Below are 72,089 nucleotides of genomic sequence, written 5' to 3' on the forward strand. Positions count from 1 at the left end.
TCACTAGGGATCCACAGAAGCGCTGAGAAGCCGCGTTTAGGTGGAATTAGCGTTCCAGGGAAATAATAAGCACACAAACAACAAGCATACAAACAAAGCTAGATTCAGCAGGCCTGGATCTAGTCTATGCTACAGCAAACAAGGTGTACCAATTTCAGTAAGAAACAGTTCAAATATGCAGGCACTATAAACCTTTAACCAGAAATTCCCAGCTCAGAAGGGCAGAGTCCAGCCTCTCCTCCCACAAGAGTGCAGACCACAGACCTTCTTAATGTAAAATAACTGGCCTGAAGCCCAAGTGCTTAAACCAGAACTAATACACTTTAAGAATAACAAGACACTGAGCTCTCAATCAGCAGTTCCCAACTTAGAAGGATGAAAGCTACCTGTCCTGCCACCACAGTGCATGCCACAAATCTTCCTAATGTAAAACAACTGGTCTGAAGCCCAAGTGCTTAATCCAAAAGACTTAGAATGATAGCTACACTTTAATCAAGTTACTACCAAGCAGTAATAAATACAATTGAATACTTTAGAGAATGCCTGGATTAGTGCTCAAGTTATACAAACAAAGCTAGATTCAGCAGGCCTGGATCTAGTCTATGCTATAGCAAACAAGGTGTACCAATTTCAGTAAGAAGCAGTTCAGATATACATGCACTATAAGCCTTTAACCAGAAATTCCCAGCTCAGAAGGGCAGAGTCCAGCCTTTCCTCCCACAAGAGTGCAGACCACGAACCCTCTTAATGTAAAATAACTGGCCTGAAAGCCCAAGTGCTTAAACCAGAATTAATACACTTTTAGAATAACAGACACTGAGCCCTCAGTCAGCAGTTCCCAACTTAGAAGGATGTAATCTACCTGTTCTGCCACTACAGTGCAGATCACAAACCCTCTTAATGTAAAACAACTGGTCTGAAGCCCAAGTGTTTAAACTAAAAAGCTTAGAATGGGTTACACCAAGCAGTAATAAATACAATTGAGTACTTTTAAGATGATGCAAAAGCAAAATAAAGTAGGAAGAAACACAAGTACAGTAAAAGCAGATGAATTTTTATTTTTTTTTTTCAGAAAAGTATCAAAAGCAGTAGTAAATACAATTCTCATGCAGTGCAAGCTGGCACACTTGAATATGTAGCAATATTAGTCCACACACAGTTTGAAAAAATGTAATTAAATTAAAAAGGACTAAAAGCAAGTGCAGAAAGGGTTTATTAGGTAGAATGCGGTAAAGAGATGGGCCTGGGGGTGTGTCTTAGATCAAATCTACAGTGGGGTGGGCACTGCAAAAGCCACCAAATTTAAAATACAGCCAAGAACAGGGAGGGGGGGTAGGGAAAAACAGTTTGCATAGGTTAGTACTAGGCTAATTGCCCTTGTCAGTCACTGTAAGCCTAGCCAATTATCCCTTGCAAGACTTAAACCCTGCACCTTGTGTTTATAAGGCAAACACCTTAACCATTAGGCCACCCTCCCACCAGGATGTACAAACATAAATAGATATATAAACATAAACATAAATATATATATATATATATATATATATATATATATATATATATATATATATATATATATATATGGTTCTACGTTGATTCAATGAAAGTTTTCCTCTTTCCTGTTTTTCCGAAAGTGCATTTACTCGAAAATGCATTTTCATGAAAAACGAACCAACCAACAAAACCCACAAAAAAAAAAACAAACAAAAAGTTTACACAGGGGGCAAGCCCCCCTGCATCCCCCATGTGGGAGGGCTGTGCCCTCCACACCCCCACTAGTAATATATTCTAACTCTGAGATCACACTATAGTGGGAAAATTGAATACTCCATTATCCCCACTGTGCTGCTATCTACAAGAACAACCTTGGTCTGTTTTCGCTAATCAATTTTTTCGGGGAAGTGCATTTTTGAATAAATGCACTTTTGGAAACAAGGGCTCACCTAATTACATTTAGAAGAAACGTAAATTTGTTGGGTCAAGGTGGACCATATATATATATATATATATATATATATATATATATATATATATATATATATAATGTACATGTATACTAACTGCGGGAATACTGTTCCTTGGAGTAAGAGGACAGATTCAAATGTATTAGAATTTGGGATTAAGTATATATACCCCAAATTCCTTTATAGAAACCCTAAGTTCATTATTAAACCCTCACCATTCTGTGGATCATAATTTCTGTCCTTCTAATACCATTGGGAACTCAAAGAGACTCTGGCCATGTTGATTTACACAGAGACAAAATGTAATGAGGTAATGGGCAGTGCAGTGGTGCAATGATTAGCATTGTCACCTCACAGCAAGAGGTTCTCATGTTTGATTCTTGGCAGAGGTGCCTTCTGTGTGGAGTCTACATGTCCTCCCTGCATTTGTGTGGGTTTCCTTGGGGAGCTCCAGTTTCTTCTTACATTCCAAAGACATGCATCTGGGGTGTTTTTCTCCAGGACTCTGCTGAAAATGTTCTCTGTCTCGGTCGGACTTTCCTGGTAAACCAATGTTAAATAAATAAATAAATACATACATCTTGGCATGAGCAGCTGCTGGCAACAACAGTTTTACTGTTGTTCTGGGAAATACCCCACGAATATTCATGAACATCCTTATGTGATGAACTGTAACACTCAATTCAATCAGCAAATCAAGAGGTCAAAAAGCTATAAAGGTTAGTGGCAGTTTTGGCGAAAAAAACATGATGCATTAAAGTATGACATAGGCTGAACTAGTGTGGCTGAACTGCAAAGACTAGGCTAAAAAGAATGGTGCTTGAGCATTGTGGATTCATAGGTTCATAGGTTCATAGGTAAGTACTAGGCTATCTGCCCATGGGCATTTATAAGCCTAGCCACAGAGTGATGGCTTTCGCCTCCCCATTAGATTAGTAACCTGGGCCTCTGTCAACAGGGCTCCTGAAGTGATCCCAGGGTAGAACTTACGATTACCCATCCACTCATCAAGATTTCTCTTGAAGAGGGTCAGAGAGGAGCTCTGTCGAGTATGGATGGGGATTCTATTCCAGAGTGAGGGGAGTCGCTGGGACAGGAATCTATCCCTCCAGCATGTCCTGTTTATTGTTGTACATAGGTTCAAGTCGCTAGAATGAGTGGTTCTGAGGGATCTCGGTTTTTTGAGGTGAAGCATGTCCATTAGTTCAGGGTTTGACATGGCCCTATATGTCAGGCATAGGTCACCTCTGAGCAGACGGTAAGCGACTGAGAAGAGCTGGAGATTTTTTAGTTGTGCTTCATAGGGTAATTGTTTAAGGCTCTTAATCCTCTTAGTGAGGTACTTCTGTGGTCTTTCTAGTTGTTGCAGGTGTCTAGTGAGGTACATCCCAAATGGGGCATTGTACTCTATTATGGGCCTAATGAGTGAGGAGTAAAGGGGCACAATCACCTACTTGGAGCTGGATGAGAAACCCTTTGTGATCAGGTGTGCCACATAGAAGGATTTCCTGACCATTTTGGCTATGTGGTTATCAAAGGAGAGCATGCTATCTACTTGGGTACCCAGGTCCCTAATTACTTCTTCTGTACTTAGTGGATTCCCATTTATGTGGTAGTTTGTAGGTACTTTGTTTTTCCCAAATGGGATTGCTATGCATTTTTTGGCATTTAGCTTGAGACCGTGACTTTGACACCAGGTGTTTGTCTCTGTGAGACCCTTTTGCAGGATGTCTGTGTCAGCTGGAGAGTCAATTATTGCACCCGATTTACAGTCATCTGTGAACTTGGTTAGCCACAGTCCCTCTGCCTTTGCCTGTACTTCGGAGAAATATATACCGAACAGGAGGGGTCCCAGGACTGAGCCCTGTGGGACTCCACTTGTGACTGGTTTAGTGTCAGACATGGCGCCTGCCACTCTTACCATGTGGGTTCTGTCTGAGAGCCAATTGGCAACCCATCTCGTGACATGGGGGTTGATATTTAAGCTGGTGAGTTTGTCTATGATTCCTGAGTGTGAGATGGTGTCGAACGCCTTAGCGCAGTCCAGATATGCTGTGTGGACCACCTTCCCTTCATCTATGGCCTTGGTGACTGTTTTGAAGAAGTCAACCAAGTTCAGGAGGCAAGATCTGCCTTTAACAAAGCCGAACTGGGTGGGGTCCAGTGTCTGGAGGTTCCCAATGTCCCTGTTAATGAGCTCCATGATAATGCGTTCCATGGCTTTGCAGACCAAGCTAGTCAAGCTTATAGGGCAATAGTTCCCAGGGTCAGTTGTGGCACCACGTTTGTGGAGTGGTATGACTGTTGCTGTACGGCATTCTTTGGGTACATAGCCTGTAGATAGGCTGAGTTTGAATAGTGATTTGAGATAGGGGGTTAGTTCATTTTGAAGCTCGTGTAAGACACAACCTGGGATAGCATCTGGTCCCACTGATGCTGTGTTTTTGGCCTTTGTAAGGGCTGTCTTTACTTGTGTGTCTGAGATATCTGGAGCGTCACATTCTTCTGGGATGGGTGCTAGCCCCTTTGGTGGAGGGGGGGAGGTGAAGTTTGCACTGAACTTGTCAGCCAGGATGTTGGCAATGTCGGTTGGTTCAGTGTATTTATGGCCATTAAGCACTAGCTCGGAGCATATCTGAGAGTTTGCCCCTAGACTCTTGACATAGTTAAAGAAGGCCTTGTGGTTATCCTGAGAGTCATTGGCTATTTTTCTTTTGAAGTTGGCCTTGGATGATTTAATGAGGGATCGCAGTTTTTTACTGATGTTAATCAGAGATGCCTTCTTATTTTGGGATTTTGTTCTATCTTGCAGGAGTTTCCTCCTTGTGTTGTAAAGTTTATTTATGGCCGGGGTCCACCAGACTGGCTTCCTCTTTTTTGAGGAGTTGGTCTTGGTTTTAATTGGGATGGCTCGGTCCATGCATTCTTGAAGGTGTTCATAGAATGCACTTGTAAAGGATTCTGCCGATCGGTCATCATTTTCCATTTGATTGGGAGCTTTGAAACTTCCCACCTCGGTCTTGAGGAGTGTGAAGTTGGCTTTGGAGAAGTTTTTTACCTTGATTTCCTTGACTGGGGGGGGGGGGGTCGGGATGTGGATGTCCAGTGTGATTAGTTTGTGATCTGATCTTACCAATGATGAGTTTACCTCAGGTGTGGAACATAAGTTCCCCATGTTGGTGATGACCAGGTCCAGTATGTTGTCACCTATGTGGGAGTGGAGACCAGCTGTTCAAGGGCGTTTGAGTTTATAAACTCAAGGAAGCATTGGGCTAGGCCATTTGAGCTTGAGTAGTTTTCCCAGTCAATGTTTGGATAGTTGAAGTCACCCAGTAGCATGGTGTTGGGTAGAAGCTTCATACTTTCTAATGTTCTCAGGAATGCTGCGTGAGGGTCCTGAGACAAGGTGGGAGATCTGTAGCAAGCTATAAATTGAACAGTCAATTTACCCGCTGTCAATTGCACTTGGATGGTCTCAGATTCTGCGTGCTGTGCTACTAACCTGGAGGTGTGGGTGTTCTTGATGAATATGGACACACCCCCTCCTTTTGTGTTCCGGTCCTGGTTTTGGGACCTAAAGGTATGGTAGGAATTATAGCGTGGTAGTGCTGGGGTGCTCTCTGGAGCCTTGAACCAGGTTTCTGTCCATCTCTTAAAAAAAGGAAAGAGAAAGCCAGCATAGTTAATGTCACCATAATACAATGCTAGAGTCATGTCAACTCTAACACAATAACAGTCCCTATATGCAATGTGATTAATAAATTTACTTCTGTATGAAATCAAAAATTAAAACAAACACATCATTATAAGGTACAGCATCAGCTCAGAGAACATTGTTATATATTGGCCACTGTATACAATTATATTTGAAATGGACACAACCTTAAATGGGTTAGCAGTCCTACTCAATCATGCTCAGAAAGGTCAACCATGCATCTCTTGGGAGTGAATTCACCCTCATAACTGACCATAAACTCCTGAAAAACATTTTCAGTTAAAAAAAAAAACTTCTTTTAATCTCTTTACTCAGAACAGAGGTTGTCATTAAGGTTTTAACCTTACAAGTTCGAAGTAAAATACAACAAAGAAATATTAAAAACGTATTTCTTGTCAAAATACTTTTTATGAAGCACAAAGAGCACATTTTCTCAAAAGAGACTAGTGGATATGTAATCATGATTCTTGGACACACCGAGCACAGTGTGTGAAACTGCGCATTTGAATCGCAGAAGTTAGGCACACTTGCAACAGCAGGACATAGTACACAACAGAGCGATAGTCCACCATCATGCAGAAATATGTGCCTCTCATAAATCGATCAGATAACAGCAAGCATGTTCTGACTGTTTATTGTGTCAGAATAATACACAGCATCATAAAGTGATTCCTATACAGATGTCTGAATTATCCAAAGAGGCCTTAAAGAATAAAAAAACACAAGACACTAATTACAGCCACAGATGGAAGAAGCTGCATGGGTAAATGCTGATCATTTTTTAAACCCTCCATTAATGACTTAAATACTGGAGATGACTTTGATATCAGAGACAACTATTCTGCACCAATCGAAGAGACAAAGGGATTCCCCTGCTACAGCCAATATCATGCTTGGAGAACTCAAAGAAGAGTTAATGTGTCTTGTTTTTCAAGAGACTGAAATGTGTTTACATGATGTTAAGATTTATGCTTTTTATACAGAGACTGCAAGACAGCAAATGAAAGTCTGTGCAAAAGTGCATGCACTATAAAACATACCTTTTAAATTGCAGTATAATTATTTTTCTTGCAGTACAAACAGTGTTTAGGCATGTGAATTACTGTAGTTAGTGATTTAACCATTTCTGATTTTTCTGTCTGGTTTGTCATTTAATAAAGTGTGAACTGTCTGAACTAGGAATCAGACTTTGTGCATTATACAAATTAATGACATTTTGACTGGATGTCACATCATGTTTGTAGTTATGAAAAAAAAAATCTGTTCATTAATTTGACCCCTTGTGGTTTAAAATAAAACTAGGTAATCTAGTCTGGCAAGAGCCCTGTCAGGATGAGTCTATTGAACAGGATCTCCTTTGGGATAGCCAGCGTACAGATAATTCAATTGTCTGGGAGACTATGCTGTCATTTTTTACACTGCTGTAGAGAGGAAAAAAATAATATGTACAGTAAAGTGGCTATTGCTAGGGAGATTTAATGCTGCTCACCTTTGGAGAAGCATCTCTATGAATATTCATCAGTACAATTAAATATAGCACTGTGATTGGTCATAGCATTCATGGACTAAGTATCCTAGAATCCTAAGGTGATCTATGTGAAACTATTATCTCCTGACACTTATAGTTGCGTTGGATGTCAAATCCTGTGGAAGTAGCTGGGCTTTGAATGAAGAACTAAACAGAAAAACACAGAAATGTTGTTCTCCATGCAATGGAGCCAGAAGATGCTGAGTGTCGGAGATTCAGAGGGGCATTTTGTGATACGAAAAGGGCATTTTTTGTCTGGCATGTCCTAGCATGTTGGTTTTTGTGTTCAATTAAAAGAGCCAGCAAAGACACAGATACACATGAGCACAAACAGTCAAGGACTTTACTTCCTAAATCTGCATTATGAGTTTTAAGTCCTATTGGTATTTCAAATGTGGAAAGCAAAAATGAAATATAGTGCAACCTGGCATGTAAACACCTTGGATTATAGAAACAAGACACACTTTGGATAGCTAAAACAAAATGCAACCAGAGAAACAATGCTATCACTGTTTCACTTAAATACAGCTAAAGAAACAATGCCATTATCACATCTCATTTATAAAACGTAATAATGGCAGTTCTAGCACTGTACTCCCAGCAAAATCATGGCAGCACTAGTCTTTCAAAGATGCTAGATTAAGGTGGCAAAAGAGCAATATTCTGACAATTACTCAATACCAGTAGAAGAGCCTTTTCCAGAGTCTTAAATGTCCTGCCCCACTCAGGTATAGTAGAAAAGCTAAATAAACCGTGAATAAACCCTCTATGTCACACACTGGATTGCCAATTATAGGTTCATAGTTTAGTACTAAGCTAATTGCCCTTGGGAGCCATTTTAAGCCTTGCCAATTATCTCCTGTGAGACTCAAACCCTGCACCTTGTGTTTATAAGGCAAAGACCTTAGCCATTAAGCCACCCTCCTGACCTATTGACTCACAGATAGGACACAGATAATCAAAATAGGGGGAGTTACCTCCACAAAGAGAACAGTCTCCAGTGGAGTACTCCAGGGTTTTGTGCTGGGCCCTCTCCTGTTTGCATCTACTTTTCTGAAGTAAAGCCCAATGCCAAAGAGCTCTGGCTGACTAGGAGCAGTCATTGCATCCCCAAATGACTTAGCCATCCTGCAGGAAAGTTTGTCTTAAATAAATAACTAGTGCCAAAATCATGGTCTGAAACTTAATGCCAAAAAATGCATTACTGTATCCTTTGGGAAGTCATTTACCCAGGGAACTATCATATTGATAATACACCTCTAAGAGATGACCCAGTTGTTCGGGATTTAGAAACTTCTATGGACAGTGACCTAACTTTTGATCGACATGTGTCTAGTCATTCTATATTGCACAGCTTATAAACAAAGAGATCATGTCTAGATCTATGGATGTCATTGTCCCCATTTACTCAGCACTCATTGAGCCAGTCATTAAATATTATGTCTCTATTGGCATATATCTGTCCAGACACATGCAACAACTGAGATACTTTACTAAAAGGACACAAGGCCTAAACAGCATGTTCTACATTGACCAATTCAAAATCCTGTCACTATACTCAGTATCCTAGAGACTGCTAAGAGGTGACCTGTGTCTGGCAAATACGGAATCCCCTGACCCATTACTAATAGATTTACTGCAAATCAGCAAATCGGATGGCATAAGAAATTCTCAGTCTAGGGATCTAAACGTCTTCTGCAACAACAGAACAGTTTGGAGGGACAGGTATATTTTGCAGAGGAAACCATTGCTCTGGAACTGACTCCCCATCCACATAAAACAAAGTTCATCCCTGTCCATTTTCAAGCACAACTTAGATCTATGGATGGGAAAGAGAACGTTTACCCCAGGACTACCCCTTGTACTTCTAATGGACAGATGCAGCTGTTAAATGCTTTATCCCATGCATCGGTCCAATCAAATTATCTATGGTATCATCCCAGTTGTTTTCATTAGGGCTAATATATCATTATCAACCATGGCATAGGTAACACCAGTTTATAACAAAATGGGATAAGTTGTTTTGAGCACAAAAAAGGGAAACTGTCTAGGCTTAAAATGGCCTGCAAGGGCATCTAGCCTAGTACTTACCTGTGAGCCTAAGAACCTACTTGTTTTTATCATGGAATTGTTACTTGCTGTACTGTATAGTGGCTTAAGGCACTGTTTGGTCAAGGATGAGTAGCTCTTTTCAGCTTACAGAATTTGGGTTTGGGTTATGCCTCTAGCATCTGCTATACATGTCAGTATGGAGGAGCCCCCACCTTATTGCTGGATGTTTACATTAATGTAGCCAGATATGCACAAGATGGTTGTTATTTCTACAAATAGGAGAGGAAGCCAAGGATATTGGAGTTAAATGTTAGTTAGCATGAATACCACCATTTTGGTGACTATTTATCTTTTTTTATTGCTTGATAGTTGTTTAGCATCAATTGTGGACCTTGACTTTTTACAAAGGGTATAAGTGCAGTTATTAGTAATTTTATTATAGAGTGCTCACACACAGGCCTTCTCCTAACAGTCTTTCAGCTTCTCCCATTAGGAGTCATCACAGTGGGTCACCGATCTGCATATTGATTGGCAGTGGAGATTTCAAGGTGTCCAGTTACCAGCCCGGCATCCAACCTTCACAGAAGGCACACACACACACACACACACACACACACACACACACACACACACACACACACACACACACACACACACACACACACACACCTACTGCACGCCTTTAAAACTCATTTGAGCGCAGGGAGGACATGCAGACTCTGCACAGGCATGCAGTAGGTGTGGGTGTTGACAAGGACTAACTCTACCTTGTAGGCTGTTATAAATCTATGAATCTATAAATGTATGCATTGTTCAGCATTTTTCTTATTTCCTCATCATAATAATAGAAAGTAGGTAACTAAACCACATCCAGTTACTATGCAGTCTAAGCAGCTGTGATCAGTTGCTGTTAGCAACCAGTTACAGTGCTGAGATGGCACAGTCTGTAGTCACTTATTACTATGGCTGGAGATTACTTAGAACTGTGCAGTCTAAGTGCCTCTGATTGGTTGCGTTCAGCAAGTCTATATTGCAGTAATATGCAACAATTATTGCATAATGGATACTGAAGATCAGACTTTTCTGATCATCACTCCAGTTAATGCAGACTGTATGATCTGACAAATGTTAACCCCTTCACAATTGTGGGACACTGTAAAGAAGGCACTGCAAAAATATATTACTTAAATGCAACATGTTTAGACTATACTGCAATCTAGACCTATTAATGAATTAATTCATTTTTAGTGCATTGAATAAAACAAAACAAAGGCAATACAGATGTTCTAACAGCTTTTGTTCAAAAATCCACAAGTCATACAAAAATGAGAAACATTACTAAACATAACCTGCTGGTTTTTTTTGTGTGTGTAGATGGGGGGGGGGGGTTACATGCTTTCAAGACACCTATATCTTATTTATGACCTTTCCCATCATAAAGAATAGCTATCTCCTCTGATGTCACTCAGTACAGGTTTGATCTACCTGAATGACTGATAATACTGTACTGTTGCAGCATACACCTCCAGAACCAATTGAACTGAATAGTGGCAAAAATAGAACCCTATGTGGGGTAATGAACCAGGTCCCCATTAGCCCTCCTGATATTATATGACTTGGCTGTCTCTCCCCACTTACCATAAAACACTGTTCAAAATTGTGGTGCACATACTACTTTTTTCTTCTCTTTTACAGTTACACTATAGATATGGATTTCATTTAAAACTTTTATTTCAAATTTTACAGCACAAAACAGACATTTTTTAAGCAAAACAAAACACTTTCACATTGAAACCAGACAGCATAACAAGCAGAAAACTTATTTTCCCTTGAAACTCATCTTTAGTGAAAATGCATCTGACAACCCATTAAACTTTAAGATACTTGCTGGGATTCATTGTCAGACAGCATGTAGTGAAGCATTAATCAAAGGCTATTTGATGGGTGCAGGAATTCAAAAGATGAATGTGTAATGCATTTAGTAACAGCCTGAAACAGCCCACTGCATTCAAGTGTCCCTTTTCATTCAGGGGCATCTCAGAGCACTGTTTGGTTAAGTGACTTGGTCAGAGTCATACCGTAGACAAACAAAGGCCGAGGAGATAAACCCTGCACCACAGGCAGCAGCTTATTAAAGGCTTATACCCTTACTTCTCTGTAGCCCAACAAAGTGCATTTCAAAACACCTGCCTGCAAAAAACAAGCTAAATTAAACAGGTGTTCACAGATGAAATACTAACAATAAACTCATAGACTCCATGCTGTGCAGTTAATTCCCTGCCAAATACTAAGCATGTTGTCAACAGTCAACAAAACAAGGAAACCAATGATTGTACCCAATGAACATGACTCTTGATGAAACTCCTGTTTGTTACAATTGATTCCTTCCTTTACAACATAACTACTCTGGTATGCAGGAACCATGTGTTTATATGGGTCTACTTGTTATTATCAAAAATCCACCTCACCGAGCTTCTAAAAACTGAGGAGACTTTGGCGAACACTTACTTGCATGAACTCTTGGATCACTACAATTCTACTCTGGAAAAGTAACCACTTGGCCACCATGACTAAATAACCAAACCGAAGCAAATCAAACCCACCCAAGTGGGGGGGCTTTGCTCTCCCACACCCCCCCTAACTAAATATACCAGCTCTGAGATCGCACTACAGTGGGGAAAAGGGCAAAGTTCACCATTCAAGAAGGTCTATCTCTAACTAACAAATGGTGCCAAAGCCATGGTCTTAAACTCAGTGCTAATAAATTCGTTGTTGTACCCTTTGGGGAAGTCAACCATCCTGGCTAATTACCATGTTGCTAATTTGCCCCCTAGAGTCAACTCAGTGGTCAGGGATCTGGGTATGCACATATACAGTAACTTTACCTTCAACCACCATGTGGCCACAGTTGTGAGGAAGTCCTTTTATGCTGCATAACGTATAAGCAAGGGGGTGGCATCTAGATCCAAAGAGGTCATTATTCCACTGTACTCTGCCCTTATTAGACCAATCATAGAGTACAGTGCTTCCTTTGGTATGTACCTGACCTGGCATATGCAGCAGCTAGAGTGACCCCAAAGGTTCCTTACAAAAAGAATTCAAGGCATAACAAACTTGCCTTGTGAAGAGTGCATTAAAGCCCTTCCATCTTTTCAGTCTCCTATAGATTGCTGAGGGGTGATCTATGCCTGGCTTACAAAACTTCCACAAACCCCACACTTATTTATCTCCTACATATTCATAAGTCAAAGAATACCTGAAATACAAGGTCTAGGGGCCTGCATTTTTTTCTGTGACTTAAACAGAACATGCTGGAGAGACAGATATGTGTCCCAGAGACTGTCTTTCCTATGGAACAGGTTTCCCATCAACGTGAAGCTGAGTTTGTCTATTACCCAGTTTAAGCACAACCTAGAGAAGTGTTTGGGGAAATGGAGATTTATGGGCATCCATGTCCCTTATGGACAGAGGTAGCTTATAAATGCCTGGCCCTCAATGTCCTATTTGGATGCAGTACATCTTTATTCTTTCGGGAAAACTTGGCTAGGCTTAGAAAACAAACCCAGGTCATTAGCCTAGTAACAGCCTACAAATCTATAAATCTATGAAATAATAACCTTGAAGTATATTTCAACTCACTGTTGTGAGAACCATGAAGTGCAATCTACTGTACCTAAACATACCTCAGAGTCCTTCCAAGCTTTTAGCTCAAAAATCAAAGACAAAGATTCAGTATCATGAACATATTTTGAACATTGGTTTTATATGCTTAGAAAATTGCTAGAATATCAGTTTTGCAAGCATTTTCTGAAGGGTATAAAGTCTAAAACTCATGTTTATCATTATTTAGCAACTGCATTTATTTTATTTTAAGTAATCTGTTATATTTGATCCATTCCAAACCACTCAGTACTTAACAGCTACATAGCTCTTGTGTAATTATAGTAAAGATAAATAAATACAGCCAGTACTGGCCTCTTTTGTACCCTTTCACAGTGTTCTACGTCATTCACCCAGCTTCTGTCCTTCCATTGGATCTCTGAAGGTCCTTCCTTTCTTATATGGATATAGTGGGATTATTATTATTTATTTATTTACATTTGTTTACCAGGAAATTCCGACTGGACACAGGTCCTTTTTTCAGTGGATGCCCAGGGAGAAAAGCTCCACATCATGTACATGATATAAATAGAGATACCAAGTTGCAGCAATAGTAAACAACATTACAGGTTGTTGGCTTTAATACAATAGCAATATATTGATTATCAACAGTATATACAGTAAATGTTGCAAGTTACGATAGTTTTTTGTCATTTATAATATTAGTAACAAAGTTGTCAGACAAGATGTTAAAGTATGTAAAGACAACTAGCTATTTCTGACTCTGGTTAGTAGTGGCAGTAGTATAGTTGGGTTAAGAGTGCAGGTAGGGGGAAGGTAAGGGTGGGGGTGTTAGTCTGGATTAGAACAAGGACAAAGCCAATGCAAATGTAAGTGGAATTTGAGCGCAGTCTTGAAAAGGCTGCTGGAAGGTAGAGTAGTTATAGAGGGTGGAAGATTGTTCCAAAGTTTAGATATGGTACATGAAAATATGGCTTCGCCTGCTGAGTGTTTGGGTTTGATAACAGTGAGTTGATTTTTGTTGCTTGATCATAAGGGCCTAGTGGGGTGATAGGGTTGGAAGGGAAGGGATGTTAAGGGGTGGTTAATAAGTTTATGAGCAAGGGTGAGTTGATTAAAGTACAGGAATTGTGGGAGTTCTAGCCAGTTTAGTTCTTTAATGGAGATACAATGATGGCTGCTATAGGAGGTTCCAATGGCAAATTTAGCAATTTTCTTGTAACAAGCATCCATCTTGTGTAGATCTGTCTGTCTAAGGTTGGTAAGTATGGGGGATGCATAGAGTAGGGTGGAGATTAGCTGGGAATTGGCTATGGAGATTCTAGCTGCCTTGGTTAGGAATTGGCGGCTTTGATATAATGCACCAAGTTTCTTGTGAACTTTTTTTTATTGTGAGAGATATGTGGGTGTGAAATCTAAGTTTGTTGTCTATTTCTACACTGAGTAATTTTGTATGCTCTGATGGAGAGATGATGGTATTGTCTTTGGCAAGAATGTTGAAGTGGGGGGTGTTTTGGGTGGCTTTGGAAGGTTGGAACAGGAGACGTTTTGTCTTACTTGGGTTGAGTAGGCGCTGAGCATTGGATAGCCAGCTTTCTACAGAAGAGGATGATTCTTGTGTGATATGTTGTAGTTCTGGTAGAGTGGGGGCAGAGCAGATGAGAGTAGAGTCATCTGTGTACTGTATAAGAGATGCTTGTGTGGTAGCAGTATGTAGGTTGTTAATGAAAAGTGCGAATAGCAGAGGGCCAATGATAGACCCTTAGGGAACTCTGAGAGTAACTGGGAGGTGAAGTGATATATTATTGTCCCAGATTACTGATTGCTGGTGCCATGTAGATATCTGTGGAACCAGTTGCAGGCTGACTGTGAGAAGGAGAGGTTGGGGAGAGTAGAGAGTAGTAGCTCATGAGATACCATGTCAAAGGCCTTTGAGAGATCTAGAAATACAGCAATAGAGAAGAGGCCATTGTTTTTGTGATGAAGTATAGTGTTGGTGAAGGAGAGCAGAGCGGAACTAGTGCTGTGATATGGCCTGAAACCACGTTGGGTTTTGGAGAGGAGATTATTAGCTAGGAAGTAGTTGGAGACCTGGGTGTTAATACATTTTTCAAGTATCTTGGAGGGAGGGGAGAGGTTAGCAATGAGGTGGTAATTGGAGAGGTTGGTGGAGGGGGTGCCTTTGTAGAGGGGAATGATGGGATATTTTCTGTATCGAGGGAACAAAGCTTTCTGTTATGGAACAGTTGATTAGAATTTAAATTGGGTAGGCTAGTGTATCAGCTGCAATTTTCAAGTATTCAGAGTGGAGGTTGAACATTGTAATAAGTGTACAACACTGTAACAAGTGTACAAAAAGTGCATTTGCTTGGCAAAATCTTCCCCTCACCTTGTGATGCATCTGGATATCAAGACACATTCAATGACTAAGAATATGTCATCATAGATGAGGGGATTCAGTGCTTATTAGCCTGTAGTGAGGTGTGGAGCCAGCCAGAGAGATTCAACCAGATGGCTTCAACTCTTCCTGAGGAGTGATATTAACAAAAAAAAAAAAAATATATATATATATATATATATATATATATATATATATATATATATATATATATCTATATATATACCACCCTCTCACCCCCTAAAGGGCCCATCTTTATAACGGAAGAATGCAAAGTTCCTCTAATCACAGCTGCACAGGTAAAAACCACACTCTCCAAAGCCAAGAACACAGCATCCATGGAACCAGACAACATCCCAGGCTGCGTTCTACATGAACTACAGAATGAACTGGCACCACACCTAAGTACCATGTTCAATCATAGCCTCACCTCAGGGTTTGTGCCCACTGAATGGCACACAGCGATGGTTATCCCACTCCACAAAGAGGGAGCCACCACGGACCCCGGGAACTACCGCCCCATTAGCCTGATGAGCCTGGTCTGCAAGGCCATGGAATGTATCATCATGTAACTTATAAACAAAGCCATTGGTAATCTGCAAACTCTGGACCCCACCCAGTTCGGGTTTGTAAAAGGCAGATCATGTCTCCTAAACCTGAAAGACTTCTTTGAAGCAGTCAACAAAGCCGTAGACAAGGGTAAGGTGGTTCACACAGCCTATCTAGATCTTTCCAAGGCTTTCAACACCATCCCCCAATCTGGAATTATAGATAAACTCACTAAACTAGGTATAAATCCTTATGTCACAAGATGGGTTGCCAACTGACTCACTGACAGAACCCACACTGTGAAAGTAGCAGACTCCAAATCCGACTTCTGACCAGTGACAAGTGGAGTACCACAGGGTTCAGTCCTGGGTCCTCTCCTGTTTGGTATCTACTTCTCTGAAGTACAGGCTAACACTAAAGGTCTTTGGCTAACAAAGTTTGCAGATGACTGCAAACTAGGAACCATAACTGAAACTCCTAACGATGTGGACATCCTACAAAAGGGCTTCACTGAGACAGATGCCTGGTGGGATATGGCCTCAAGCTCAATGCCAAAAAGTGCATTGTCATCCCCTTTGGTAAAAACTCTGTACCCATGAACTGCAACATAGGCGGTAGTATACTTAACACCGAAAGTGTGATAAGAGACCTTGGGACACAGCTGGACAGTAGTCTCTCCTTTGATAATCACATCTCCACAGTAGTCAGGAAATCCTTATACGTATCACACCTCATCACAAAAGGTTTCTCATCCAGAAAAAAAGAGGTCATTGCTCCCCTCTACTCATCACTCATTAGACTCATTATAGTGTACAATGCCCCTTTTGGTATGTACCGCAGAAAACATCTACAACTGGAAAGGCCACAGAAATACTTCACAAAGAGGATTACCAGCCTCAAACAGATGCCCTACACAGACCGTCTCAGAAAACTCCAGCTTTACTCCGTCACATATAGCCTACTCAGAGATGATCTCTGCCTAACATACAAATCTATGTCAAACCCAGAGCTGTTGGACATGCTCCACTTAAAGAAATCCCAATCCCTCCGAACTACACGCTTTAGGGACTTAAACCTTGTCACCACAATAAACAGAACATGCTGGAGGGATAGATGCCTGTTCCAGAGACTTCCCATACTCTGGAACAAACTACCTATCTATATCAAACAAAGCTCCTCATTAGCACTCTTCAAGAAAAATCTTGATGATTGGATGGGAAATAGGAAATTCACCCTGGAGATCACCTCTGTGGCTCTGCTCAACAGGGGCACAGGAAAATAATTTTCTTGGGTGGCAAAAGCCAAGGTACCTTTTTGGCTGGGCTTGTATAGGCCCTAGGGCTGATAGCCTAGTACCTACCTATGAACCTATGAACCTATGAACACATTTATACATATAAATCTCTCAAATTACAAAATAAAATGAAATAAAAAAGAAATAACCATAAAAATCAATTAAATAAATAAATTAATACAATCTGGAGGAGTGAGGTGCTCTTTGCTAAATGACAGAAACCCCAATAAAGTAGGTGATTTAGAAGCTTTCCTTTGCCTTCAGGATGTTTTTTAAATATATATGTGTGCTCCTACAGCTGACCATCCGCCCTCTCCTTCTTGTTCATCAGGTCTATGAAAACCCATCATAGCTTCTCCTGGACTAACCCTGATCCACTTCCAGGGCTGGTAAGGAGATTAAAGACCTTGGAGCAGCTTCATATTAATGAAATGAGTGTCTGTGTTATACTATAACTTCCCCATGTGAACACTTGTTATGCCTGAGGACAGTCAAATAGTGGAGCATGCTGGCATATTGTCCCACCTCGTTGGTAACTCAGCCAATGCCACTTTCTCCCCTTAGACTACTCCCCCATTTGTCTCCAGCCTCTGCTGGAGATCAACCACTGGGAGCACACTCTCTTAACCTCAGGGTGTGCATGGCCATCCTCCCCTGCTAGTGCCTCATATACTTAACATGCTAATCTAACCTGGGACACCAGGGCCATAGTTAGAGCTTTATCCCTTTATGATACTATACTGGTCAGGATGTTGATTTCTGTAATTGCTGAAACACTGTTTAAGATCCAAAATGTGTACCACAGATTCCCAGGTAAACCTTCTTTCATAACTGCAGGGCTAATGGGATATGTAGCAGTGTCCCAAGATTTGCAAAAGGACACTTAAAAGCCATAAGCCAAGAAAACAACAAAGTGCTAAATACTAATAGCCAGTAAATCACATAAGTGCTATTAAAACAGGGGATTATGACTGGGTCTCTGACTTAACCAACTTATTTCTCTGTAAATCTGGCAGTTAGTGCAGAAGATTAAGGTCATATATTATTACCAAGCTGCTTCCTGTATACTCCAGGGTTTGATTCCCTCATCCTCCATTTTGTCTGAGTAAGTCACTTAACCACATACTGCTGTGAGAAAATTGGGCTAGCGTCTTCACTGGTTTCCTAGACTGCATGTCTAGTAACTACCAGTGAACCTAAGAAACTGACCTCAACCTATAGTTCTGATGTAATACTAGTTATAGAAAAAAAAAACTGTAGGAATGTGAGTTGTTTTACAACACAGAAGGTTGTAACACTCTTGGCACACACATATAGGCAACCAACAGCTTTAAAAGTTGTTAAACATTTTACTTCGTCATACTTTTTTTGACGAGTGAGGAGTACAGTGGAAAGATGACATCCCTGGACCTGGATGCCATACCCTTAGTTATAAGTTGTGCACAGAAAAAGCACTTTCTTGTAATAGTGGATACATGCTGATAGAAGGGCAGCTGTTGTCTACATAGGTTCCAAGGTCCCTGACTACTGAATCAGTTTTCAGGGGTGTGTCAATGTGATAATTACAAGGGATGTCTTGCATGCTGAAGGATACTATTATAAATTTCTTGGCATTCAGTTTTAGTAAATGCTTTTGATACCGGCTATTGGTTTGGGAAAAGACCTGATCCATCCAAATAACTGATGTATGGGTAATCTCTCTATTGAAAACTAAGATCAAAACACAACAACGGTATTTTTTAAAGTATAATTCAGACTACACCCTGACCTCTTCTTCTTTTCCCAGTTAGGGGTCACTACAGCGGATCACTTGTCCGCTCATGATTGGCAGTGGTGTTTTATAGTGTCACGTTGCCAGCCCAGCACCCAATCTTCCACAGAAGGCACATATACGCACTCACACCTAGGGCCAATTTAGAGTGTCCAATCCACCTACAGCATGTCTTTGGGATGAAACCAGAGCACCCTGAGAAAACCCACATGACCACAGGGAGGACATGCAGACTCCACCCAGAAGGCACCCCAGCCAAGGATCAAACCGGAGAGCCCTTTGCTTTGAGGTGGCAATGCTAACCGGTGCACCACCGTGGCCGTCCAGACTACACCCTGACTAATATACCAATAAGAAGGAAAAAATAGTATACAGGAGATTATTCTGCAATTATAAATGAATTTCATTTTTGGAACTGGTTGGATACCATGACCATTTTGGACTCAAGAAACAAAGGACAAAAAGAAGACTTTTTATTCCAAGATATGACTTAAACAATTTATATATACCAGTTGTTAGTTAGGCAATTCCACGATCTAGGAAACAAAATCCTTGGTGGAACAGAAAACTATTTAAAACCATCTGGAGGTAATTTCAGATTATAACATAAAAGTATTTAATGACTTTGTTAAACTACTCAGAAAAATAATGCCAAATTAGTTATGAGTTAAAGTTGTCTAACTATAAATAAATAATAAAAAAAAACATTTGTACATACTTGCACAAAAGAGTTTCACAATTGTATAGTTCTTCAGCAGAAGGGAATGTGGTTTTGAAAACAAAGAATTAGCAAACTTGTTTGTGCTCACCATTGCTAATGGCTGTAGTGATTTAACAGAATGATTGTTTATACTGCTTTGAAAAGAATAACTCTTGAGACCTGTGATAAAATAATTTTGAATTTCTCATGCTTAAATAAAATCAACGTAGATGCTGCAACAGAAAGTGATAGCATCAGTGGTTGCTTTCTATGGAGTATCAAGGGTCAGATTATATCTTCACTGGAATTTTTGTTTCAAAATGTCCTTATGAGAGGTTGTATTGCTAAATCATGGAGTTAAGCCTTTGATGTTTAAACATATAAAACTGGTTATACACATTTAGTGGAAAATTACAGACAGATTAATATTACGTGCCTTTTGAGGGAAAACTTATGAAAGAGCTTTATTAGGGTTTGTCATAGATGGTAGGTCTTGCCCATTTTATGGTATATTCCATGTTTTTTCTAAAGTCAGACCCTACTCAACTTACTTGAGCACATTTTATTTTGATATTGCTGTGGCCATGATTAATGGAATGTTAGTTGAAGTAATTTGCTGAGGTATGTCCAGGGTCTTAGATTTGGTATCCAATTTTTCAATTACGTTTATGTTGAAAAAGTAGGAATTTGACCACTGTTTTGTTAATTTGGTTACACAGTGGTTGGCTGGTCAAAATCTTGGGTAGAGATAAGAAATGATTTATCAAAGAAATATGATACAGTAAGTATAAGTTCCCAAGGGTTAGTGTTGGGCCCATACTTATTCCTGCTGTATATGGCAACTAATCCATCTGATCAGTGGTACTCTGTGATAAAACAAAATAAATTAAAAACTTCATTTCTGTAGATGTGTAATCCTTTCATTAAGCTAAAATTAAAATGGAATACATGCATTATTGTAAAGGGCAATCCCTTGCCTATCTATCTCTTCAAAAAATTTGTGATTATCACATGAAGTAGAAATAGTTACATTATCAGATATTTTGGCTAGTATTTTCTTCTGTTTTAGAAGTCATTAAGCTGTTATATCATATTATTTGGTCATTGTTTCAATTATTTGCAGGATTCTTTACCTACTGTTGTTGTGTCTTTCGGCTTTTCCCGGTTAGGGGTCGCCACAGCGGAACTCCGGTCCGCTAATGATTGGCAGTAGGTTTTTACGTGCCGAGTTGCCGGCCCTGACGCACAACCTTCAATGAAGGTACGCCCATTCACGCATGTCTCCGCACAGAAGACACTCTAGCTGAGAATCGAACAGGACGTCTTACTGTGAGGCGACAACGCTACCGCAGCACCACCACCGCAGTTTGATTACTCCATATTTGTGAATTAGTTCTGTATTTATTTATTTATTTGTGAATTTCTTCACCTGGGCTATGCCTGCAAATTGTCTGTTGTGATTTATGTACTATTTCAGTAAACAAACTAGCTAAATATATAAATATGTTTTTGCATTGTTCCTCATTTTCTCAGTTTAGATCATTTAATCATATGTAAGACAAATGACAGAACAATATTTTGTTCATATGCAGAACGTAACTTACTGGTCATTAAGAGAGAGAGTGCAAAGATTGTTCATCAGAACTCCTTGTTGTTATAATGTGAGTTAAAGAGAAAGACTGCAATTTTCTGGGCCTTCATTCCATTGCTTACCATTTCAAATAGAGGCAGGTTTTGTTTAGCGTTCAGGGCCATTTTTGACAGGGAATTACCAACATTGCGTATAGAGATGCTTAAAATTAACTGGTCACTTAAGGATAATAACTTTAACTCCAAATTAGACAGATGTAGAATCGTTGTGATAGCCAGTTTCATATCACAATCTATTGGCAGGATTTGGAACATGCTACCTTTAACATGACATGAAATGCATCAATGGATATGTTTTAAAAAGAAATGTAGATCTTTAAGAAGGCATATCAGTATACTCAGTTGATCCAAAACTCGAGTTTTAATTTGGCTGTTACAGGCCTAAACACAGTTTTGTCTAAACTATACAATATAACTGCAGTGGGTTTGGCATAATGGCTAAGGTCTTTTCTTCACAGACATAAGTTTCAGGATTTTATTTTGACCTTGGGTTATTGGCTAGGCTTAAAATGACCCTTCAGGGAAGTGAACCTAGTATTCACCTATAAACTAATTGCTCCTTCCCCATTGCAGTGTAACTTTTTACATAGCAGCCACAGGATGACAGAGGATAATGGTTACAATTATCTGTACTATTTGGGCACCGTTAGCATTATGAAGTTGCGCATACTAAAACATGGTAATATATATATATATATGTATGTAAATGATGATTGACACCACTATTATATATTTCAGTTCTACAAATAAAGGAAAGGTGGCATATTAACATAGCAAGAATATTCATGAATGTCAGAGAAACAAACACATGAGAAACATGAGGTTTCAACTGAAAATAAAGTACTGTGCTGTAATTTGGCTGTATAAAAGCTAATTTTAATCAGCATTTTCTTCCTTGGTCATAAGAATAGCTGAAGCACTGCCATCCAGCCATGAACAGTTTATTGTCTGTGACACCAAATACTTTAATTACATTGTCATGACTTTAATTGCTGCTTATTGGCCTTTATGCATTTAATTAGCCCTGAGAATTGTAATTCTCAGCATGCCTTGATGTACTTCTCTCTGTGATATTCCTTCAGGCTGTCAAGAGCTGAATTTCCCAGTGATGAGTTTGTTCTGGTCTCTGTGTTCTGGATGTCACAGAAAGGTAGATGATTGAAGGATAGAAAAACTGACATTGTGACAGTCGTGGTAGAAACAAAGCAAACGGTAAACTCTGAGACTTGTTTGTCTACAAAACGTCTATACAGTATGCAGTACAATACAAGAAGTACATTTTAATTAGCATCAGCCTTGAGTTAGTGGAGGATCTTAATCTGATTTCAAAATGTCAAGAGTTCAAAGAATGAATCTGATTGGCTTGTACTGATAAACAATGGCACAATTATTTTTAGCAAATGCTAAGATAATTAGATCAGAACAATAGTCGTATAACAGGCATAAATTAACAGCACCTCTTTGAAATGAGATTAGCATCACTGGGATTCTATTTTCTATTCTTTAGACTGGAGGTATCCATGGCAAAGTTGTTGGCAGCATACTTAATGTGACATAATGAAATCATGATAAAACACTCAAAATAATATGTTGTGTGCAAGGGGGCTGGCCAGATTTTTTGCAGTGGGGGTGCAAACCCAGAATCCATAGCTTCAGGGTATATCTGTTTACTTGTGGATAACCAAACAAAACTGTATACCATGGTTATCTGTAAAGTACTCAAGTCTTACTTTCTTGTCTAAATGAGTATACAGTTGCTAGCAACATCGAAGCCTTCCATAAGACATCTCTTTCAGGTCCTTGCTTAATTATTGGCTGTCTGCAGCTTTAAGTAACAGTGTCCAGAGTTTGCGGGGTGCACATGCTGCTCTTCCTACACAGTGCAGGGTGCCTAGGCAATTATGCAAGCAGATGGAATGTTGTAAATGATAGCAAAGCTATGCCCTTGGTCCTTGCAAAGCAACACAAGAAATGTGATGAAATACAAAGTATTATAATGTTATGGTAGGTTGTGAGCCAGGTAACTTTACATCATCCAGGAAGCACCCATAGTAGTTCCATTATTGTTTAAAATTAGAATTGTGAACAAATTTTTCTTCCCAATACAATAAAATGATGTTGGCATATGTAGGTGCACAATGGGTACCCATAGCTACGCCTTTAGATTGTCTAAAATATTCCCCTTGGAAGAATCTAAAATTATTGTTTTAAATCAATTCCATTAAAACAAGGCATGTACGAAATACCTTAAAAGAAATATTATTCTTGCTTCCCAAACAGGTAAAGGAAGAAAAGGGAGAGCTTTAGGATTGATTTTATTGGTGAGAACATGTTGGTACCATATTTTCATTCATGAAGGGGAAGAGTTATAAATATCCGGGTTAAGTTTGTGTGTGCCTTATTTTAGGTTTACAAGTTTTTATCTTGGGCACTCAGACCACTGGTTTATATATATATATATATATATATATATATATATATATATATATATATATATATATATATATATATATATATATATATATATATATATATATATATATATATATATATATATATATAATACAGCACCACTTGTTAAGAGTATGTTTTAAATTTGCAGTTTTGAACATGTTTCCAGTAAGTAATGAAACAAGAATGCATGAACCAATGATGACAGAACTACACAATTCAGAATATTTCCATCATAAAAGTCTTCTCAAACTTCTGTCATTACAATCCACCAGTATCAGTAAATATGCACAATCTCTGCAGAAGTAAAAGTCATCTAAATAAATTCACATTAAAGAGATCTGTAGCCATAGCTCTCAACCTCTGGGCGCAAACAATCGGACAAAGCCAAAAATAATATGGGGACAAAAACCCAAAAATAGGGACACATTTTAAATATTGTTCTTATAAACTTAGAAAGTTAATAGAATGCAATGTGTTATGTTCCCATGCATTTTCTAAATGATATGAAGTCTGAAACTCAAATGCCTGCCATTATATAATAACTTCAGTTCTTCACTTATTTGCTACAAAAATCCAGAAAAATACAAATTTTATGTGTAACAGACCAAAAATAAGAGACAAAAATCTGGACATTCTGCAAAAATCTGGACAGTTGAGAGGTATGTCTGTAACTAATGAAGAGGTTGCTGCTAGCAAACAACTTTATATTTCAGTGTTTCATCTACAAATAAAATGCCTGTTGCTCTTGAAGAATAAATTGCCTATGTTACATTAAAAAAAGATAAGCTGGTAATATTATAATAGGGAATGGATGACAAACTAAAACAAGGTTCATAGTTTCTAGGCATCTCATCCAACAGATGACAAAGTCAGCACTGCAGCACCCCCTTTAAAATACAACACAGTATCACCAATCCTTCTACATGCTGTGGGAGTAAAACCCACAGCCTTCTGTCTCAAAAACAATTATGCTACCTGCTGTGCTACTAAAAATGATTTAAATTTTTTATCACAATAGTGATGCCATTTGCTAAACAAAACAGTTACACACTGTAAACAGACTTTGCATGAGCAGCAGTAAACTTCTCTTCCCTTGAAGCTCACAGTTCCTTCCAAATGCACTTGGCACTCAACTTCTTGAAACTCGTTTTCTTAACAGCTTGGTGGTTGGGATAGAGGGTTCAGGCTCTTGTTTCCTGTAACCAGGATACAGGGTTTCAGCCTGAAAAAGTTACACTCACACTCACACACACACACACACACACACACACACACACACACACACACACACACACACACACACACACACACACACACACACACACACCTCTTCCCCTTACTTGCCAGCACTGACTAACTGTAATGCGGTATCTAACTCAATCACAATAATGGCCACATCCAATCGATCTCTAACATTGGCAATAAACCGGGGAAAGGAAAATCTGATGTAAGAACCATAGACCTATATAATGCAGCCTTATACCCATGCACTACATGTATCATATTAGTCTTATTCTGCATCTTTCAAGCCCCCAAACACATTTTGTTCATGCTGAATACATTTACCAAGTAATTGTGTAACCTTCTCCTTTTCACATCAAAGAATCAGATGTTGCCTAGTCAATAAATCACATATTCTTTTCCTCATTCAATGCATAATTTCATAATTTCAGATTTCTGGATGTAATAATACATGTAATTACTTATGAGTACTGTCCCTATCATTTCAACCAAAGCCTCAATCATTCCAGAATTTAAAAGATCACAGATTTAAACATTTTACATTTTTGATCTTAGATCAAATTAAAATTGATCCCAGGAGTGACAATTGGAAAAATGTACTTGAAGAAAAAGAACTTCCTTGGCAATTAAGATTAAATTCATTGACACCCCCGGGCTTGAATGATGCATTATATATCAGTAGTGTTTTACAAACGTTACGGGAAAAAACTGTGATGGGGAGGGTGTATGTTAACAGAGGATTAGAATGCTTTCATTACTGGAGGATTTTGAATTAAATATGATTTAATTGGTTGAATTTAAATTGACTATGGGTTTATAATCTAGTAAGTATGTTATAAATTTGTTTTGATGAAGTCCAGGAAGGGTGAAAGCGCTTAACATACAATAAAGTGGTACCTGTGGATTTCTTGCATTTTGTGTGGATTCTACATCAAATGTATATATATCTCAGAAATTTCAAAAGTACAAATCGTGCTTGACATTTTATCAAACATAAACTTCTCAGAAATGAAAGAAGTACAAATTATCAGCTTAATAAATTATCTCCTAATCAGTAAGGTTTGATCATTCATAAATTACATATCACCAAGCTTTTCAGGCGAAGCAAATGAACAAAGTGCACAATTGTATTAAAACTTTTTTAGAACTTGCACCACACTTCCTATTACTGTGTAATTCCCTTCTATTAGTAGGAGGTGTACCTCCATCCAAGTGCCAAGCATTTTTTACATAAGAACAAACTTGTATAATGATTTATGCTAGTTTCCCAGTGCCAGTGCTTAATGTATAATATAACTACAGATCTTAAAGCAACAATGCAGATTGATAGCCTTTGTGAAGATATTTTAATAATATATAATGACTCTCTGTTAACTCATTGGGTGTATATTAATCTGAACCAGCATCTATACTGCAAAAATATTAACATCTACTTGATTCATGTAAGGTTAGGCAATATACTCTGCAGTCATGGCTATCATCTTTTTTTTCAGATAAACACGGAAATACAATTAAATTTGCCCATGCGTAAGAGCTTTATTTTACGATTCCTGCTACCATGCAAGTACCATTAACTACACTGTACAATTACCTGCTCAAAGATAATTTGACAGTATAAAGCCTATATTTTCATCTACATTATTTTTCCAGCAGTAAAATGTTTTCTGATAATTTCTAAATTATAAAACCATCAGCCTCACTTAGCAATTTGCTCAAAGAAAAAGAAATGCATTTATCCTCATTGCAAAAGTTTCCTGAAAATTACAAAAATGTGTCAAGAAAAGTAATAATGATTTCTGACCATAGTAACTAAGGTACTGTAGAATCCACTAGATATTTTCAGTATTACTAAGGTAAGTAAGAGATGATACATGCAAAATACTTTATCGTATTATAGTGCATCAGAATGTCATGAATATCATTTTCAACTCAAGCCCAGAAATGGTGCTAGATGTGGGAGCTGTTCAAATACTGTTTACAAAATGTTACAGTTTTTATAGATCTAATATCATCAAACCTTATGTTATACTTAGTGATACACTATGGCATATGTATTTCCTTATTCAATTGCTTCTGTATTTCTGGCAGATGGGAAGATTGCACAATTGTGCAATCACTACTCACGTCAACAAAATAATGTTACACAGAATATACAGATGACACCATCATAAAAGAGAATGTATGCTTTCCTTAAGGCAAAGAAAAACCTGCAGAAAATGCATCTTAAATCATTATAATCCAGTTTCTTGATGCCACTACTAAAATAACCCCTAAAGTTATTCCAGCAAACCAAGACAGTAATCTAGGCATTGTTTGTGGACTACTACCTAGACAAGTGGACTTTGATTTAAAGAAACAAACTGCTGGATTCCAGAATGCTATCACACTGTCAAAGTGCATAAAACAGTATTCATGTGAAGAGCTCCTTGTAATTACAGAATTACTTAAATAGGTAACCTTTTCACACATGCCTTAGGGCACAGAGTTAAAGGAAAATACAATACAAATACACTAGCTCACCCAGAGAAAACGAACACAGATACAGGAAGAATATACTGACTTCACTTAGATAGTGACTGGAATTCAGGATTGAACACTGAACCATATAGGTGTGAGTCAGAAATCTTACCCCTGCACCAGAATGATGCTATGTGCAATCCCACTAAAATGGGGATATCTCTTTTACAAGGGAGACTAAGAAAAAAATAATTCTTTCTAGATGAAACATGGAGCAGACACTGCATTTCAACACCACTCTTCTGAGGGAGTAAGCATTGTTTTCCTCATCTACATACATGCATTTGTAAGCAGCAGACCAGCAGTGATATACGCAGTCTCTCTCTGTGTTTTTGCTACCATCCTGCTGCTAACCACCCCCTCCTGCCGTCCTGCATTCTCTATTCCAAACCCTTTTAAAATATTGTGTTATTTTACTGATTACTACCCATCACAGATGTCTGGTTTCCCAGTCCACCACACACTCATTGAAATAGTATTTTTTCATATCTAACCCGAAGTCTGACCCATGAATATGAAATTCATAAGGTCTCTTGTATATCCCATCCTTCCTGTTAAGTAAAATATCTTCTCAATTCTCCTTTACAATTTTGTGATAACAGGTAACATCCTTATTTCACTCCTATCCTTTAGGGAGAACAGGACCAGTCTCTTTAGCCTTTCTTCATGCAGCATCCCTTCCATTCTACTGCCCTCTCTAGCATATTTTTTGTGATTTCTGTTTCTGTAAAACTATAACCAGTATGAGCATACTTACTAATTCTTTTGAAATATAATAATTGTGTTTGCTAATTGGAGGGTATGGTTTGAGCTTTTCTCCGTAGTTCAACACTGCAAATGACAATACCCCAGGAATGTGCTCGGGATCTGATTTTAGTGGCATACCTTGAAATCCTGTTCTGAACTTGGGAGAGTTGCTAAGACAATTTTGTAGAATTAAAGGATGTAATCCATCTTTAGCTAGAAAGTACCACTGCAAATATTCTCCACTGCTTATATAAATGTTTTTCAAATCACAAGTACAGACTGCAGAGCTGCTTATCTAACACATCCATAATTCTTGGCCCAACACATGCATACAAAGCCAGGAACTAAAGATCAAAATGGAAGGGCCAAATCTCCCTGTTACCAAACCATAATCACCCATCATTCTAGGTATTTAACTTGGTTTAAATTTGATGGCAAGATAACATGTGCAAGTCTGTACATATTCTGGAAAATGGCACCTCAGATGGAAGATTTGGTAAATATTTACCACGTACATACCACCATCTAGAAATATCACTACAAAGTAACGCATCTTATTACATCACTTCCTCTCCTTATTGAAGACAGAAGAACTTTCATCCCACCCTTTTCACCTACAATAATCAGTCCTGTACTTCTTTTTAAAATTGAATAACCATAAAACAGAAAAATTCTATGGAACTCGACAATGGACAGTCGCATACCAACAGACCTCTCACAAAATTCAAACGATCTAAACTTTATTAATCAGACCAAATTAGATTGAACGCTTTCATCCCATAAACTGGGACTTCATCAGAACAAAAATTATATCACTTCTTTATATAGCTAATCCTTAAAGGTACACTATCCTAAAAACTCCAATTTCTTTCTAAAAAATTAAATTGCAAAGTCCAAGTAGAAAATAAAAATACAATTTATGCTCATGTATGCCATTACTTAAAACAGTACAAAAAATTTCATTAAAAGTATGAATAGATAAATGAATGAATAAATAAATCAACAGTTATACAACTAATTTCAAGACAATATTCAATTGTAAACTAAATTAAAATATAATCATTCCAAGAGTATCAAATATTAATTAAAATATTGAATAATACCATTAATATAGTTGATATAATTAAATACCCTCCATCAGAGCCTCAATTAAAGTTATTCATAACCTATACCAACATATAGCCTTACTTGCTGCTGTCGAAGAATCCAGTTTACATGCATTATGTGGAAGTAGCAGCACAAGAACAGAATGTCTTCTTGTATTTAAAATTCTGCATGCAGTCTGCAAGTAAGAACAGGACATCTGTGCGACAATGCATGCCCAGATGTGACGTGACATGTGTGCGCCACCGGACCATTCTTAAAGAAGAACACCCTTAAAAACAAAAACAGTGTATTTTTTTAATTAAAAAGTAAATGTGACAATCCTTCAGCAAGTGAAGTCAAAATGCAGGGAGGGAGTGCAAGGGCACCCCCCTTCACCTGCCTGCAGGTGCCCTTTGTTGTGTCAATGTGGTTACATTTCAACATATGAATGGAGTATTTTCAGTAAGAATAGGGTGCATGAATATATATTTTTTTGACAGTTAGACAGGCATCAGTCATCTTTAGTTGTCTTTAAAAAATCCTGGATAATTATGTTGGTAACGATAGTACTAACCATTTTATTTTGATCATGCTGTCTAAGAAGACCCTTGGACTTATGAATCTATGCATAGAACACTGAACATTGAATGATACAAAATACAGATAAAAGATGAAAACTTGGTACACTTTTTCTGACTTCACACAAAGTGACTGGGTATCAAGGACATATCTAAATACATTATAAATGTAGGTCACAGGTATAGCCAAGCATATTTCATGTATGCCAATGTATGTGCTTTTATAGAATACATTGATAAATGCATCAGAAAAGTACACAACTTTTTCTACATACATTTTAGAGTTGTTATGCTCTAGTCATGAAGTACAGAGCAGGTGGTACCTATTACAGAACACTAGCTGAAACCTTTGACAGCTTTGAAAACTGTAACACACTTTGCATTGTCACTGACACAGACTGACACTCACACACACACACACACACACACACACACACACACACACACACACACACACACACACACACACACACACACGCACACGCACACACACGTGCACACACACACACACACACACACACACACACACACACACACACACACACACACACACATGCACACACACACACAATGTGGCAGAGTGAAGTGTATAGCAGTTTTAAAGATGAAGGTTGTTGAGAGGTATACTTCATTTACAGACATTGTCTGTGTCTTCTTCTTTTTCTTTCGGCTTTTCCCAGTTAGGGGTCACCACTTGTGTATCAGTGTTAAATATCTTATAGATTTTAAAGAGGTAATAAACATAAACCTACATATATATATATATATATATATATATATATATATATATTTTTTTTTTTTTCTTTCTATATATCTTTTTGGTAGTAGTACATCATGACAGTTAGAAATCCATATAATGAAAAAAGTTATGATTGAGTTTCAAAATGCATGTCATGCAGGGGCGGCTCATGCTATAGGACTGCAGGACTGCAGCCCCCCACCTGCCCTACCTGTAAAAAAACCCAGAAAAGAATAAAAATTAAAAAGAGTCCCCCCACCTATAGAAAGAAAAAAGAAAATAAAAAATCACGAATCCCGGAACTCCACGCATGCGTGCTTGGAGTTCCTGGTACTCAGAACTCCAGACTGCTGTGTTAGGTGTTAGGCAGTTCGGATAGGGAGGAAAGGGATCTCTGCCCTGCCAGCCCAGAAGTCTATGCAGTGATGACCGCACAGACTGGAAGGACACTGGACTGCATCGCCTGCAGACTGGAGGCTTCAGCCTTCTCTCATGACATCTCACAGGGAAACAGCTTACACAGGAAAAAAGTTATTATTATGTTTCAAAATGCATGTTTGTCATGATTCAGTTCTCCGGCTTTGCATCACTCTGCCATAGAGGTAAATTTTTAGACATCCATTTTGAGAACACATAGGCTGATTATAATCATAGACCTGATCATAATTCTGTATATTTTTGGGCAGTGAGAGTTACTATGATTTAAACTTAAAAAGCCCTGGCATATTTATTGTAGTTTTATGGTTGTTGAGATAAGTGTGTATGTGTGTGTGTGTGTGTGTGTGTGTGTGTGTGTGTGTGTGTGTGTGTATTGATATATATATATGTATATATATATATATATATATATATATATATATATATATATATATATATATATATATATATATATATATATATATATATATATATATATATATATATATATATTTACTAAAAACAAACCCAGGTAGAGATGTGAGGAAGTTGCTGATCCAAATGTAGTGAAGACAATCCAATGAAATAATCCAATTCAACGAAAAACCAAGAACAGCTTTATTTACAAACGTAAGCGCTTTCACGGAGATGTGTTCCGCTTCTTCTGACGTACTACTAAACACTCATACCTTTTCTCTTATATAGTACCACAAAATTAATTAATCATTCAATAATTCAATAATTAACCCTCGTAATTGCAAAGTTACAAAATTGTAAAACAGGGTTGGTAAAAACAATATCAATGCATAGTATAAAAAGAAAAACCCTTCCCAATACATATACACATAAATATGAATAGAGATAGTGAGTCTTCAGTGATTACCATATAAAAAAGCATAAATAAATTATTATAAAAGTTGTAAAATGTTGTTGTAAAACACAAAATCCAAAGCAGACAAGATAAAGGAAACAAAGTATGATACATATGACTAAAGTGTGATTTATGGAATGTGTGTATAACCTAAAAATATATGTATTGTATTTACTGCTTAAGAGACCTTGCTTTAAGCATGGGCTTAAGAGAAACAGTCTCATTAAGCCCACTATCCTTGTGTGCAGCAAGTCTGAGGATCCACCTAACTTCAGCCTGTTCAGTCAGGTTAGTAATATCACCTAACCTAATATTAGTATTCTGTACATGTAGCACTTGAAATTTAAAAACATGTTCCTTGCCCTTATGAAGAGTGTGTTTGGCTAGGGCACTATATTCCTGTTGTCTGGAAAGACAATAAATGTGGTGCCTTATGCGCTCTCTAAGTGTTCTGTTTGTTTTACCCACATAGAAACAAAAGCATGTTTCACAGTGGGCCACATATACTACATTTTTAGTATTACAGTTGGTTTGGCACCTAATTTCCCATAACCTACCAGTATCAGGATGTTTAAAGAATCTGGACTCATCTATACAACTACATTGGACACATTTGCCACATTTCTTTGTTCCTAGATATGGTTGGTTATGCTGCATCCTACTATCACTTAAATCAGTATAACACAAATGCTGTTTGAGACTTTTCATGTTTCTGTACGTATATAACGGATAATTACCTACCAATTCTCTAGTCCTATTATCAACCATAAGCATATTCCAATTATTAGAAATAGCTTGTTTGACAATGTGTAAATTTGTACTATAGGGTAGTATCACATGTGGTTTAGTTAGGCTACCATTATTACTAATACTTGAAACTGTCTGAGTTCTGTTAGAGTAATATGGTCTGGCTCTAGTTTCTCTAAATTTATGTACTATGGTGTGAACACAATTCGCCTCTCCAACTTTGTATCCTCTAGTTAGGAAGCTTCCTTTTAACTTATTCAGCTCAACATGTAGTGAGGTGTCATCACAGCAAAGCCTAGACACCCTCATGGCCTGTCCCTTGACTATGTTATTAAAGACTTTAGGATCGTGCATACTAGTCCTATGTAGAAATGCAGGTCTGTAGCACGGTTTCCTGTATATCTTGGTCAAATACCCATTATTATGTCGATAAATGGTCATGTCAAGGTAGTTAATGCTGTTCATTGAGAACTCCAGAGTAAACTTCAGAAAGCCACCCAAGCTATTAAGATGTTGTAAAAAATCTATGAGGAGTGTATCTGGTCCTTTCCACAGGAAAAAGATATCATCTACAAAACGTCTATAAAAGATGATACTAGAATGGTTCAACATAATTTCCCTTTCCCAGGCTACCATGACCAGATTCGCATAGGTATTAGCACAACTAGTGCCCATGGCCACACCTCTTTTCTGTCTATAGAGTTTGTCTTGAAACAGAAAGACATTGTTATCTAAAACTTGTTCTAGTAGTAAGCAGAGTAAATCTGCTTTATCCACTGACATGAAATCTTGTTCCAACAATAGTTTCCTAACCATCCCTATGCCTTCCTCATTAGGGATGCATGTGAATAATGACTCCATATCCATGGTGGCCAATAAAATATCTGTAGTGTCCACTAAAGTAATGGTATGTACAAACAAGTCAGTTAAAAACTGTTCTGTATCTTTCAGAACATGTGTATATCTAGATAGAACCTGTTTAAATTCATTATCCAAATAAATGGAGACCGGTTCTGTAAACCAGCCTGAGCCAGAAACTATAGGTCTAAATGATGGAGAGGTAAGATTTTTATGTATTTTTGGTAAACCGTGTATCCTTGGTATTACAGGATACTCTACATAAAAATAATCAAACAATTCAGCAGTTATTAGATTCATCGTCTTACACTCAAGCAAAGTATTATAAATACTACTATGTATTGTGGCTATATATTCAGGCGAAATCAGTTCATAAGATTCACTTCCTAACATTGCAAGCATGGAAAGAAAATGGAAGTCATAGTCTAACACTACCACCAGTCCGCCTTTATCTGCTGGACGTATGACTATACTCCTATTATTCTTAAGGCTATCAAAAGCTATTCTTTCTTGTTCATTCAAGTTATTGCCGGTGGTTATTACCTGACTATTAAATTCATTATATAAGTCATTTTCCACCGCTTTAAGAAATAATTCTAAATCCGGTGGTAAGTGTGGACAAAATGTGCTATTCTTTTTAAAACACATTAATCCTGAATTAGGAGCATCAGCAAACATAAGTTTCAGAGCTACATTTCGTGTAAAAAGTCTCACTGCTAAAATTGCTTCACTCACATCTATTTTGCCTGATGGTATGAAATTCATACCTTTGTCCAACAGACTCAGTTCATCACGTGTTAGCTCATACTTAGAAATGTTCAATACTAAAGACCTTGATTCCAGGTCTTCTTGGAAAAATGTACCTGCTGTTGGACTGGAGGGTCCTTCCGTTTGGCTCCCCTTCCTGGATCCTGGTCTGTTGATCTTTTTCTCCCCACCCGAATAGGTAGGGGAACCACTGGAAAATTTTGGCCCTCTGCTTTATCAAGTTGTATCTTCCTTCTCACTACAGTGCTGGTACGAACCATATTATTATCATCCTTAGCTTGTTGATCCGACATTAACTCTGCCGGTGTAAAATATATTGAAGTTGTCAGATTCGGAGATATAACTCCTTCTGTTAGCAAGCCACCTTGTACGTTGTCCTCCATAACCACTGATACACTTCGTTCTGTCTTTTCAGACCTGAACTGTTTCAGTTCCTCTTTTTCCTTTGATTGAAGATCCGTCGAGCCAATGGCCTTCACTGGCTGTGAGAGCTCCTCCCTCCTAGTAATCGTAGATGTTCCCTGATTAGCTGCAGCATTTTGAGTAGCAGTTGCATTATCCATGGCCATTCCATAAGTCCTCGGCCACATAAAAACATTGTTCTTAGCGAAGTCCTGTTTATAGTTTCATAGTTTCATAGTATAGTACTACACTATCTGCCCTGGGGCATTTGTAAGCCTAGCCATAGTGATGTGGCTTTTGCCACCCCATGAAATGGTACAAAAATGTACAGAATAAATCTAGAATACTGTGCCTCTGTCTAGTAGTGACACAATGAAGGCCCCCTTATATAATAGAATTAGTTTACTGTGCCCCTGTCTAGCAGTGACACAGATGTGACCCCTGGGGTAAACTTACAATCTCCCATCCACTCATCAAGATTTCTCTTGAAGAGAGTCAGTGAGGGGCTCTGCCTAATACAAACTGGGATCCTGTTCCAAAGCATGGGAAGCCTCTGGGTTATGAATCTATCCCTCCAGCATGTCCTATTCATACTTGTGCCGAGGTTTGTCTTTAGCTCTCGTGGTCCTGATGGATTTGGATTTTTTGAGGTGGAGCATGTCCATCAGATCCTGATTGGACATGGCCTTGTACGTCAGGCAGAGATCACCTCTGAGCAGGCGGTATGCTACTGAATAGAGCTGAAGTTTCTTTAGTCTGGCAGAATAAGACATATGTTGGAGACCCTTGATCCTTTTGGTGAGGTACTTTTGTGGTCTCTCCAGCTGTTGCAAATGCCGGGTGAGGTACATACCAAATGGGGCATTGTACTCAATCATGCTTCTGATAAGGGAGGAATATAGGGGTACAATGACATCCTTGGATCTGGATGTGAATCCCTTCATGATGAGGTGTGCAAGGTAGAATGTTTTTCTAACCACTTTGGCAACGTGGGTGTCAAATGAGAGGTCGCTGTCTACTTGGGTCCCTAGGTCTCTGATTACTTTTTCCGTACTCAGTGGGTTGCTGTCTACGTGATAATTTGTGGGTACTTTGTTTTTTCCAAAAGGGATGACTATACATTTTTTGGCATTTAGTTTAAGGCCGTGACTACGGCACCAGTTGTCCATTTCAGTGAGGCCTTTTTGTAGGATGTGTGTGTCTGCTGGTGTATTGACTATGGCACCTAGTTTGCAGTCATCTGCGAACTTTGTCAGCCACAGCCCTCCCATGTTTGCTTTAACATCTGAGAAATAAATGCCGAACAAGAGGGGTCCCAGGACAGATCCCTGTGGGACACCACTTGTGACTGGCTTTGAGTCTGACATTGCTCCAGCGATTTTAACTTTATGGGTTCTGTCCTTTAGCCAGTTTGCAACCCATCTAGTGACATAAGGGTTTACTTTTAAGCTGTTTAGCTTATCTATGATGCCTGAGTGGGGTATTGTGTCGAAGGCCTTAGCCAAGTCCAGGTATGCTGTATGGACTGCTTTGCCCTCATCAATGGCTCTAGTGACTGTTTGAAAAAAGTCAACCAGGTTTAAAAGGCAGGATCTGCCCTTTACAAAGCCGAACTGGGTGGGGTCAAGTGTCTGTAGGTCCCCTATGTCTCTGTTTATGAGTTCCATAATGATTCTTTCCATAGCTTTGCAGACCAGGCTAGTTAAGCTTATGGGGTGGTAGTTTCCAGGGTCTGTAGAGGCACCCCTTGTGGAGTGGGACCACTGTTGCTGTACGCCAGTGTTCAGGTACATATCCCGAAGTAAGGCTAAGGTTAAATAGCATTTTTATGTGTGGGTTTAGCTCCTCTTGGAGTTCACGTAACACGCACCCCGGATACCGTCAGGTCCCATTGATGCTGTGTTTTTGCTTTGTTTAGGCGGTTCTCACATGGACATCTGAGATGACAGGAGATTACATTCAGCTGGGATAAGTATTTCTTCTTTTGGGGGTGAAGGAGGGGAGAAATTTGCACTGAACCTGTCAGCCAGAATGTTAGCAATATCTGTGGGTTCAGTGTATTTTTTGTTGTTGTGAACCAACTCTGAGCATATCTGAGGGTTTCCGCCCAGGTTTCTAACATAACTGAAGAAGGCTTTGTGGTTATCTTTAGTGTCCTTAGCGATTTTTCTCTCAAAGTTTGCCTTGGATGTTTTTATGAGAGAACATAATTTTCTGCTAATGTTGATCAGAGATGTCTTGCCTTCATGGGATTTCGCTCTGACGTGCAGTAGCTTCCTTCTTTTGTTATACAATTTGTTTATGGCTGAGGTCCACCAGACAGGACGCTTACATTTGGTGGAGAGGGACTTGGATTTGTTTGGGATTGCATGATCCATGCATTCTTGGAGATGTCCATAGAAAGCATTTGTGAAGGATTCGGCATTGTGGGATGTGGTATCCACTGGCAAGGATACCATCTCAGTCTTAAGAAGAGTGAAGTCTGCTTTTGAGAAGTTTTTCACTGTGGTCTTTTGTGCTGGGGATGGAGGTGGGATATGTATATCCAGGGTGATTAGTTTGTGGTCAGATCTCACTAGTGAGGGGTATACTTCTGGTGTGGAGCATTTTGTCCCCATGTTTGTGATGATCAGGTCTAGTATATTATCTCCCCTAGTGGGAGAGGTGACTAGTTGTTCCAGTGCATTTGAATTTATGAATTCCAGGAACCTTTGGGCTAGGGTATTAGGGCTAGAATAATGTACCCAATCTATGTTTGGGTAGTTGAAGTCTCCCAGTATGATGGTATTTCGTGATACATTCATATCCTCCAATGTCTTCAGGAAGGCTGAGTGGGGTTCTTGAGATTGGGAGGGTGGTCTGTAACATGCTACTAGTTGTATAGCAGTTTTGCCTATGGTTAGTTGCACCTGTATTGTCTCTGATGCTTCATGTGTTGCTACTAACCTGGAGGTGTGGGTGTCCTTTATGAATATGGACACTCCTCCTCCCTTTGTGGTTCGGCCCGGGTTTGGGGCCGAAAAGCATGATCTGAGGTATAGCCTGGTAGCGCTGGGGTGCTCTCAGGAGCCTTGAACCAGGTTTCAGTTACTGCACAGACGTCGATGTTCTCCATGCTGAGGAGTGCATCAAGTGCCTGCATCTTGAGATTTAGACTTCTGGCATTGAGCAGCATTACCCTTAGTTTTTCCATTTTTGTTTTCTAAGGAGGTGGGTTTGTCTTTTGACCCTTGCCTAAAAAAGGCACTATGGGGGTGGCAAGAGCCTTAGCCAATATCCGGAAGCCCAGTGGTGACAGGTGTACGCCATCCCTTGCGAAGCAGCGTGGCTTGTCCAACATATCATCCCAGGCAGACAGACATTGGATCCCCTTAGAATGACACCAGTACTTGAGCCAATTGTTAAAGCTGATCATCTTGTCTTTGTATTGTGGTATCATTCTTGGTGAGGGCAAGATGCTGCTCTGGGTCAGGGTCATACCAGCCTGGGCTACATAATCGAAGAGCTCCTCTATGTCTCTTTTCATGTAGTCCAGGGAGGTGCGTCTCAGGTCATTCACACCAGCATGGACAATGACGGAGTCATATTTGTACTTGCTTTGGAGTGACCTGAGTGCGTGTGTTATGTGGCAGATCCTAGCTCCCGATAGACAGCTCACAGTCACCTTCTCCTTGTTCAGCCTGGTCAGTGGGACATCAGTGTGTCTGACTATGGAGTCACCTATTACTAGTGTATCAGGCAAGGTGTTTGGCCTTAAGGGCTGCGATTGGTTGACACACTGATTTATTGAAGTATGTGTTGCATGTGTTTTGTTTTGAGGTGGTGGATTTTGGATGTCTGCTTTGGGAGCCTCTGTTGTTTTGGTAAGTTTTTATTAGAGCCTCCGAGTATGTCTTAGTGTTTTATGTGTTTGGTTTGCAGTTGTGGTAGGTCTATGTGGGACTGGGATTGTTGTGTGTGTGGTTGCCATCTCCTCCTGTCTGGTCATGCCAGCCCTGAGTTGAGAGAGTTCAGCCTCCAGTTTGGCTATATAGTTGCATCTCTCACATGTATTTGTGTTTGTTGGGAGGAGGAGAGGGTTGTCTGTGTACATGAGACAATTGTAGCATTGTCTCAAGATACCCAGATTGACCAGCTGAACTGGAGACGACGCCAGTAATCTACCACTTGACATGCTAGAACAGTATAAGGGAGTGGTATACCTTTAAGGGAAGTGGATATTCACAGGGGTGGTAAGTAGATGTAGTGCTTTACTTAAATGAGAGTGCTTACTTAGTAGAGAAGTATTGAGAACAAGTGCTAGGCTTATAATACAGTGAGTAGTCTGGTTATACCAAGAGTAGAGCTTCCTTAAGGGAAAATTTGAAGAGCAGACTTGGCGGAGCCAGAAAAAGTTTAACCTTGTTTAACCGGCGCTGCGCTATGCGCACAACCGTGCAAATGCGTATTTTAAACAGTGAACTACAAAAGAGCTAGAAATGGTCCCAAACAACCAATTACTACAGCTTCTTGTGCTGAGGTCACTTCCCCCAAGGACAGGTAGGCTGCTCAAGGCTCCCCACTCCCACTGGTGAGCAAAGAAACTTCCTTCTATCCAAGTAAGGTAATGGACAACACAGGAACTACACCACAGCCCAGAATACAGCAATGCCTGTAAACTGGTCTAAACTAGTCGAGGAAGGCTGGAAAACAAGGATTTTTTTTTGTTTTTTTGGTAGAAACACACAGAAAATGCAGAAACAGTGATAAATTAGTTACACAGGCTAGCACACTTTAGTGGGCAGCCTCCACAGTTAAATTAAACAAACAAACAAGCAAACCTTCGATCAAATTCGACTAAAATGTAACTTTAAGTGCAGGTTTTAAAATAATGCAGCAATCAGTTAAAAAACAGTTCATTCTCTATTAAGTTTTTTCTTTTTCTGTTCTAATAGAGTATGTTCATATCTTAGAACTCTATCTATTAACTCATGCATATATAGCTCAGTTGTATCAACTCCGTTCAGTTCATTCAACTTTTCCTGCTGTTCAATAATCATATTTCTCAGGTCTATCTCTAAAGGATGAAAAAAGTCTAGCAACAGCTGTGTATACGCATTGCTAGCTTTTAAATTGATCTGTTGCCACTTAATGAGTAGATCTGGGTAAGTGTTCCCATAGGTGGGCATATTCAGGATCCTTAGTCCCCTAGGAACAACATTACATTCAAGACATGCCTCCAGGTGATAACGCTGACACTGGAGGCGTTTAAATTTATAAATATTATTCTCAATGTCTCGTTTGATTTGTTTGATTACCTGTTCATTCGCAGGATTAATACCAGGTTCATGCTGATTGTTAAAACCTTCCATGCACAGCAAAGGATTTAGCACTTCAGTTAGGACTCCTCGCAGCCTTCCATTAGATGTAAAGTCAGCTTGCTGAGAGCCTTGGTTATTGACAGCACCTTCCATAGCACTGAAAGGAACCCCACTTAAATATCTCAAAAACAGTCCAAGTCCCAAGTAATTTACTAAAAACAAACCCAGGTAGAGATGTGAGGAAGGTGCTGATCCAAATGTAGTGAAGACAATCTAATGAAATAATCCAATTCAACGAAAAACCAAGAACAGCTTTATTTACAAACGTAAGCGCTTTCACGGAGATGTGTTCCGCTTCTTCAGACGTACTACTAAACACTCATACCTTTTGTCTTATATAGTACCACAAAATTAATTAATCATTCAATAATTCAATAATTAACCCTCGTAATTGCAAAGTTACAAAATTGTAAAACAGGGTTGGTAAAAACAATATCAATGCATAGTATAAAAAGAAAAACACTTCCCAATACATATACATATAAATATGGATAGAGATAGTGAGTCTTCAGTGATTACCATATAAAAAAGCATAAATAAATTATTATAAAAGTTGTAAAATGTTGTTGTAAAACACAAAATCCAAAGCAGACAAGATAAAGGAAACAAAGTATGATACATATGACTAAAGTGTGATTTATGGAATGTGTGTATAACCTAAAAATATATGTAGTCCAGTCAAGGGACAGGCCATGAGGGTGTCTAGGCTTTGCTGTGATGACACCTCACTACATGTTGAGCTGAATAAGTTAAAAGGAAGCTTCCTAACTAGAGGATACAAAGTTGGAGAGGTGGATAGTGTTCACACCATAGTACATAAGTTTAGAGAAACTAGAGCCAGACCATATTACTCTAACAGAACTCAGACAGTTTCAAGTATTAGTAATAATGGTAGCCTAACTAAACCACATGTGATACTACCCTATAGTACGAATTTACACATTGTCAAACAAGCTATTTCTAATAATTGGAATATGCTTATGGTTGATAATAGGACTAGAGAACTGGTAGGTAATTATCCATTATATACGTACAGAAACATGAAAAGTCTCAAACAGCACTTGTGTTATACTGATTTAAGTGATAGTAGGATGCAGCATAACCAACCATATCTAGGAACAAAGAAATGTGGCAAATGTGTCCAATGTAGTTGTATAGATGAGTCCAGATTCTTTAAACATCCTGATACTGGTAGGTTATGGGAAATTAGGTGCCAAACCAACTGTAATACTAAAAATGTAGTATATGTGGCCCACTGTGAAACATGCTTTTGTTTCTATGTGGGTAAAACAAACAGAACACTTAGAGAGCGCATAAGGGACCACATTTACTGTCTCTCCAGACAACAGGAATATAGTGCCCTAGCCAAACACACTCTTCATAAGGGCAAGGAACATGTTTTTAAATTTCAAGTGCTACATGTACAGAATACTAATATTAGGTTAGGTGATATTACTAACCTGACTGAACAGGCTGAAGTTAGGTGGATCCTCAGACTTGCTGCACACAAGGATAGTGGGCTTAATGAGACTGTTTCTCTTAAGCCCATGCTTAAAGCAAGGTCTCTTAAGTAGTAAATACAATACATATATTTTTAGGTTATACACACATTCCATAAATCACACTTTAGTCATATGTATCATACTTTGTTTCCTTTATCTTGTCTGCTTTGGATTTTGTGTTTTACAACAACATTTTACAACTTTTATAATAATTTATTTATGCTTTTTTATATGGTAATCACTGAAGACTCACTATCTCTGTTCATATTTATGTGTATATGTATTGGGAAGTGTTTTTCTTTTTATACTATGCATTGATATTGTTTTTACCAACCCTGTTTTACAATTTTGTAACTTTGTAATTACGAGGGTTAATTATTGAATTATTGAATGATTAATTAATTTTGTGGTACTATATAAGAGAAAAGGTATGAGTGTTTAGTAGTACGTCTGAAGAAGCGGAACACATCTCCGTGAAAGCGCTTACGTTTGTAAATAAAGCTGTTCTTGGTTTTTCGTTGAATTGGATTATTTCATTATATTGTCTTCACTACATTTGGATCAGCACCTTCCTTACATCTCTACCTGGGTTTGTTTTTAGTAAATTACTTGGGCTTGGACTGTTTTTGAGATATATATATATATATATATATATATATATATATATATATAGAGAGAGAGAGAGAGATTGTGTATGTATCTTATATATATTTATATATATATATATATATATATATATATATATATATATATATGGTTCCACTTGAAAACATCGAAATTCATATGGTCAAGACCATATCATCGAGTGTTTAGAACATCGATGTTGTCAAGGGGAAGAAAAAGGTAAATAAAAAATGGAAAAAACTAGTGTTTCTGCAGGGCAGCAAGGTGCCCTGCACACTGTATTTGTGAATGTGCCATCTCTGTGATGGCACTGCAGACAGGGTACGGGAAATCTCCCGTTTAGCGTTTCTGCATATAGCGCAAAAACAGAGATTTCCCTTTACTCCACTGTAGTGCGATCTTGGAGTTGGCATATTATAGTTGGGGGGTGCAGGGGGCAAAGCCCCCCTGAGTAAAAAAAAAAAATATATATATGTATATATATATATATATATATATATATATATATATATATATATATACATATTTATAAAGAGAGAGAAAGAATGCTGTTTTTGCTGAATGTCTGTTTTGTTGAAAGATGTAAGTGGGTTTGTATTGGTGTAGGAGTATGCGTGTAACTGTAGGTTAGGGTTAGAGTATGAGTTAGATAAGGAGAAAGATTTAGTGTGTATGCAATTGTTTTCAAGTAAGGGTTAGGTAAGAGGATAGATTTAGTGCTGAGTGTGGGAGGTTGAATATTTTTCAGTGTGTAGAAGGCATCTGAGCTGTCTTATGTAGTGGTAGTTTACCAAAATGGATTTTTTTCTAGGTAAGGTATACAGTTAAGGGCAAGGCTAGGGTTAGGGTTAGCAAGCTTTATTAAGTTGTTTGGGGGTGCTGTAGCTCCAATGACCACCTTAGTAATGGGTGCTAACCCTAACCTTGCCTCTAATCATAGCTGTACACCTTACCTTGGAAATAAACTTTCTTTAACAATACTACTATTATGACAAATTAGGTCTGAATGTTTGTGGTAGGGTTATAATAGAGACTGCAAAAAGAAATTTTCTTTTTGTGACCTTTTATGGTTACAAGATAATGTAGAAGTCCAAAAATCCTTTCTAAGCACTTGCTGCACATTATCAGTTTTAGCTGCTTTTTTAATACGTACAAACTTCCTCATAGGATTTTTATATGTTTATGTCCACAGTAAGTCTTTTGTCCATTAAAATCAGTAAAGTACAAGTTTATTAAGCACTTATGAGAACCATATCCTATGTTTCAGTGTACAAAGGTATATTTTTGCTTCACTGCCTTTCTGAACTTTGAGTATCCATCTCTGCCCAGTCACTCTGCTGACCTGTTAATTTCTCTTAGACTGAGAGTCCTGTGATCCATTCTTTCCCTTTAGACAAGGGATGAACATACTGGGATTAAGTGCGGTCATGTGTAAGGAACAAGTATTTTTCCATTGTTTCCTGACAATTCCAGTGATGTTATGGGTTTGAATGTCCAATGGACATTGTTCAGGGCTGGCATTCCGTCCTACAACTGATATAAGCCTGCAGACACCATGTCTTCTTGAAGCAAATGGCCCTGCTTCTTTGGTCTTTACTGAGTAGCTCAGTAGAACACACATTCCTGGGAATCTTTAGGTGCTTCCATTGTTTCTGTATTATTCTGTCTGACAAGGAAACTGCAGCAAAATAATCCCACCTAAGTTGCCCGGAACCCATTTGGCTGAATCCATTTCCAACATTTTTAAGTGTTGTGGACTTGATACAGTCACAAACTCTCTTAATTAAACAAGTCATGATAACATTACACTTTACTTCCAGTTACAGACATTATTATTATATGGTAAAACATAATTATTATGAGGGTGAAGAAACACGAGTTTTTGTAAACACCGTAACGTAATTCTCTGGATGTGAGCATTCTAAAACTTGTGTATCTGTTTCTGATGTTAAGGTAGATTGCTTTGGAAAGATAAGTCTTGGATAGTATGAATTGAATTAGAATGGCCAAGCCTGGAGATTATTAAGCAGAGCACTAAATAAACATAATAAAAATAATGATGAAGACTCAAGGGGTGACCAGAAAGTGAGCATCACAGTGAATGTCTGCACTTCTTTGGATGAACACTTGTACAACACGTTTTGTGTTCTATTTCTTGACTGAAGTGATAAAATGGTTATCTTCTTTAAAACCCATCCTGAATGTCATTTGATAGATAAGAAGACCATAGCATATTGGCACAACGTTGTTTGAAGAACAGGGTTGAGAAGTGACAGATCTAGGCAGCCTTTCGTGGATCTGTATTTGTGTAACACTAACATTTGAAAGCTCACTGTTGAAATACTTACAGTTTGCACAACTTGATGAATGTGCATTTAAACATGTATAATAATCCTATGGCTTTCTTAGTAAATGACAAAAATAATTATAAAAGTATGGAAATAAAAAATAAATAAATAAACAAACAGTAGGATTTCCCTAGTTCTCTTCACTTCTCATCAAATGAAGAAAACAAAAAAACAAAAAAAAAGGGAAGGCGGGGGTTTAACAGAGTTTAATTGAAGGTTGCCAGATATGTGTGCATATGGAGGGGAAAGATTATATTACTAAATGACAAAAGTTGTTCTTAAACACCTTTATTAAATCATAGATTACATAATTACATAGGTACACATACATTACTAGAAAAGAAAACAACTCATAGTGGTGTTTTCATTATTTTCATCAAGTTTATATTTTTTGGAGTGAATGATAATTTTTAAATGATGAATATTTTTGGAACTTAGAATTGTTAGAATTGTCCAATCCTGCTATCGCCTTCAGCTGTTGATTCCACCTTCTTCTCCTGGACCAGCGTACCCAGATACTTGAATTCTTGTGCTTGTTCAATCTGAACTGCCCCGAGATGGTGGTGGCTTGTGACCCATCAGTTGTCATCATGTTGGTCTTGTCCCCATTTGTCTGTAAGCCATATGGCTTGGGTGATGCAGGCAATGTCGTAGAGGATATCTGTGGCCTCAGCATCACTGTATGTGAAAATGGGGCTGTCATCAGCGAACATCAGATCAGTCACAGAATAGAGTTTTAATAGTTCATCATACTGGACTCCGCTCCTGCCTTATCATGATGGCGTCCACCACTAAGTTGAACAGCAGTGGAGAGACCACATTCCCTTGATGGACTCCAGTCTGGATGGTGAGCTCTTCAGACAGTTTGTTCCGAATGCGCACCTGCCTGGATGAACCATTGTTCAATGTTGAAGGTGTCTGATTATTTTCTTCGATGTGCTCTGTCTCCAATGTCTTCCACAGTTCAGGCCAGTGGATACAGTCAAATGCGGACTTGAAATCGATAAAGTTGATAACTGTACATTGTCCATACTGGATTCTTTCCTGCATTAGCTGACAGATGGTGAAGATTTGATCGCAGCATCCTCTGTTTGGTCTAAATCCAGCCTGTTCTTCCCTGCTGGTTTGCTTGCAGTGTTTCTGCAGCCTGGATTGCATGATCTTCATAAAGACTTTGCTGATGATGGACAGCTGGCTGATGCCATACTAGTTTTTGCATTCCCTGTTGTCCCCCTTCTTGTGGATGGGTACGATGATAGCCTTCTTCCATGTCGATGGTAACTGTTCTGTAACCCATAGTAGCTCGATGAATGCATGGAGTTGGTGGAGCAGGATATTGTCTCCAGTCTTGATTGTGTCTGCATTAACCTGATCTACTCCTGGTGCCCTGCCATTTTTCAATGTTCTTATAGCTGATTTCACCTCTTTGACTGTTGGCTTTGCATCAGTCATTGGGGCCTCAGGGAGATTGATTGGTGGTGGATCCTCTATTGGTCCATGAGGTGGGTCATGGTTGTAAAGCTCTTGAATGAATTTCCCTCAAGCCTTTCAGGCATTCTCAGTGTGAGTGCATGAATGTCCTGCCTGCTTTTTTGATGTTGCCGCTGGTGGGTCTGGTCTTCCCACTCAGTCATTTGAGGGTGCTGTACAGGGTGCAGTACTCATGTCTGGATGCTGCCTCCTCAAGTTCAGCTGCCTCCTGGCTACAATACACTTCCCTTTCTGCTTTCAGCCTCTGGCAAACTTCTCACTTGAGTTGCCAGTATCATTCATAGTTGACCAACTTCACCTGCTTTTGTTGGGCTATGAGATCCAGGCAGTCATCAGATATCCATGGTTGCATTCAGCGGTGGATAGGTGGGCATAGCAATTTGATGCATTCCATGATGGAGTTTGATATCTGTTTTTTCTCCCTAATTCACATCCTTCATTTGGGCCATTGCTGTGGACTGGTTTGACAGTGAGATCTGGAATTCCTGTTTTTTGGGCGGGGGTCATCAGTTGCTTTCAGTCCAGTCTGGCTGGTGGAGGTGACTTGCGCTTTGCATGCTGTAAGCGAAGTTGCTCCACAACATGGACAAGGAAATGATCGGAGCCACAGTCAGGTCCTCATATAGCATGGATATCCTTGAGCAATGATAGGAAGTGAGAGTTGACCAGGATGTAGTCTAATATGGTTGAGTCCTCGCCAGATGGATTTCACCATGTAAGCTGGTGTTTGCAGGTATGCTGGAAATGGCTATTTCCCACAATGAGATAATCTGATGCAGTAAAGGACAGAAGGTGTGGACTGTTATCATTCATGTTCCCCCAGTCAATTCTACCCATCATTCCTTCCCAACTGGACTTGTCCTCGATGATGTGGGCATTGAAATCTCCCACCAAGATGATCCTCAATGCATTTTTCAGGGCCAAGAATACTGCAGCAATGAACCCTGATAATACCCCAGAATGTCTTCTTAACAGCACAAAACATACCCTACCATGACCACTAGATTCACTGTTTAACCATAATCTCCAGATAGGCTTCATGCCAAGTGAATGGAGGACTACAGCTGTCATCCATCTGCACAAGGGCATGCCATCTATGGAAATGGGTAACTACAGTTGCATAAGTCTGAGTAGTCTCATATGCAAAGCCATCAAAAGAATTGTCATGGAAATTTTAAACACTGACATAGGAAATCTTCAGACACTGGATCCAATCCAGTTTAGTTTCATCAAGGGCAGGTCATGCCTACTCAAGCGGATGGACTTCTTTGAGAAGGTTACCAAAACAATGGACAAGAGAAAAATGGGGCATACTGTCTACTTTGACCTGGCCAAAGCATTTGATATAATAGACCACTTGAGAATTGCAGAAAAACTCATGAAATTAGGTATAAACCCTTGTGTTACCTGCTGGATAGCCAGCTGGTTCATAAATAGGACCCAAGAAGTTAGGATAGGGGGGTCTACTTTTACAAGAAAACCAGTCACAAGGTAGTCTCTCAAGGCTTGGTGCTGGGTGGTAGTAACAAGCTAAGCAGTGTAGACCAGACTTTCCTATTCCCAGCTACAGTCCTGAGTTTGTCCTTCGGGGATTCATAAGTGTTCCCAAATAAGCTGAGACAGAGTCCCTCTAATGTCTGCTCTGTGACAGGTACCCAGGGGGTTTCCTTACAAGGTGTCCAATGGAGAGAAATTGGCTAGATTCAATTAGATTGCTAAGTACCTAACTTTACCATTGAAAATGAACCATGCTAAATCAGGAAGGCCATTATTTCTGCCTCACAAGTCTGTGATCTCTTCTTCATGTTCACTACCCAATATTCATAGTCATAAGTGAGCATGGGGATATAGGCTGACCTACACATTTGAGCTTCATACTCTGAATGTGCTTTTATTTCATCACTGCATTCTGGTATAATGCCATCACTGTACCCATCCAATGGTCAGTTTCATGATTCATTCCCCGTCACTCATTAACAAGACCCCAGGATAATTAAATCTCTCCACTTGATTTTGGTCCTGTAGAGGGTAATCCATTCTTTTTTGGGATGGAATCATGACTTCTGATTTGGAGGTACTGATTTTCAACCCAGCCACTTCACATTCATCAGTGAATCACTCCATTGCATTTGGAGATTAGTTTCGTGAGAGGTACAAGGACAGCATCATCAACAAATAGTACACCCTGAATACTCTGTCCACTAAAATCAAAACACAAGACATATTCTTAACAGAATTCTATAACTAAGTGCTTTCAACAATGATGTGTTATTAAACTGCTCAACCAATAAATTTATTATGAATCTTTCATTTGGTCTCAATTTTTTTTTTTTTTTTGCTTTTAAGTTATTTTCTAAAAGCTATTTTCTGATCAAAAAGGGTTATGGAATTGTTTTGTTTTAATGAATCCTATAGCTATCTTGAACATCGACTTATTGTGGACAATGTGGGTACAGCTCTCACACCCCAGTAATCAAGGGACTGCATGAAGTATTCATATATAATGTGCATACCTACCACACACACACACACACACACACACACACACACACACACACACACACACACACTCACACACACACACACACACGCACACACACACACACAGACATGCACGCACACATCAAGGTACATATTCTTACTGTATTTATTCTGTGGTCTAGATACGGTTCTTATGTTTGTACTTTGAAAATGAAGTAAAAGAAATGCAGAGATTAAATTATAATATAATGGCCTAATGGGTATTTTGAGTATTTAAAGCTAATCATTATATGAAGTAGGGCTGATACCCCTTAGGAATTTCTTCTGAGTGTCAGGAACTAAGGATGTCTGTTAATAAGTCCAGAAACCAAGGTCTTTGGCAGGAAATTCAGTTTTGGTGAGTACTTGTCAGGTATTTTGTGACAGTTTGAGAGGTGATATCTTCCTGAAAAAATATTTTCTCAGATGTTTACTGTTTCACTTGGATTTCCTATCTTCATTTAAATTATGTTGTCAGAATAATCTTTTGTGTCTTTTAACTGACCATCCTAGATGATGCAAAATGTGACCATTAGCAGGCAGTAAAACTAATCAAATGAATCATTTCTGTGATTTTTTTTTAAATTAGAGCAAAAAGTCTGAGCATTATTTTTTATAAAAATGAAGCAAGCACCAAATTCCCAGTTAAACTTTATGTTCTCTGTGACAACTAATATATGCCTTTTATCTTCAGTATAAATAATATGGTAGATATGAATAAAAACCTAGATTCAGGAAAACTTTGCATATTGCAGGAAACAGTGTAAAACCATTATTCATTCTTTTTCCGATTCTCATTTCTTCAGATTTGTAAACCCCCATGCTTCTCTAGTATAATAGTTTCAGCAAACATACCAGGTACAAAAACATTATTACCAACATCTTTTAACAAATACAGCATGTGTACTCATTTGGTTTTCTGTTGTATTTAGCATGCTATTCGCTGTTTCTTCAAAACTGCAGCCAGCATGAATATTAACTCTGAATGTATGAAATAAATAGACTTGTCACTCCTTTAACAGATGTAATGTGGAACATAGCAAGGATATACTTTTTTACCACTAAAAGTCTTAATGTTAGGGTTGCTACTCTTGAAAGAGACAAAAATCTGACAAAAACCCCATCCTCTGCTACACCAATCATCCCACCCCTTTCGATAAATACATGAGGATTGCTTTGCGTTCATATATGCAAGTATTTAATGCAGCTGAATGCCTTTTAATATAATTGTAAATCTAGTCTTGGAACACATTTTTGTATGCCTAAAATCAACATTATGGGAGTAAATAGTTATACAGAATGGACCAAAGTATTATCTGACATATGAAAAGGACCACAAAAGATAAGGAAGTAGAATATACTCTTGATAATTTGAAAAATTCTACAGATTAAGCTGAGAATTCTGCTTTTTGTATAGCATGATTAAATCCAAGCTAATATTTGGGAAATATTCTATTTTCATTTTCTCATTTTCTGTTTCATTTTATTTATTTATTTTTTGCTTGGTGAGCAAGCACATTTATCTACAATATCTGCAAAAATACTTATGTTATAAACATTTAAAAAGCTAATAAGATGCTGATGCCCTAATTTAAACATAATAAATGTAATGGAACAAAACATTTAAGTAGCTATTATATCCGTACCATGCGGCTAACTGCGTTGACTTGGGCCACCAAATGGAGTCATCATCTTTCAGATGAGTCTTTTAACTTAATTCTGGATTTTTATAATTAGTTATTTGCACTTTATGTCATGTAAGACAAATAGAAATTCTTCTGTTCTAGAACTAGCTAGGATTGCCAACCATTTAGATAACCAAAGGCTGACATTTCTACCAAAAAGCAGGTTTTTATAGGATGCACCAGGCACACCTTCAACAATGCAAAGGAATTGTTTTATCTGCAACTAGAATAAAGACCCTGCTGACCACATTTTTTGTAGTTCCTATTGATTATCTGGTTCAGTGTATAGTAGTCTGCATTATTAAAAGAAAACTAAATTAATTTTCTTCTATTTTAAAGGACACCTGTCAAAGTGAGAATTTTCCTGGGAAAAGACAGTTATGGCACTCCTAAAGCTTGTGGTTTGAATTACACAGTTGGAGCTAGGACGGATTTGGATTACCAGAGAACAGGAGGATTATTCACTTGAACAAATAACTTCTGCCTACAAATAAATGTAGCTATCCCTACAGCAGCGTCAGTCTTAGACGACAGTTATCTTTACAAGGTCAAGTCCATACATGAGGGAAAACTGCATCTGTTTTAATAGTGTCATTTGCTGGTATTTGAACTTCAGAATGACTCTTATTTTCTTCAAGTCAAGCAATGATTTTATTATAATACTTTCAGCAATTTATAGCTTTAAAATTACGTATCTTTAATGGTAGCCCCAAGTTATGCACAGCACACTTAAATGGCACTGGAAAACTAATTTTTGTCACCCACAACTCTGAAGGTTGTAAATATATGTAATGCATTTGTCTATTAAGTTTTAGATTTAGAAAAGTCACTGAGGAAGGGGATATTGGTAAAGCTATTTAATTTACTATGTTACATGTCTGAATCAATAATCTGCATGTAAGAATCATATAATGAACTGATTCATGGAGTTAAAATATCAGATTCAAAATGGTAAAACACTAAGTGCTGTAAAAGAAATGGACTGACCAGTTTATGCCAGCCAAGTTCACTGTACATAATACAGTAAACCTAAAACAATCACGTTTCTTAATGTAATCATCAGCTCTTCATAATAACATGCTTTCAATTTATTTTTATTTTGTGATTATGTTTGAAAATGGCACATTTGCCCTGCTCTGTTTTTCCTGTCATTTTCACTCCTCATAGAAGACCATTGGCTGCCTCAGGATGTCTTTTTGTCCATTGGGTCTACAGTGCTTCTGTCCCTGACTCACTTCAACCCATAATCAAGGCTGATAAGAAGACTGATGCACATAGGGCATCATACTGCTGTTGAAGAGTGATTTATCATGTCCTAACTTCTCCCCTACTTGCTTCCAGTCCAGGGCTGGATGTGCAGTGAGACTTGATAATGTATTGTCCTGCCTCTTTACAAAGTGCATCTGAATGCACGTCCTTCCTACCAGGATGCTCACACTCATCCTGCCCCTGCCAACACGTCAGATGCTTGACCGTGGCAGTTGGCACATAAGGTTAAGGCTATAGTTCCTGTGGTGCAGGGTTTGATTACCTCAGCTGTTATATACCTCCTGTGTGAACTTGAGCAAGTCACTTAACCAGACATTTCTTCCTGGTCATTCCTGAAAAGGAACTGTATGTCCAGTGGGTCTACCTGGTTAATAAATGGATATTATTATTATTATTAGTAGTAGTATTAGTATTATTAGTATTATTAGTATTATTAAGCTATTAATTGAACACGGGTTACCTGGGCCATAGTCAGGGCTTTATTTCTCTATATGCCACGGCACTGGCTTTTTCCTGGTCTCCTGGTCTTGTTTAATATAGAGGAGTTTTTTATAAAAAAATCCATAGGTCATTCAAGGTATGCTTCTATGCCAATTCACATGGTCATTGAATTAGGTTTAATAAGCTGAAAATCCACAGTTATTTTTAATTTCAAAGAATCTGGTAAAAAGTGGCATATTTATTCATTCACAGTGGCATTTTATTCATAGATATATAGTGAGAGATTCTAGAGATGCTAGAGTATAGTATACTTTTGTTAAGAATTTGGCCTATTCTGTCCCAGAAACATTGGAAGAATAAATGCAGGCATTATGCATTTAACTGTCAGTACTGGTACATTTAAGGACATTATGGAACGTTGGGAGGGGGAGTTCTAGTGATGCAGGGAAGAGAAAGCAGGTTTCAAGCTTCAGGATTTCAAGTTTTAGTTTATTCTACCATTGAAAAAAGTTGTTACAACACACATTATTCATTTTAAAAGTGAATATTCACTCAGTCCATAAAATATATCCATTTGTAACAAGATGAACATAAACCTAAACAAAACAGCTAAATATCAGTGGGATGTAAAGGGGAAAAAAGTGAATCCTAGAATGAATAACAATGTCTCACTGTACTGAATGGGTGAAGCTGGTCATTGTATGTATTTTGATGTGATGTTACTGTTTGGTGGCATAACATATGACATGTAAATAATGTTTTTTCTGTTGTCATGCATGACAATACAGTTTTGACACAACTGTTAAATAAGGCACCGATGATTCCCCTCTCTCCTGTTAGGGGGGAAGAATATACTTGAACAGGGGCATGCATAATGGCAAAATGAAAAGTGATGAAAACATGTGGAAAGATAATTTCAAGGGTAGGTAATCAATCAGTGACAAGGTTTGAAGTGTAGTTAAGTAGGTATCTGTTAATCGTGAATGAAGTATGTATGCAGAAATAAATCTAAATAAGGCTGTATAACTAAGCGAATATTAGGCATGGAAAATAAAGGATATTTATAACAGAGGCTAATTGTTAATGCTTGACGTATGCAAGCCAGTATCCTAGCAGTAAAATTCATTGTGGTATTGACACATGCCAGCAATATTTTGGTAAATGTAGGGTAAGCTTGGCTTGGCTTAAAATGGCTCTTGGGCGGACAGCCTAGTAATTATAAACCTATAATATGTTAAAAAGAAAATACAAGGTAATTTGCTGGAGAAAGAAGAATATTCAGAACCTGCATGGGGTCTATACCATATATTGTCTTAAGGCAATATAACTGGAAACTGTTGCTTGTTTTGCTGGCTGAGGGCAATTGAACAGAGCAGCAAAGACATATCCTGAATAACTAGGTGATAGGCTAAGACAGAATACAGTTGAGTATATGTGGTATTTAAAATGGAGAGACAGGTAAATACAAAAAGATTTATTTAAGGAAGACGATATCCAGGTTTCATTTTGCACAGAGGAAAACAGGGGGAGAATGTAAATAAGGGTTTATGAAATATTTTGAAAGTTATTAGAAGGAGGCTGGAATGGTTCAAAAGTGAAAATGTACAGTTGCAATGAGAACAGTAGTATACCACTGAAATAAGGCACAAGCTTCTGTAGATTTTAAATACTCTATTAGCCTTTATGTTCAAAGTGATGAAAGGATGTACTACCAGCCATGCCAGGTGAAGTAGGTTAGTGGATGTATGAATTGTGCCAGCACAGCTGGCTGGAATTTTGTAAATAATTATATGTCATTTGTATATCAAGCTGATCCATACATATGCTTGTGCTGAAAATGTGTTTGTGAGCTTTACTTGTTTTAACTGTGCTGAAATGTATCAACTGTGCCCCCTGCTGAAATGAAGAGAAATGTACATGTATTATGGTAACTGAATTTAATGTGTACATACCTCTCAACCTCTAAGAGCAAGAAATCTGGACAAAGTCATAAATAATGGAGGGACAAAGGCCCAAAAATAGGGACACTTTTTAAATACTGCGCTTACAAACCTAGAAAGTTGATAAAATAACAAGTTTCGCATTAGCATGAATTTTCTGAAAGGTATGAAGTCTGACACTCAAATGTCTGCCATTATTTTCTTTATTTAACCCTCAATGATTTACCAATACTTTGTTAGAAAACCCCGGTTTTATGAGAAACAGGCTAAAAATACAAGGCAAAAATCTGGACATTCTGCAAAAATCTGTGCAGTTGAGAGGTATGAATGTGTATGTTTTACTACAGGACACCAGCACAGCAAATGTTAACCAGCTGGCTTATTTTAAGAAAAATAAGGGAAATGTAAATGAGCTATTAAATTATTAATAGGTATCCCACAGTGGACAAGAGATGCTGGGTCTGGAACAGAACTTTTTTTCATTAGCTTAGTGAAAAGAGGAGAGACCTCCAGGCACTGCCATAAATATTTAACTGTGCATTGTAGAAGGCTGCTAAAGTCCTATCTTAAACTTCAAAAGGAAATATTGTGGCAACCTAGAGTCAGGTGACCAGATGAGGCCATTCTCCCAACCCTCTTGGAAATCATAATTTAGATATTACAAAGAGAAATCTCAGAGAACAGAGTATTCTCTTTGGGAGCCTGACTAAAAAGACTGCTCACATATTTCATCTTGCCTTGCACAAGAAAGTTATTAGGGAACAGTAAAATTCTCTTAGATTCAGTGAGGAATATAGTGAAGCTTAGTTTAGATATTGTTTCCTTTGTTTGAGTCTATCCTTCAATGTTCTTTTCAAATTTTCCTGTGATTTGATCTTTGTGATTTACTGTGAATATATATTCAGTATTTTCATGTTCTTTTATTGTTTATTATTAAATATATTTAAAACTTTTATTGTGAGTGGTCCTTAGTATCTAACCTTTGAGAGTACTTATATTTATTTGGTGACACTGTGTGGGTCACTCCAGAAGGCCTAGCCATATTGGTGAACTACTACCATTTGTATTAATATTAATATTGTACGGTATAATTGGACAACCTTTGTCAAGGGCCTTAGACTACCTTATTGTGAAGTGTCTGGTGGCAGTGATAACTACCTTATACTCTTGGCAGAAGAGGGAACAGCATTTAAACCTTTTCCAGCCTTTCACAGGTGTGTGTGTGTGTGTGTGTGTGTGTGTGTGTGTGTGTGTGTGTGTGTGTGTGTGTGTGTGTGTGAAAATTAAATCTCTCAGTGTGTGTGTCAGCTACTTGGGGTAGGGACATGAAACACTGGCTTTACATAGAGGGTGCTGGAGGACTTGACTTGGACACTTGGCTGAGAACCTGACACTACAGCTGTACCAGTGGGGAGTCTTACTGGGGATGGGGGAGCAGATATAGAGACATCCAGACCCAGGGCTGAGTGTGTTCCCTGTGGGCTATTAAGGGAAATTGTACTTGATGCAGAGAGGTCTGCATCTGGAAATACTGAGTGTATCCATTTGTATTCCAAGTGCAATCGGATTCAGGCTCCTTGATTACTGGCATCACATATTGGTAGCAGTGATGGGCGTCACATTCAAATTAGATGGAATTGAAAAAAAAATAAAATTGTACATACTTGTATATAAGATTGTGTTGTGACTTATGTTTTCTGCAACATCAATAACACGTTATTTATAATCCTCTTTTATACAAAGATTCTTAAATTATTAGCTGTCAAATGCATTTATTTTCTCCTTTTTCTTGGCTATTTGTCTAATTATGTACTTGTATTTATAGCATGTTCCTACCGAACTGAAAACAATCTCCACCTAATTCATGTGGATTTTTTTTATAATATTTCCTGTCATCGTAGGCAACTATGTCATTAAATATTTCCACAAGTGATCATACTAAGGGCATTTCAAGGTTATCTATGTTAGATCTTCCTTCTTGTTTAAATCAGAAGGACAAATCTTTGTAAATTTACCACCACTGATTTTATTATCACATATTTCCTTCCTGAACTTCAAACTTATGCCTAGCATACATTTCCTTTAACTTTTATTCCTTTAGACAATCCTTATATCCACATTATTCATATTCAGTTTTCCTCCAAAGAACTTGGCTAAATTAGAAACAGTTATTTCCCTTTGGTCTCCCACTGAGACTTCTCCAAATGTGCTGTATAAGTTTCATGTAGCTAAAAATTCTTACCATGATAATTTGCTAGATAACTTAAGCCGCACTTCAGTAAAACCTTTCCCACTCAATCAAATATATTTTTCATTATACCATCATGAGCCCACCATGGGTTTATCTTTCCATACATCAGCTACTATTCCATCTTTCTGAGAATGTTTGATCCTAGTCTAAATGGATAATGTTTGACGATTGGTCAGATCCTCTTTTACTACTCCAGTTCATAAACCATATATAATGGGAAAGGCCCAAGTAACCATAGGAGTTTACTTAAGATTTTATAAACAAGGCCTATTATCTGACCATAGCCATTTGACCATATGCAATAATAGGATATAGCTTTACTCCTATAACATGAAGGATACATTTGATTGCTATCATAGCAGTGAAATATCAACACCATATAAAACATTGCAACTACTTTTATTCTTTACTTTTAGATCTCCATGTGATGTGACCAAGCTTACACTTTAAAACTGTCTTACAGTTTGCATGTTTTTATTCCTTTAGAAAACATGTATTCTATTTCTCCTATCTTTCCAACAGCTTTTATCATAGCCACAATTATGTGATAGTTGTGTCATGTTTTTATCTGTTAATTTTATAGAACGTATATATATATATATATATATATATATATATATATATATATATATCTGTGTGTATGTGTGTGTGTGTGTGTGTGTGTGTGTGTGTGTGTGTGTGTATATCATATGCATATCCTGTTACTGGACAGGATTTTTTATTCACTTCTAGTATATCCTGGTTCATTTCTGTTTTTCTGAACAAACCTAGTATAAATAGGAAGCAGCCATGAAGCTACAGGCATCTATCCCCATCTGACTCCTTTATCTGTGTCAGATTTTGTTGTAATATGCTCTCCCCTCAAGATTTTTGTCTGGCCAGACTGAACTATGCAAAGCTGAAATTATGCAGATCACATTTCCTAAATATTTAGTAAGCATGAATAATCATAATTTAAGTCTGTTAACATTATCTAAAGGGGATTACAGGACATGGGACAATAAAGAAAATGTTTACTTGCTTAACTTTGCATGTTTCTCTATAAAATGCTGCTGTAACATGAATGCATTCATCTTCCACCCCTTGGTTAAATATGTAAATCCAGTACAGTACAAAGAAACTTTCCTACTCTGACATCTTATATCTTGTAAGATAATTGAAGTTTTTTAAGGAGGTATGAACTAATGAAATTAGGCTATATATTATTATTGGATTATAATAATCCCTCTTGTAATATATTGTGACTATTGTAGCTAGCCTAGGATCTTACAATGATATTTTATGTATGTACCATTGAAAATAAAGTACTAGCAATTTAGGCAATGCCAGTCTGAGTGTATATAAAACCTCATTATTGAGCGTATCTGGTCCTGCTGATTTACCTGTTTTTAATCTTTTGATGTATTTCTCTATTATCCCTTCACTGACTGGTGAACAATTAACATTTAATACAACAGACAACTATTTTGGACAAAATACTTTCTCTGAAAATGGCCTCTAAGCTCTCTTCACTGTGTTAGCTCCATGTTCTTAGTCTTCTAAGGCAACACTGGACAGATTTCCTCTCAGAAGATCTTGTTGTTTCTAGTGGCAATTACTCTTAACATAGTCTCCCATTTCTATGTAGAAAATATTATTTTTCTTTGTTTCCTTACCTTTCTCTACAATGCTCTGTGTTCCTTCATATATGTCTGATTTTACAGAGTCTTTTTCATAATCCAGCACTCTACGCTGTCTCTGAATTTCACTTTATAAGTCAGTTATTGTCAAACCACATTCTGTCTATGTGTTGTTAACCTTAGCTTTGCTTCCAGGACTTATAACATATTCTATAAGAATTTGCTTGTAAAAGGTTTCAACAGACGTATAGATATTTTATAGTTATAAAATCAAAAATAAGTTTTAATAATTTCTTATCTAGCCATAGGCCTAATTAAGCAATTATATTCTTTCCCACCTGAATGTGAGTTACCCTTTTAAAATCATGACATACCCTTTCATAATCCTATGTAAGAATTAAAAGAATGTAATCACTTTGTGGTCTAACATCAATGTTCATCTGACATGATGGTCTTAAATCTTTGGACAGTATATGATGATCTAACACAGAACCCCACCTTGTTTGTCCAAAAATGCAAACCCAGAGTTATTTCTGTTGCAAGCATTCACAATTATTAAATTGTTTGCATTAACAAAAAATATTCAGATTTTATTAAATGTCTTATCCATTGACTTCTTTTTTCCAGAATATATATATATATATATATATATATATATATATATATATATATATATATATATATATATATATATTCTTTTAAATATCCTTTGTGATTACTCATAAGGCACAATCTAGCATTTAGACCACCACCATTATATTGTTATTATGATTTGCATAACCTTCCAAAACACTTGAGAGTTTTTTCCAAAAGCATTCTTGCTTTTTTTTCTCCCATACTTCCTGTGGAATTATAAATACTTACTATAATATTTCCTTACCAGAAAATCTGATGATCTTGTTAACCATGTCTGTAAATTACTGTCAACTCTTTTCAGAATCATCAAACAATTTTTCAGTTTAACAGACATTTTATACTTTACTGCTGGGTTCCAGAAGTACATATAATCCTAAATAGGGGAAATCTCTACTCTCCCAAGACATATTTATTGTAAATTAAGAATGCCACATTCCCATATCCTTAACCAGAAATAACTATGTATCTCCCATTGTGATGGCTAATCCTGTGATATTTCAAGATCAAATTTTTAGACTGAGTGTTTATTATTATTATCATCCCTAACTTCTTACATTGTTGCTAACCATTACTGGCTGAAAATATATGTTGCCCTACCCAACCACTCTAATATCTCTCCAGCCAGTTAAAATTACTGCTTGCCTGTACACTCCCAAACAAAACTTTAGAGCTCTAAAGGTCTGTTTTGTTTTCTCCTTCACTCTTGTTTAGCAATTTAATGTCTTCCATTCCTATTCTCAGACAGCAATTTCCGAGCCTTACTATCCAAACAGATAGCTTTTTATGGGGGGAATAGTAAATAGTGGCATTTTAACTTCTTCCTTTCAAACTGTCATACCCTGCTTTTCAACCTATCTTTAATCTGGATTAGTTTCCAGTTTACTTCTCAAATCCCACCCATACATTTGAAAATGTCTCTGTGTCTTAATATATATATATATTGAGCTATATATTATATGTTTGGAAGAAAAAGTGATTTTTCATTCTGCTACTTCATTCATACTTTTCTCTGTATAATATCTATTCTTACAATAATGACTTAAAAATCAAACTAATCAAGTTCTTCAAGGAAACTAATTGATGCACTTCACCCAAAAAAGACATTGAAATTCCAGAAATTCTACCTTTAACTGACTATTTTCTTTGTTTCATTGATCTCTTGTACTTTATTCTTTTATCTTAGCCTTTTTTTCCTTAGCATGGAAATAGATATATTGAGCAGATTGCAAGCCCATGATATTATAAACAGGATCATGGACATATGTGCACTTCTCAGAAAAAGGTAAACCTGCTTATTTCCTCCTTTTCTTTATTTTGTTTAATTTCTGTGTTACTCCCAATTTCCATGTTCATTTACTTCCATTTTTTACCTGAATGTGCTCCTGACACATTTCCTTTCTTGCTAGTTTTTGTGCACCTCCTGTGATTTCTGATTTTTTTAAACTTTATTACTTTATCCCAGCAAACTCCTGCTGTACCCCTTGTCTTTGTTATGCCTTTCATTGTTTCCTTCATTACAGTAATTTTTAATTATCCCTCTGGTTTTGACTGCTTCACTTTTTATGCTTGACTTTATTATTCCATTTCTTTCTGTCTTACAGTTGCAGCTGGAGTCTTCTGAATTATAACATAATCAGTCTTTTTTTTTACTTTCCCTTTATCCTTGCCAGAACATTTAGTCATGCTACTTCAAGTTGCTCTTCTCATTTTGCTTTTCTTAGCTTTTTCGAGATTCTCTATTTTTTCATTTATTTCTGTAATATCATATCTCATTCCTTCTGGCAATCTTTGGCCAATAATAATCTGTCCAAATATTATCACATGCATTTTAAATTTACTTCTAAATTTATCATATGAATTATCTGAGTGGATTAGTTTACATTTAGATTTTCATTCTTTCCTTGGCCCATTTCTTTTCCTTTCTTCTTAAGCTTACATTCTTTATCTCTTTCTTTCTTATTTGAACAACCCATTTAATGAAGTTCATGATGGACTGCATCCTGTCTGAAAGTGGCAGATAATGCAACCTTATTCAACTTATATTTGACTGAGTAGGACTAAAAGTTCTAAACTCCTTCTGAGTCCCCTATACTCTTATGGGATTGGTTATCAAATGAAGAGAATGAAGCTTGTCATCAGGCAGATCTATCAGATTACTTTGTATGAAATTTATGTTTTCTTGCTTTCAATCATCTAGTGTTTTGTCTAATGAGGAACGGACTCCTACCTGCTCCTACCAATGCCAACTTTCCATTTTTCATCTCATCATCCTTTAATTTCACTGCTGTATTTTTTTTTCTGAAGTATAACTTCTTTCAAAGATTGTATTTGCAATGACCTTTTTTTTGCCTAAAGAACTAGAGTGTTTAAATGCAGACTTACGCAGCAGAGTTGATGCCTCACATATTCAAACACATTCAGTTGTTTCTCCATTTGTAATACTTTCTTGAATATTCACTTGTAATTTCAATTCTATCCTTAATTTGTATGTCATAAGCAGTAATAGCAGTTATATGATTACACAAAATGTATTTGTCAATCTGCCTTACCATGATGCAACTGGAAACCTAAATTTTCAGGAATACTATCACTCTAATACAGGATCATAGGATCATAGGATATCCCTCATATTTTAATTACAGATTTCAGATCTACAATGACACACCACTATCAAATTTTTCATCAGACTTACAAATATTTATTTTGTCTGTATTAGAGAAATATTGAGACTTTTTGCTAGGACCCTTTTTAAAAGTGCAGTTGAATAAAATTGTGACAATGTGAGGTATTGCCATGTGTGCCAGGGAGAGTAGGGCAGTGAGTGTGTAACATGGGCTGGCAGGTTAGCTGGAGTTTTGTGGGTGGTTTTGTGTCATTTGACTATCACACTCACTTTTACAGATGTTTGTATTAAAATATATATCAGCAGTGTTATTATAACTAATTAAATGTTTATGTTTAAACAAAAAAAATCCTGGAAGGGAAGGGTAGAAGGTTTTGAAATTGTTCTGTAATTTTCAAATACTGCAACAGATCTTAGCAAAGCTCTGAATGTGTATTGGAACCTGATATAAAAATATATGACAGTTATCACAGTTGTTCAGTTAGTTAGTTCAGTTCCGTCTGTTAAAAGCTCATCACCTTGTCTTTTGGAAGCAAGCATCTCAGCATCTAATCTTGCATTGCTGTATTAATTAAGTTAGCTAGGGAGCAGTTATTATTTAGGCAGTCAGGAAATACAGTGAGATTAGTTAAGTAGTGTTTTTCTGCATCTGTTTTAATCTGTCCAACTGTGTTATTTTTATTTCTCCTGTGAGTGAAACTCTGATTTTATTGTTCTTAGATATTTAGTATTGCCATGTTTTCTATTTTATTATTTATTATTAAATATTTTTATAACTTGCATTGCTGCTGGTCTTTTACAGAATACTTTTAAAATCTTGAGAGAACTTGTGCTTATTTTAGTGACACCTTGGCCACTCCGAAAAGCTCAGCTGATTTGGTTACACTCTACCATTTATGTTATTATTGATTTTACTCAGTATAATTGGATACCCTTGTAAGAGCCTGACAGTGATTGACTGGTGGCAGCGAGGTTACCTTATAGTCTGGGCAGAAGGAGTATAGCTAGTAAATCTGTACAAGCCTTTCCCAGGAGTGTGTGTGTGTGTGTGTGTGTGTGTGTGTGTGTGTGTGTGTGTGTGTGTGTGTGTGTGTGTGAAAATCAAATACCCAGGTATGGATGTGTCAGCTACTTTGAACTGTGACACAGTGCTCCAAAGCAAGTCTTGTTTGGGATCTGGAGAGACAGAGAGTCCAGCCCCATGTCAGAAACAGGTTCCCTGTGTATTTTGGGGGGAAATTGTGCTTGATGCAGAGAGCTGCATTTAAAATACTGTGTAAGCTCATTCCTGTTCTTAGTGAACATCTCTTACCAGTGTCAATGGTAAGTATTGAGGTTCCATGATTGCTGGCTTGAGGTGAAGAGAGGCTGTTACATACTGATGTCAGAATGGTGGGATATTAATTGAACTTCTGTAGCCTGTGGGCAGTTGTCACTGAAAATGTGTGCACTCTGTGAACAGTTACAAGGTAAAATTCAGTGTTTCATTTTCACAACAGTTTTATTTATTTTGTTAATTTAGTTTAGTCAGGGAAAGCAGGCAAAGATGTCAGCGGAGGATTATGGTAAGCTGACAAAGAGCCAGTTGGTCAAAGTGGGCAAAGCCAAAGGACTGGTGCACACTAACCGGACTAAAGAGGAAGTGATACAACAAGAATAGAGCTGGCAGGCAAAGGTCAGAATGTCAAATAAAACAGTAACAATGAAAAAAAAAAAACAACAATCTGACCACCACTGGAGGGCAAACCAAAAAAACTTTTTATTAATAAAAATAAAAACTATACACAGTAAGCACTTTCAATACCAAAAATGTAGCTTCATCAGACCATTAAGAGACAAAAAACTTCCTGAATTATAAAACTTAACTATCCAATCAAATGGAATAAACAGTAACACACCTTTCAGTAGAAAACCAATCAAATTACAAATTTCTAACACACCCTCTTAAACATAACTAAACATCTCATAACCATTATACAAATATTCATTAAAAAACTCTAAAATAAATGTACACATTACATATACATACAATGTTGTTGTTGTCTTTTGGCTTTTCCCGGTTAGGGGTTGCCACAGCGGAACTCCGGTCCGCTAATGATTGGCAGTAGATTTTGATGAATGCCAAGGTGCCAGCTCGACGTTCAACCTTCAATGAAGGTACGCCCATTTACGCATGTCTTTCGAATGGCCACCCAACCACAGGGAGGACATGTAGACTCCACACAGAAGGCACTCCCTGCACTCCAGCCGAGAATCGAATGGGAGAACCTCTTGCTGGGAGGCAACAATGCTACCGCTGCACCACCACGGATTGTTACATATACATACAATAAGAACTCTAAAATATAAAAACTATTTTCAAATTTAATATTAATGAAATAAGCCTCGAGCTTTCAGTACAGGTTTAATAGACACTTTACCATTCAATCCTGGGTAAATGTCAGCTCGTAATGATATTATTCACCATAATTTGGGACATTCAGTCCTATTTGTTAAATCTCCACCCCTGAGATGTTCCTTCATAATCTCTAAAACTATAAACTTAAATCTATGACTAGAACCATTAATAGCTACATGTTTAGCTAGTGCACTGCAATCATCTGAATTCCTAATATAGCCAATGTGTCCCAAACCCTCTCTTTTAAACTACGATTGGTCTTCCCTATATAATAAGCTTTGCAGGAAACACACTGAGCATAGTAAATAACATGCTTGATTTTACAGTCTGCATAGAAGTTAAACTCAATTCTACGCTGAGTAACTGGGCATAAGATAAAAGTAGTAGACCAGATACAGGCACATGCTGAATAACACCTACAGGGAAAAGTGGCCAACTGATCTGAACTAACTACATTAATATTTTTGCCCCCAAATTTTTGTAGCATAACTGTTATTTTAAAGACTTGATATTCCTAAAAGCAAATTTAGGCATAGGACCGACTAACTGTCCAAGCTCTTCACTAGCCATTAAAACTGGCCAATATTTCCTAATAACATTACATATCTCAGCTGTTTCACTAGAATAAGTCAATAGTAAATGTGGATGATGCTTCTGTGATGAAGAGGAAGTAAGATCAGTACTTACATCATGATCACTAAAATAGGATCTAGCTATAGTGTTTCTTAAGGAAGACATACCCCAGGATTCTGCATGCCTTGCACGGCATGCAGGATTAGTGCAGGAGCTCTAGCAGGCAATATGTCTGCTGTGCGATCCAGGAACAGCCTGCAGGGGCGTACATAAGCGCTCCTGCACTAGTCCTGCATGGACTAAGCCCCATGTATGAAAATCACTCCATTTGAAAGAGAAATCCATGCAAATTAGGTGAATTTGCGATCCAGGAAGCTTGAAACCAGCCGTGCAGGACTAGTGAAATCTTCAGAAATGTACTCGGTTAGTAACTGAGTACATTTCTGCAAAATCCAAAATGGAGCCATGACAGCTCCAAATAAAGGCTGCATATCAGTCAGGAAGCATGCCAATGGCCAAGTATAAGGCCATTGGCATTGCAAACAGCCTAAAGAAATAAAAAAAACGTTTATTTTTTTTTGCCGATCTCTGCTGTTTAAGCCTAGCAGTGGTGCACAAATGGGATCGGGGTGGGGGGGGGGGGATAATACAATTAACCTAAAATAAGCATTCTAACTAAAATCACTGTTCTGCTATGAAAGTCAATGGCAAGCAGAAGACAACATGGCCAGTGAGTAGTGGTTGATAAGGGGGGAGGCTCAGTATGAGACATGTAACTATGCATTAGCAGGCAATCCTATGCAAATGAGGGGAATGATAGTAAATCCCAGTTTTCCCCAGCATGCTAGTCAGGTCCCAACAGTGTAGGACTAGCTTGGTGCAAGCCTAGGAGTTAGCTGACATCATGGGGCTGTTAGGCATACTGTAAGTGGATTGGAGCCCTGTGGCTCGGGTTTGCTCCTAGCTGAGCACAGCTAAGCAAGGGGGTGTGTTTGAATCTGCCTAGCACTTTTTACATTGCCTAAGCAGGTGTGCACACCATGCACCGGGTTTTAAAGGAAGAAAAAAAAGTTAAACCAGGAAATAGCAACACCGTGCACATTTGAGCACTCAGTTTGTGAGGTGCACGCCCGGGCTTAAACAGGAAGGCAATGGGATGGGAAAACAGCAGTAGGAAGATAATCAGGGGGAACTAGCATAGCTGGCAGGTGAAATGTATCATAATGAGCCAATTACACAGGCAACAGACCAGCCCAGCACAGAACACTACTATAAAATATGCAAAGACCTTCCCCTCTGTTTTTTCCCATACTCTACAGCACCGGTGTATACAAGCAAGGAATTTTTAACAAACAAAACTACAAAATGAGAGGGGCTGCAGCAGGCAACATAGAACAATATGTGCAAGAGGCTGAGGGTGGTGAGGATGTGAATGTTGCCGATCAACCCACAGTGAGGAGATGGAGAAGAGTGTACAGACCCAGGGTAACCTACCAGGGGCTACATGAGCTGGAGATAGTAGAGCGCTATAGGGTGGACATGGACCTCCTACAGCAAATTGTTGAGCTGTGCCGGCCACGTCTGACACACCAAACTGACCGAGGGGAATCCATCCCAGTGGATACCAAGGTATGTGTAGGCCTAGGAATACAAGCCACAGGTACCTTCCAAAGCTCAACTGCGGATATCATGGGGATCTCACAGGCATCAGCATCCAGAGTATTCTACCAGTTTCTGGATGCCATGTCAGCACATGCCAGTGAGCACATATATTTCCTCAACACCCATGAGGTGTTGGCCAGCAATATGGTTCTCTTCCACCAAATAGCAGAACACCCTGAGGTAGTGGGTGCTATAGACTGCATGCACATATGCATCAAAGCACCACCCGGTGATCAGGGTAGGGCCTACATCAACCTCAGGGGCCTCCCCTCAATCAATTGCCAGGTTGTGTGCGATACCCAGGACATTATAATGAATGTGTGTGCTGGCTGCCCTGGAAGCTATCACGATTCCCACATTTGGCATCTGATGCAACTGTACCAGAGATTTGCCAATAGGAACATCCCCAATGGCCACCAAGTGGGGGATGCTGGTTACACACTGGAGCCATGGCTGATGACACCCATCAGAAATGCACATACATCTGAACAAGAATGCCATAATGAGGCACACGCACAGACCAGATTTATATTAGAGCATGTGTTTGGGATGCTCAAGTCACAGTTCCATTGCCTGGACACATCCGGTGGAGCCTTGCAGTACTCACCAGCTACATGTACCTAAATTGTTATGGTATGTGCCATGCTACGCAATATGATCCTGCAGAAACAGATGCAGCAGGAACAGCACAGGGCAGGGCCACACAGCCCCCCACCAATGCCAAGGCCAGCACAGGCACAGAGTGACTAGGAGGAGGAACAACCTGAACCTGCCCCAGAAGGCAGATGGAGGTGTGCCCAATATGCCCAGGGCATGGCAAAGAGACAACACATTGCACCCACATTGACGCAGTAGGGACCCAGGGAATGACACCTCTCTCTGACTCACACATACAGTAAAAGGGATGCCAAACATGGCACTACCTGTGCTCAACCATGTATAGGGTGTGTACTATGTGCATCCAACATAGGCAACCCTCCAGCACCATCCTCAATCCTGGCACACCTACAAGGTAAGTCAATCAACCTACCAATTGCCAAATGGAGTAGAATGTGTTGTTACCTGTAGCTATGGTATGGATGTAAGCATGCAAGGGAATTGTGTGGCTGAATGTTATGACACCCATAGTGGCACCATGACATCTGTAACACATACTGGAGTCACCATAGTAGCCAGTACTACACAGGGTGAGAGAATCCACTGCAGGAAATGTGTTGGGTGACATGTGTGTCCATATGACTCACACATGCCAGTCAGGGAGGTTTGCATACCCAACAACAGTCTCAGCCAGCAGGACAGGTGGAGACAAATCCAAACAGAGCCTGTGCTATGGCCTCTGAATGATGCCTATGGGTAACCTCCCCCCAGGCCTACACAGACAGACTACAGCAGGTCAGGCAGTGGGATATTAGTTCTGAAGGGTAAAAAGTCAGACACTAATATGTAGGGCAACCAAAGCTAAGACCTATAGTACACTGATATGCCTCTAGTCAGTATGATAGGTTCGAATACAGAATGAAATGGAGTACCTGACATACCAGTAAAGTTATAGCAAATGTGTGCATGTGCCAGGTGTGCCCCCCCATCCTATGTAGATATGTAGAAACAGTAAGGTGTGCCCCCCCAATTATGTGTAGAAATGTAGAAACAGTCAGGAGTGTCCCCCCAATCCTGTGTAGTAATGTAGTAACAGTCAGGTGTGCCCCTCCAATCCTGTATAGAAATGTAAAAACAGTCAGGTGTGTCCCCCCACAACCCTGTGTAGAAATGTAGTAACAGTCAGGTGTGCCCTCTCACTCCCATATAGACATGTAGAAACAGTCAGATGTGTCCCCCCCATTCCTGTGTAGAAATGTAGTAACAGTCAGGTATGCCCCCCCAATCCTGTGTAGACATGTAAAAAAAAGTCAGGTGTGTCCCTCCCACAATCATATGCAGAAATATAGTAACAGTTAGGAGTGCCCCCCCACGCCTATGCAGACATATGGAAATAGACATGTCTGCCCCTTCCCCCAATCCAGTGTAGAAATGTAGTGACACACAGGTGTGCCCCCCAAATCCCTTGCAGAAATGTAGTAACATGTATGAGTAGGTATAATACGAGTGGAGCACAGATGGCCAGAGGTGGCCAAGGTTGCAGGATAGGTTGTAGCATTTGCACAGTATGCAGGTCTGTATGTGTTAGGATGGTGTATGTTTCATAATGTGTGAGAGTGATCAGTATGTATGCATGTTGAGGTAAGACCTGGTGGCCATTACCCACTACTGCTGATAACAGGGCAAACTCTCACGACTGCAGTGCCAAAGACAATCCCCACCAGTATAACACATGCTAGCAGTAAGCCATTGTAAATGTATGGTGGTAATATGTGTCACCATCTGAAAGACTGACATGGAATGGCTGTTGGGCTAGATATACAAGCAGTATACATGGGAAAGTACCCCAGACATACAGCATATATTGTGTCACTGTGAAATGGTGACACCCTTAGATTTGCACATATAGGTATGCTTAGCAGTAACAGGACCTGTAGTAGGGGATACCAGTGATGTCTGCCTGAACACCTGCAGATCACAAAGGATGTAGGACTGATGTATTGGGAATCAGCTGATGTACCTGCACATGCCAGCATTACCGTAATGCCCCATGCATATCTGTGTGTCAGATGCAAGTAGTGTCCATAGCACACATGCACCCAGCCACACAAACACCACCCACAGGCACCTCTCTGGCAATATCCCTGCTGTGGGGAATGGGTACAGTACGACCACACCTGTATATGGCAATAGCGGAAGACTGCAGCATGCAGTGCAGGTGTCCCATACAGGTGTGTCCCTAGCTGTAGGTAGCACCCTGCCAGCATCCACACCAACTGATCAAGACTGATAGAAGGTATTGGCGTGAACAACTATCACATCTACCTTGTCACCCCATGGGAATATACTGTATGGTGGTCTGGGACTGCAGGACTGACAGAATGCAATGGCCTGCCACATCTGGCCTGCATCAATACCTAATTCCCCACAGGTGCCTGCCAAAGGGCTGTGTCTCATACGTACTACCAATGCATGTTATGTCATGGACACCCAAATAATAACATAACACACTCCATGTAAGCCATATGCAAGGCCATGTGGAAAAAACACAGTAACATGTCCACCATGTCCCACTGCATGAACTGTGGACCAACACAAACACACACCTGTGATGTGGTGATACCCTTAGGTTAAATATCAGAGAATGTATGCATAATGTATGGAAGAGGTTAGAATAACAGAGGGGGGTGTGGGAGCATGGACAGCATGGAATGTGCAGGGTCCGACACCAAGCTGTGTGCACACTATCCCTGGCTGCAAACACATAAATGGGTGGCTACACACCTGCCCATACACCACAATAGGGTAAATGTTCTGAGCCATGGCCCCTGTCTCTGGCTAACATGTGCAAATATATATAGCTGTGAGGCATTGCCACAGCAAGATAAGGCCATACTGCCATGTTGATGGGCAGACAAGTATGGGATCCTCTGCCAGTACTGTACCAAGGTGCTTGACTGGATACACAAACCCAGCACCAAGTGTCTGCAGCTCCCCCTCCAGAATGGAATAACTTACCATGAATACTTAGATGTCTGCCCACAATACCGGACACAGCTGCAGTCACCCTTGTCCCCCAAGTCATCACTGTGAGCAAGAATGTCCACCTGACAGTACATGAGGACAGAAATCATCATTGTGTATAACATTACACATGTCTGAATATCTTTGCTAACAGCAGTACCATGCAGCTGAAGCAGCACAGACACAATCACCTACAGTGCACACTATCCCCTGCACAGTTTGTCCACATATTGCCAAATGATTGACGGATACCATGCAGAAACAGTATGCTACCTGTAGGTGTACAACACAAAGGTCTGCACTGCAGTACAAACTACCTGGAATCGTTCCACACATGCAATACAGAAGGCCATACTGGGCATGCTCACACACTTAGAGAAATGAAGGCAATAGCCAACAACATACCGAAAGGTCATAGTGGGCATGCTCACAGACTTAAACAAATGAAGGCCATGTCTGCAAACAACAGTGGACCAGACATATCTGGTATTTGCAGATGTTAGTGCAGACACTCCTCAATATGCAGCACTCGTGCTTTGCACACACACTGGATAGGAATACAGGCATATATACAAGGACAACACACTATAATAAGCCAAAAGTAGACATACACAGATGTGTGGAAGAGAGTGACTGTCACAAGGGGCCATCCATTATGAGGCCTGTTCCACCCAGCACACAGCCAAGTAGCTACAACTACATGAGGCTCGGATGTCACTCACTGTAGACCTTAGCCACTGGCATCTGTCAACATGACAGGCTATGTGGTGCAAGTGCTAGCTGTGCAACATGACTGTGCAAGGAAGCAGTTATCTAGCAGCTGTATACATGCACCTGTGGAATATAACCCTGCATGTGCCCGCATGTGGTGTATCAACCTTTAGAGGAATGGGTTATGGCCCATGCACACACACTGCCCTCCCCATAGCTGTACTATGACAAGCCTGCTAAGGTCATCCACTTTGAAATACACCCTTGTGAAAGGTGTACGCCAGTAAGCTCTGTGGTGCTTCCTATAACTGTGTACTGCTCTAGTGTGATAAACTAGTTTGGTAGGAGTTCTAATCCCAGACATGGCAACTGTGTGTATGTGTGTGTGTCTCTGTCTGTGTAGAGAGCAATGCCTTTTTAGGCTAGTCACACTCACTGCAATTCAAATGCCTTACTTTGTCAAGGCTGCTGATATCATACACTGTGAAATACACCTTTTGGAAAGCTGTAGCCCAGTAATCTCCATACCACGTCCTATACCTGCGTACTGTTGTAGTGTAACAAACTAGTTAGGTAGGTGTTCTAATCCCAGACATGACAACTGTGTGTGTGTGTGTGTGTGTGTGTGTGTGTGTGTGTGTGTGTGTGTGTGTGTGTGTGTGTGTGTGTGTGTCTGTCTGTGTAGAGATCAATGCTTTTTAGGCTAGTCACACTCTTTACAATTCAAATGCCCTACTTTGTCAAGGCTGCTGATGTCATACACTGAAATACACCTTTTAGGAAGCTGCATCTTAGTAATCTCTGTGGTGTGTCCTATAACTGCATACTGCTGTAGTGTAATAAACTAGTTAGGAAGGAGTTCTAATCCCAGACATGGCAACTGTGTGTGTGTGTGTGTGTGTGTGTGTGTGTGTGTGTGTGTGTGTGTGTGTGTGTGTGTGCGTGTGTGTGTCTCACAGTTTGTGTAGAGGGCAATGTTTTTTAGGCTAGTCACACTCATTACAATCCAAATGCCCTACTTTGTAAAGGCTGCTGATGCCATACACTGTGAAATACACCTTTCGGAAAGCTGTAGCCCATTAATCTCTGTGGTGTGTCCTATAACTGGGCACTGCTATAGTGTGATAAACTAGTAGTTAGGCAGGGGTTCTAATCCCAAACATGGTAAGTGTGTGTGTGTGTGTGTGTGTGTGTGTGTGTGTGTGTGTGTGTGTGTGTGTGTGTGTGTGTCACCATCTGTGTAGAGAGCAATGCTTTTTAGGCTAGTCACACTCACTACAATTCAATTGCCCTACTTTGTCAAGGCTGCTGATGTCATTCACTGTGAAATACACCTTTCAGAAAGATGTAGCCCATTAATCTCCATGGCATGTCCTATAACTGCATACTGCTGTAGTGTGATTAATTAGTTAGGTAGGAGTTCTAATCCCAGACATGGCAAGTGTGTGTGTGTGTGTGTGTGTGTGTGTGTGTGTGTGTGTGTGTGTGTGTGTGTGTGTGTGTGTGTTTCAATGTCGCGTGTGTTTCAATGTCAGTGAAGGAAGCAATGCATTTTAGCCTAGCTACCCTCACTACAATTCAAATGCCCTACTTTGGCAATCCTGCTTATGTCATTCATTGTAAAATACACCTTTGGGGAAAGATTACTCCAGTAATCCCAGTGATGCGTCTTATAACACCTTCATGCTGCAGTGTGATATAGAACTCTGGTAGGGGTTCTATTCCCACAAATGTCGGTTGTGGATGTTTTGTGGGTGTTTCAATGTCTGTGTAGGGAGCAATGCATTTTAGCCTAGCCACACATACTACAATTTGAATGCCCTACTTTGACAATCCTGCTGATGTCATCCAATGTGAAATACATCTTTGGGGAAGGAATGTTCCAGTAATCTCTGTGGTGCATCCTATAACTGTGTAGTGCTGTAATGTAATAAACTATTTAGATAGGAGTTCTAATCCCAGACATGACAGGTGTGTGTGTGTGTGTGTGTGTGTGTGTGTGTGTGTGTGTGTGTGTGTGTGTGTGTGTTTATAACTCATAACCTGTGCCTAGGTGGTTGTGAGTGTGTAACAACTGGGCTCAATGTGGAGTGGGTTTTGCAAATTTCTTATATGGTGGCCCTAGTATGTATCACAATGTCCACCAT

The sequence above is a fragment of the Protopterus annectens genome, chromosome 4.part0 (assembly GCF_019279795.1).
Source record: "Protopterus annectens isolate FY-2018-M chromosome 4.part0, PAN1.0, whole genome shotgun sequence".
In the NCBI taxonomy this organism is placed as follows: Eukaryota; Metazoa; Chordata; order Ceratodontiformes; family Protopteridae; genus Protopterus; species Protopterus annectens.